The sequence below is a fragment of the Lolium perenne genome, chromosome 4, assembly GCF_019359855.2.
Source record: "Lolium perenne isolate Kyuss_39 chromosome 4, Kyuss_2.0, whole genome shotgun sequence".
In the NCBI taxonomy this organism is placed as follows: domain Eukaryota; kingdom Viridiplantae; phylum Streptophyta; class Magnoliopsida; order Poales; family Poaceae; genus Lolium; species Lolium perenne.
This window is the reverse complement of record NC_067247.2, coordinates 305,666,174-305,736,503: the sequence shown is the minus strand read 5'-3', so window position 1 is coordinate 305,736,503 and position 70,330 is coordinate 305,666,174. Positions and strand designations below refer to the sequence as shown.

General features: G+C 45.1%; 4 protein-coding genes and 1 long non-coding RNA gene across 12 annotated transcripts; 2 read left to right on the top strand and 3 right to left on the bottom strand.

Moving 5' to 3' along the window:
• The first annotated feature begins 14,534 nt into the window (after nucleotides 1–14,534).
• Nucleotides 14,535–17,922, top strand: LOC127296011 (uncharacterized). 2 transcript variants are annotated; one of them, XM_051326029.2, is made up of 6 exons: nucleotides 14,536–14,800; nucleotides 15,556–15,678; nucleotides 15,990–16,079; nucleotides 16,650–16,926; nucleotides 17,134–17,341; nucleotides 17,549–17,922. In XM_051326029.2, the coding sequence occupies exons 1-6, from the start codon at nucleotides 14,631–14,633 to the stop codon at nucleotides 17,671–17,673; spliced, it is 993 nt and encodes a 330-aa protein (XP_051181989.1). In that variant the 5' UTR covers nucleotides 14,536–14,630; the 3' UTR covers nucleotides 17,674–17,922. The 2 variants fall into 2 exon arrangements, with proteins under 2 accessions (XP_051181990.1, XP_051181989.1); XM_051326030.2 differs by lacking the exon at nucleotides 17,134–17,341 and having other exon boundaries at nucleotides 14,535–14,800.
• An 11,475-nt stretch (nucleotides 17,923–29,397) lies between these two features.
• Nucleotides 29,398–32,435, bottom strand: LOC127296010 (E3 ubiquitin-protein ligase XB3). Its single transcript, XM_051326028.2, has 8 exons — nucleotides 32,125–32,435; nucleotides 31,960–32,019; nucleotides 31,793–31,864; nucleotides 31,591–31,712; nucleotides 31,366–31,506; nucleotides 31,145–31,252; nucleotides 30,774–31,026; nucleotides 29,398–30,182 (listed from the first exon to the last, which is right to left on the bottom strand). Exons 1-8 carry the CDS (start codon nucleotides 32,305–32,307, stop codon nucleotides 29,769–29,771), a joined length of 1,353 nt encoding a protein of 450 aa, XP_051181988.1. The 5' UTR covers nucleotides 32,308–32,435; the 3' UTR covers nucleotides 29,398–29,768.
• Nucleotides 32,436–38,230: 5,795 nt separating this feature from the next.
• On the bottom strand, nucleotides 38,231–41,759 carry LOC127349017 (uncharacterized). Of its 4 annotated transcripts, XR_007880078.2 has the most exons (4): nucleotides 40,250–41,759; nucleotides 39,254–39,409; nucleotides 38,592–38,939; nucleotides 38,231–38,378 (listed from the first exon to the last, which is right to left on the bottom strand). It is a non-coding gene; the product is annotated as an uncharacterized lncRNA (long non-coding RNA). The 4 variants fall into 4 exon arrangements; XR_007880079.2 differs by having other exon boundaries at nucleotides 38,231–38,728; nucleotides 38,860–39,409; XR_007880077.2 differs by having other exon boundaries at nucleotides 38,231–38,939.
• A 4,786-nt stretch (nucleotides 41,760–46,545) lies between these two features.
• Nucleotides 46,546–51,403, top strand: LOC127296008 (uncharacterized). 3 transcript variants are annotated; one of them, XM_051326025.2, is made up of 11 exons: nucleotides 46,546–46,922; nucleotides 47,003–47,137; nucleotides 47,367–47,433; nucleotides 48,208–48,304; nucleotides 48,414–48,507; nucleotides 48,581–48,664; nucleotides 48,882–48,922; nucleotides 49,778–49,843; nucleotides 50,549–50,608; nucleotides 50,707–50,758; nucleotides 50,866–51,403. In XM_051326025.2, the coding sequence occupies exons 1-11, from the start codon at nucleotides 46,757–46,759 to the stop codon at nucleotides 50,940–50,942; spliced, it is 939 nt and encodes a 312-aa protein (XP_051181985.1). In that variant the 5' UTR covers nucleotides 46,546–46,756; the 3' UTR covers nucleotides 50,943–51,403. The 3 variants fall into 3 exon arrangements, with proteins under 3 accessions (XP_051181985.1, XP_051181987.1, XP_051181986.1); XM_051326027.2 differs by having other exon boundaries at nucleotides 48,411–48,507; XM_051326026.2 differs by lacking the exon at nucleotides 50,707–50,758 and having other exon boundaries at nucleotides 48,411–48,507; nucleotides 50,549–50,692.
• A 1,418-nt stretch (nucleotides 51,404–52,821) lies between these two features.
• On the bottom strand, nucleotides 52,822–55,635 carry LOC127296007 (probable clathrin assembly protein At4g32285). 2 transcript variants are annotated; one of them, XM_051326024.2, is made up of 2 exons: nucleotides 55,380–55,635; nucleotides 52,822–55,045 (listed from the first exon to the last, which is right to left on the bottom strand). In XM_051326024.2, the coding sequence occupies exon 2, from the start codon at nucleotides 54,978–54,980 to the stop codon at nucleotides 53,052–53,054; it is 1,929 nt and encodes a 642-aa protein (XP_051181984.1). In that variant the 5' UTR covers nucleotides 54,981–55,045; nucleotides 55,380–55,635; the 3' UTR covers nucleotides 52,822–53,051. The 2 variants fall into 2 exon arrangements, with proteins under 2 accessions (XP_051181984.1, XP_051181983.1); XM_051326023.2 differs by having other exon boundaries at nucleotides 52,822–55,025; nucleotides 55,380–55,634.
• Nucleotides 55,636–70,330: the final 14,695 nt, after the last annotated feature.

The following is a 70,330-nucleotide window of genomic DNA, read 5'->3' as shown; positions in this document are numbered from 1 at the left end:
TGAGTATGAGGCAGTGCGTAAGGGAATGGAGTTGCTGCTGGAAGCCGGGGCAGAAGCGGTAGAGCTTTTTGGAGACTCAAAGTTGGTGATTAACCAGCTCACGGATGAATATAAGTGCGAGAGTGAATCACTTTTCCCATATTGGATGGAATGCCGTGAGTTGATGACGCAGTTTCGGTACATCAACTTTAATTGGGTCCCAAGATCCCAAAACACCGAGGCCAACGATCTCGCACAAATGGCGTCAGGCTATAAGGACATATCAGACGGGTCAGAAGTTCAGGTGCAGTTCCTGGAACAGGATGATTGGAGAGCCGAAATCTTCAATTACTTAAAAGATTCGGCTCGGGGGGCACCTAAACGGATAAGATACATGGCCATGAAGTATGTCCTCATAGGAGACGACATGTTCTACAGGACGTTGGAAGGGTTACTACTCATGTGCCTGGGACCAACTGAGTCTAATCGGCTCTTACATGAGGTGCATGAAGGCGCCTGTGGAACTCACCAGTCGGCTCATAAGATGAAGTGGCTAATTAGGCGATCAGGGTTTTATTGGCCCACCATGCTTGAAGATTGCTTCAAGTACTACAAGGGGTGCCAAGCGTGCCAGATGTTCGGGAAGATTCAGATGGTACCCGCATCAGCAATGAACCCTATCATCAAGCCTTGGCCGTTTCGAGGGTGGGGTATGGATATGATCGGCAAAATCCATCCGGCGTCGAGTAAAAAACATGAATGGATTTTGGTTATTACAGATTACTTCACCAAGTGGGTGGAGGCCGTCCCTATGAAGAAGGTGAAATCAGAAGATGTGATCAAGTTTGTGAAAGAACACGTCATTCATAGGTTCGGGATTCCCCAAACCATCACGACCGATGGAGGTTCGGTCTTTATTTCTAAAGAATTCAGAAAGTTCTGCGATGACATGGGGATTAAGCTGATCCGATCATCCCCATACTATGCTCAAGCCAACAGGCAAGCTGAAGCGTCCAATCAGAGCCTGATCAAGCTGATCAAGAGAAAAATTGACGAGAACCCTAGGGATTGGCATGAAACGTTATCAGAAGCTTTGTGGGCCTACCGCATGTCATGCCATGGAGCTATAAAAACTTCGCCATACCAACTCGTCTATGGACAGGAAGCCGTATTACCTTGGGAAATTACGGCTGGATCAAGACGTGTCACGTTTCAGAATGATCTAACAGCTGAAGAATATGCAGCTTTGATGAGTGACACTATTGAGGACGCAACAGAACTTAGACTTTGGTCGTTGGAGAAGATTAAAGAGAACAAAGCCACGGTAGCTCGTGCATACAATAAGAAGGTTAGACCAAAGGAGTTTCAAGTTGGTGATCTAGTATGGGAACTGTGTTGCCATTAGGAACCAAGGACAAAGCATATGGCAAATGGTCTCCTAATTGGCACGGTCCGTACAAAGTCGTCCAGGCCTTGAAGGGTAATGCATACATGCTGGAGCAGTTGGACGGCGTTAAGTTCCCAGTAGCCGTCAATGGTCAACACCTCAAGAAGTATTTCCCAAGCATGTGGGATGATAAGTAAATGAAGTATGAAGGGGGGCCGATTGGAAATCGGCCAGTGAAATTTTTTTATACGAATCTTAGCCGATGCGCAGACATTGACTTGAGAAATATGGATACCAGTATAGCTGATGTACGGACATCGACTTTAGAATAATGAAAAAGCCGATGCGTAGCCATCGACTCTAGAAAAACAAAACTCAATGGAGCGGATTAGATCATGCCAGAATTCATGGCACCTGAGGTATTTTTCCCACGGATTTTGTTGAATCTGTGCGTTTGAGACCGGGAGATGGCGTGGACACGAATTGGATCTGTTGACCGCGTGAATAGGCAACTTTTATGGCCTTAAAGCATGTTTATGGCATAAGCCGATGCCCTGCCATCGGTTCTTTGTGCATCGACTTCGTTTGACAATCGGCAAAATCGACAAAGAAGCAAAATTAATTGGGGAATATTTCTTCATTAATAAAGGATTTCTTACAAGGAAAGAGCCGATTGCTCAGGGGAGGAAGAACAAAAGAAGGGCCTATCGGCCGATCGGCTACTACTACTAGACCTATACTAGTAGACCCTACTCTACGGGCCGTCGCTGCCCTCGTCGTCGGAGCTCTCGTCGGCGCTGCTGCCGGCGAGCTCCTCGTCGCTGCTCCCATAGCCCTCTATGGGAGCCTCCTCCTCCTCGTCGTCGTCGTCGTCGTCATCCGATCCGGCACGGAAGCGCTTCGCCGGCGGGTAGTCCTCGAGGGAGTCGTCGTCGTCTTCTTCTTCCTCCTCCTCTTCGGAGGAAGTGTAGCCATCCCACGAGAACGAGTCGTCCTCGCTCGTCGCTTCCAGCTCCCCATCGGCGAGGAACTGAAGGTCGTCGTCGCCACTGGTCAAAGACTTGTCGTCCTCGGACCAGACGTAGGGCTCGTGGTCCTCCTTGTCCCACTCCGATGCGGCGAGGATGTCGTGCGCCGCCAGCGAGCCCCACTCCGGCGTCGGCTCGCGAGATGAGGAAGAGTCGGAGAAGACTGACGAGGTAGAGGAGGACAAAGAGGAGAAGGACTGGGAAGAAAGATCCGACGAGGCGAAGGAGGAAGAAGAAGAAGACATGGCTACGGGAGATGGGGGATTTTTTGGGTGCCGATGGCCAGAACAGAGCAAGGGGATGAAGTGGCGAACTGTTCAGAGTGGTTAAATAAAGGGGATATAGTGGAGATTCAATGCCACAGCAGTTTCCGGGGAGATGGTGCCAAAAAAAGAAAAAAACAACGGTCAAATCACGCGGAGAAGTTGAGAAGGCAAGGCATCATGATGAAGGGTGCTGCGACGGTTCTGCTCTGCCACGACATGACCCGACGAAGAAAAGCAGAGTGATTTTGGAATTATCAATTCCAAAACCAGGGGGGCATGTGTTATCACCAGAATTTGACCGAATCAGAGGTGGGCCGCGATCAAGATGGGCTTGAAGAATATACATGAAAGAAATACGTGAATCGGCCTTATATGCAAAGTTTGGGCTAGTTTGCCCGTGTATCTGTAATATAGTAGGATACGTGTTGGTTAGATAGAGTTTGGCTCATGCCCGGTTGGGATTATTCCCACGTTAGAAAGTCTACGGACTATAAATATGTATCTAGGGTTTATGAAATAAACAACAATCACGTTCACCACAAACCAATCTAGGCGCATCGCCAACTCCCTTGTCTCGAGGGTTTCTTCCGGGTAAGCATCATGCTGCCTAGATCGCATCTTGCGATCTAGGCAGTACAAGTTTATTCGCTGTCCATGCGTTGCTCGTACTGAAGCCTTTTTGATGGCGAGCAACGTAGTTATCTTAGATGTGTTAGGGTTAGCATTGTTCATCGTATCATATGCTATCGTCGTGCAACCCCTAGACATCTGGCCGCCCTTACGCCTATCTTAGGTGTAAGGGCGACACCCCGCTTGATCATTATTTAGTAGATCCTATCCGTCACGGTTGCTCCTTGTTCTTCAAGGATTAGTTTAATATCTGCATGGTTAGGCCTTACAAACGGGTTGAAGGATCCAGTGGCGCGTAGGGTGTAGTTTGCTAGCCCTAGACGGGATGTTCCAGGGATCAACCTCGTGTTGGTTTTTAGGCCTTGTCTAGGGTCGGCTTACGATCACCGTGCGTGGCCGCCAGGCTCAATCACGAGTAGGATGTTCCGATTATGTGGTGAAAACCCTAAATCGTAGTAGGTCGTTTTAGCTTTATTTTGATCAAGCAGGACCACCATATATTCGTACACCCCGTACGGATCATGGGTGGATCGGCTCTTTGAGCCGATCTACAGGACAACCTGAGAGCTGATCGAGGCTCGTATTTAATGTTTACGTGTATGCCATGCAGGAAACTAAGCGAGGCACATCCATCACCTTCCTGACCAGGTATAGGTCAGGTGGCACGCCCTTGCACCAGCATCGGACGTGCGTGCCGAGTCTTTGCGGGCCGTCGCTCGGAGGGACCAGGGCCAGCCGCAGTCCTGGGAGCCTCCCGGCTCTACTGTGTTGCCCGTCGCTGCTCGCCGGTGGGTTTCTGACCACAACACCATTTGGGTTGCCAAGCCTATTGTGACTAACCTATTAGGACCCAACTTGCATGGGGACCAACAAGCTCAAACTTGATCAATAGGTGTATGTGGTGGGCATTGGAGACTTGGCCACTTCATGAAGAATTAAGGGATCTTCATATATTATATTTTTATCAAGCCAAGTCATAAGGATTATCATTATATCTTATATCCAATGTTCCTCTTTGCGGTAACTTATACTTCAACTCTTCATATTTATTGTAAGTTATTTGCCCCTTTGCATGTTTGGTTTTGTACCAAATATGTGTTTGTATGTGTTGTGTCTTACTTGCCTATCTTGTGTATTCAAGTATGTTTGTTTGACTCGTCATATACTTGTGTATTGTTTTGAGCCTAATGCATCTTGATGACATCTTATTTGGCTCTCTTTGAGTGATTAATGGAACATCCATTTTGGGGGAGTGATATGCCTTGTGCATCTCTCTTTCTTTTAAAATGTGTGTACATGGGTACCACCACTTAGTATTGATATTGTAAGATTATCTAGTTACTATGTGGTGTGTTATACTCATGAGAAATTCAAATTCTAATGTCCATTAATCATCTCTAGTCGAATTTTAATTGCCTCTTGATTAGAAGAAATGTTTTATCACATTATGGGGGAGTAATATGTTTTGTACATATCACAAGCCTACAAAATGTGAACATATGAGGTTATGCCACTTAGAGTTGATACTCTTAATTATCTTGTTCCTAGGTGGCTTGTTTGCTCAAACAAGCTCCAACTTTTGCTTATCTTATGGGTTCTTGTTTGAGTAAGAAATTCTTGGTACAGTTTTCCTCAAATACATATCTCTATATCTTATTTGGGACACCGGTTGCTTCAAGCTATTCTAATCATTGTTGTGTGTGATTGTTTAACTAGTTGAAGCTATCAAGAATCTTCATCTATGCATAGTGCTTAATCCTATATATTTATCCTATGCCTTTTATGGTGGAGTTGATCCTTACTATCCTTGACAATATACTACCAGAAATTAATCCCAATATTCTCATTGTCTTTGACAATTAATAATCTTGTATGTGGTAATATCTGTGGATCTTCTTCATCTTGGATTATCGTTTTATTTGCCACTTAGAGTTGATATTTTTTATTATGTTATTCCTTGGTGGCATGTTTTCTCAAACAAAATCAATCTTATTAAATGCTCCATTTGCTTATCTTTTGGTTTTTGTTTGAGTAAGAGATTCTTGGTGCGGTTTTCTCGAAGACATATCTATATAACTTATTTGGGAAATCGTTTGCTCCAAGTTATTATAATAATTGCTTTGCATGATTGGATATATTGATAATCTCTATTTATGCATGGTTCTTAATTCATATCTTTAACCATATGCATCTTGTGAAGTTGATCCCGAATCCTTGAAATATACCACTGGAAGTTAATTCCAATATTCTCATTGTCTTTGACAATTGATAACCTTGTATGTGGTTGAATTTATGGATCATCTTCATCTTGGATTGCTTCTTATTGCTTTATTTTATTTCCAAGAAATCTTTGTAGCTCCCATGTGTCTTCCTTACCTCTTTGAAAAATCTTTTGATAAATTCTTTTGATTCATATCAAGTTTTTGTTTTGGAAGACAAACCTTTTCTTTACGGTACATTGTGCCATTGTGTAAAGTTTAGAGGGTTTGGTTTATTTGTTCGAAACTCGCTCTTTTGGGAGTGTGCTATCTCATTCCTTCCTCTATGTTTTATTTGCTTGAATGAGATAAATCCTTGAGCATGTTTTCTTTATTTCATCATTTATGCTCAATGGTTTCTTCTTAGTTCATCTGTTCAACTTTGTTGAACAAATATTTTTTATTTGCGTCTTTTATATAATTTGGACAACAAATTTGTTTGGTCACACCTTTATGCCTTCTTCAATTCATTTGGTGTTTTCTCCAAAGGGTATCTTTCTTGGATCTTTAAAGTCTTTGTGCGTGCTTATATGTTATTTTTTTATATTTATAGCATGCTTGCTTTATTTGATCCATTATATAGGGTATACTCCATCAAATAATAAATGGCTAGTATGTGCATGAAATTCCAACTTCATCTATAAATATGCACATATTGATATGGAGTGTATCCTATGTATTGTGGTTAGTCTAACCATTTTGGACCCAATAAGTTTGGGGACCAAGATGTACTTGAATGTTGTTTTAGGTACATTGGAGATGCAATGGAGGCTTGTCTCATCTATAAGGAAGGTGTTGTCACCATACGAGAATTGGAGCCAAGCTAGGATGATCGATGAACTCTTGTCTACTACATCATGCCATTGCTCTCTCGGTAACAAGTATCTTATTCATGCATACTTATATAGCATCCAACCTCTTGTAGGTTGCATCTTGGCATGAAATTCTTTATTTCAAAAATATTGCGGTTCTTGAAAAATCCCTTTTAAATAAAACTTCTTATTGTACATTTGAGTAATTTGAGAAGATGCATACGATGGGAATATATGTAAATCATGTTATGATTCACCTATCCAAAATATTCCTTCTAGCAATTTATTGCATATCAATTCCTCGGAGAACCCTTTTGTTCAACATTGATGAAATTACGAAATAAATCCCTATTTGTGATACTTTTGTTGCATTTCTCAAAACATTCGAACTAGCTTTACTTTCCTTATTGTTAGTTGTGATGTTTTTGAGATTTTTCTTGGTTGAAGTTCATTCATATACCATAAGTGAAAATTGGAGCCATAGGCTATATATGCTTTCGAGCAAACATCCTTTGGTATACTTTATGACTTCATCTTGGATAGCATGTCTTATTTATTTTATTAACCTCTTGTGTGTGCATGTTTCTTTATGGATCATCTTGTCCACTTTAGAAATGTATATACATGAGAGCGTTAATCCATCATCTTGATATCCTTGTTCTTTGTCGACCATATTCTGTTAATTTTAGTGGTGTTGGTAAAGAAGATTTATGAGTGCTTGATTTATTTTTATCTTCATGCACTCATATCTCGTATTGTTGGACTCAAGTTGTTCTTGATAAGCATATTCTCATTATCTTGTTTATGTTCTAAATGATATAGAGGGAGTGAGGATTCAATGTTTGTGCATATTGTATTCAAATCCAAACATTCTAAATTATGCACGAACCTTCGGGGGCTTCCTTATTTCATTTAGAGCAACATATGTCTCTTATCATGACATCTTTGTTTGTCCAATTTGATCTTTGATTGCTTGCTTTATTTGTTGAAGCTTTCTTCACCATGTTATCTTTATGCAGTCTTTGATCCCCAATATAGTTTGACTTCCTTCAAGTATTCGTCATTGGATATGTGCACTTGATTTCACTCAAATTATGAGAAGTGCACATCTTGGGGAGGAACTCACATTATATTGGCTTTCTAAAATTTTCACCCATTTTGGCACTTGTTGCCAATGGGGGAGAGGTTTAGAGGGTTTAAGGGAATGGTTTATACTTAAGTTTGGTTTGTTCTTAAATGTTTTTCCTCTCATGCATTCCATATTTATATGTATTGAATGGTTGTATATATATAGTGGAAACTGTCCCAAAGGTTAATCTTGACAATGTATGCAATGAAATTCATGTTCATCACACGTGCATACATTGTGGGGGAGTTTGTTCTATATATATTGGTTCTACTCACATCCCTTGCATTAGTTGTAGTTGTGTGAGTCGAGCTGGTTTTGATATGGACCAGTAGCTTCGTGTTACTTGACCATATCAAATACAACCTCTTGTATACAACTTATTCTCAGATAAGTTGCATACTTGTTTCTAATATTCATTATATAAACCCTCTTATTGTGGTTGTCATCAATTACCAAAATGGGGGAGATTGTAAGGGTATATTGCCCCTATGTGTGGTTTTGGTAATTAGTGACAACCCCTATGGACTAATGTTTTCATTGAGTTTATATGAAGGAATATTCTATAGGTACTACTTCTAGTCCATATGTTGGATTCAAGTATGGATGCCATGAAAATAAAGATATACCTTGAGTATTGGCATCAAGATCACCGATTTGAAGACATACATGTGATATGATCAAGAAGAAAAAATGAAGATATAGTTCTTATGTGGAACTCAATATTAGCGACGCTCTAGCTTATGTGATAAGCAGTGAATGATCAAGATCTTGAGTGCTTGATTCCAAGTGAAGAATTCAAGATATGGCTCTAAGTCGGTGGCATGATAGTCTCATGCATTGAGCTATGGTTGACTAAGATTTAGAGCATGCAACCAACGAAGAATTCTTTATACACCTCAAGATAGTATGATAGAGAATGAGAAGATACAAGGTTGACCAATACAGAGAGTGAAGAATAGATTCAAGATTGGTCAACACATGAAGCATGAAGAATGTGCCACGTGAAGTCATGAGGTATGGTAAGCTTTGTCAATTATGCTTTATGAACTAACCCATCATATATGTGCCCTTGTGTTGTCTATGTGGGTTAGATATCTTTCCATGGGCATGCATCAAAAGTGAGATCCCTTATAGTCCATGAGAGGATGACATCAAGTGGTGATCGTCATCAAGGTTGAGTTGGGCAAGTTCAAGTTGAGCATCTCAAGAAGATCATATGCTTGAAGCTTGTTGTCCATGTGGTGATAATGGACATGTGAAGATGTGCATCAATGGAGCTTTCCCATCATGGTGTATGGGGGATCATTTGTGAGTCTTCACAAAGGAACAATGATCAAGTGAGACTTTCCGGCTTGAATGAAGCATGAAGCATCATCATCAATATCAAGTGGAATGCGCAAGGCAAAGGTATGGCCTTGCTAGGTTTTCTTTTACCGGTCTCAAGGTGATTATTGGGAGACCGGATTATAGGATAGATAGCCGCACTATCAAGAAGGGCTTTCAGTTGGGTAACTTGATCACATTGTCTTAGGGAGCTTAATCATTTGCATACTTTGCATATCCGTATTGCTTCTTGGTGTTTCTCTGTGTGAGGTTCTTGAGCTTGTTGCTAGCTTTACAACAAGCCCAAGTTCATCGAAAACGGAATTCGCATGCATCTTCTATTGCGTTTTCGAGTTTGGAAGTCTTCACCGTTTCTTGACGGTGGGAGACTCCCTCTCTAGAATAATCTAAAAATATCATGTGAGGAGTCTCCATATTTCCAGTTTGTTGGGGTTCTATTTGTCGTTATCTTTCCAACAAAATTGGTTTCATGTCAATCGGAGTTCGGGAGCATTTTCTGTTTAAAATGAAGAAAAGTTGTTTAGCCCCTGGCCGGTCCGTGGTCCGGTTGGACCGGCCGTGGCGCCGGCTGGCCCGACGCCGACCGGCCCCTGGACTGGTGCCATCCGAGGGCATGTTCTGTATGTCTCCGATCCGCTCCGGCCACGGTCCGGCGCCAGGTCCGGTTTGAACCGGATGGTCCGATCTGAGGCCCGGTCTGACCGGCCCTTGCGTCGGACGGCCCGGCCCCAGACCCGGTTGACCGGCTTCCTCGACTGTTTGCTGAGCTGGACACTTCCCCAACGGTTAGATTTTCCCTTGGGCTATAAATAGCCCTTCTTCCACCTTGGGCTGGTCAGGTTCATCCACTCTCTCTCTCCTCCATTGTTGACTATGAAAAACTTGCCCTATCTCTTGATCCCCCCCCCCCCTGATTCTTGCTCATTCTTGAGGGATCTAAGAGAGGAGATCTAGATCTACAATTCCCACTAATCTTTTTCTCCTCTAAGTGAGGGGAACCCTTTGGATCTAGATCTTGGAGTCATTTGTTGATTTCCTCTTTGTTCTTCCTCTATAATCTCATCCTAGCATTTGTTGTTTTGGTGGGATTTGAGTGTGAAGGATTTGAACACCTCTCGTGTTCTTGCTTTGCATCATTGCATAGTGTTGAGCTTTCCACCACGATTAGTTCGAGTGAGAGACCGTGAGCTTGTTACTCTTGGAGGGAGACCTCCTAGTTGGCTTGGCAGTTGGTGCTCCGGTGATCTCTTCAAGAAAGATTGTGAAGAGGCCCGGGCTTCTCCTTCGTGGAGCTTGTGAAGTGGTTTTGGAGCTTGCCATCTCCGGAGTGGAGGAAAAGCTAACCATAAGGAAAGGACCATTATCCTTCGTGGGGTTGGCTCGGAGAATAGGGTGAACCTTCGTGGCGTTGGGGAATCCTTCGTGGGACCTCCACCCCCTCCAAACGTGACGTATCTTCTTGCAAAGGAAGGGAACACGGGAATACATCCTCGTCTCCGCGTGCCTCGGTTATTTCTATACCCGAGGTTACTTTCCTTGTGATAGCCATCGTGCTTGAAGTACATATATCTTGCTAGCACTTGTGCTACATATATCTCGTGTCTATCTTGCTTAGCTCTAGTTGTTGTTGTATCACTTAGGTGAGCCTAGCATATTTAGGGTTTGTGCTTGTAAAATAAACGTTAGTTTAATTCCGCATTCGTACAAGTCAAATCCGTAAGAGTTTTTAAGTCGCCTATTCACCCCCTTCTAGGCGACATCTCATCCTTTCAATAGCACATGTATCTACTTAATCCCTAGTGAGTCAACAAAATAAAGGTAAAAAACAAAGTAGATCTTGAATTGTGTGTCACCATTCAATCATTACCCCCATGTTACTCCATCTAATATATACGGTCCCCACAAATCTTATTTCATACAAGTTGGATCAAAACAAGTACTTAAGAAGGATACATAATATGCATCTACTTATACATATCACACAAAAGAAGATTCCAATCTTAAATATCAACTCACAGAAAAGAGATTCACCACAAAGGGGGTTACATAGATGACCATAATCATGTTCGAAAACTCATATGGTGCTAATACAATGATAGACCAAGAGAGATAGAACAAGCTACTGCCACAAACCCATAGTCCAGAGGTGCACTACTCCCTTCTCATCATGGTGGTGTTGATGTAGATGTTGGAGGGGTAGGAGATCTCTACGGCGGCAGCTCCGGTAGAGGTTCCCCATCCAATCTTCACTGGTGCTGACTCTATTTCGGTGTTTCTGATCTACGCCCCGACTCCTTTCCGATACGCGGAGAAGGTTCTTTACATAGGGGTTTTTAGGTCAAGACAATCATTTGGGCTTTTGATGGACCGCACGCCCAATGTGTGGGTGGCCCTAACCACGCCACCCATAGGATTAATGCCTTCCTCACTCCATTTGCGCGATTTCAAAACTTTCTATCTCCTACTAGCTAAATAATGGTGAAGTTTTGCTAGAAAAACATCTCACATCTGGGGAGGAGCTGATGAACTCGAGCAACGTCCGTGGAGGAAGAAAGAGAGAAAGAGAGAGGAGGAATAAGGAACCCGGGTGCGTCTCGGCGCAATATTTTCATGGACGAGAGTAATCGGTAGCGACATGGCCGACCACTGGTCATGCGCGCGGTCGGCTAGTCGACGGTCCCACAGCAACCTGCAATCGGCAGCCAGTACGCCGGTCAGCAGGCGTGTCACCGATCGGCCAACACGTGGCTAGGCGAGTTAGAGAAAAGTACAATTTTGAAAACGCATAATATTAGCGGAAATTAATTAAAAAATGCATTATATTAAAAAAATCGCCACACAACTTAGCTCGAGCTTGTTATTATATTTTTAGCACTAGTAGCATTATCCTCCTCTTTTTTTGGTTTTGAGAGATGTATTGAATGATGTAACTATTCAAACGAAAAAAGTCTATTTTTCGTCCTTCAACTTCCTTGAAAGTTTATTTTTCGTCCTAAATGTTTTTTAGGTACAAAAGAAACCTTCAACTTTGGTAATCATTCAAAGACGGTTTTACTAATTTTCATGGATTACAAGAAAAACGAGGATAGAAAGGAGAAAAAAAAAAAAGCAGACCAGTGCCAACGAAGACCAGAAAAAAAGAGGAAGGCCGAATCAGGCGGAACTGACCGTGGGCGAAACAAAGGGAACTGATATCGTGGGCGAGTTAATTAGCGGATCCTCGTTTCTCTCTTTTCCTTCCAGTTATTTTCACGTAAGCGACAGTAGAAGCCCTAGCAGCGCCGCCGTACGCCGCCGCTTGCAAACTACACGTCTTGCTACACCTGCCCACCTGAAGGAAGATTAGGAGCATGCCAAGAGGTTGAATTGTCTTCTTCGGCATCGTGTGCAGATCATACACTGCACTAAATTTCACATTGCATTGACAACACTGATTTACAACACCATTCTCTGATGAAGAAGAGCACAATGCACCAACATGATCAATTATTTCTCCCTGTTAGCTCTAGCCTCTTGAGCGATATAAGCATGCGCCTTGCACCGGCTGCCGCCATTGTTGTGCAGGGCATCGTCTTCTCTCTGGGTCCAGACTTGGATGCGCTGCGCGCTGACGTAAGCACAGCGCCGTCGGCTGCCCGCAACCGCAAGGAGTCTGATAGCGTCGCCGAGCCTGATAGCGTCGGCCGCGACGTCGACGAGCCTGTTCGCCCAAGACCTGACACCGAGGACGAGCCGGCCCGACGTAGCGGATTGGGGGTGGTGGAGGTGCGGAACCACCCAGTGGTCGAGCGCGGCGGCAGACGAGCTACCGACCGCGGCATGCCGCCGACGACCGCCATGCCGCCGCCGACCGCGCTGTCAATAGCCGAATCAGGATTATACGCTGGGGAATGGAATGCCATGATTTGGTTTTTTCGTTCTGGGTTGGCACTGGTCTGGTTTTTCTTGTAATCCACGAAAATTAGTAAAACCGTCTGTTTGAACGATTAGCAAAGTTGAAGGGTTTCTTTTGTACTAAAAAACATTTAGGACCAAAAATGAACTTTCGAGAAAGTTGAAGGACGAAAAATGAACTTTTTTCTATCTATATCTATACCTAATAATAAAGAAAATAAGGCTTCTTGTTCGTCCGTCTATTTTTGCCCCTGGATCTCAATGAAATTACAACTCCTGCCACCGCCTAATTCAGAAAACGATTCGCTCAAGCCCAAATAAATTCGTTAACCTCGCTCCCATGGTGATTCTCGCTCGCCTTCGTGCGATGGACGCCTTCCGCCTCCCGCTCCCTCCCTGTGTTGGCTGCTCAGCCATCACCATCGACACGGATCTCCAACAGAAGAAGGGTCTTGATATGGGTCGGGCGCCGTATCGTCCACGTAGACGTATGTGTCGTGCCACCGCTGGAGCTTCTCCCCGGCCCCCTCCTCCACCCGCACCTGGACAGAGCATGCCAGCTCGACCTTCGTTCGTCATTCCCGGCAGCGGCGGCAACACGCGCCTGCGCTTGACGCGAAGCCGGCGGCGACTAGCAGCCGAGACCAAGACCCGGCACCTTAGCGCCTCTATCCGACCATCTCCACTACGCCAATCTCAGGCGTGGGAGCATGTCTAGGCGAGCCCCGCTCCAAATTGAGCCGCTCCTCCGTCGTGTCCTGGTACTGCAAGCTGGGCTCACCCTGCTATGGCAAACTTCTCCTCCTGCATTCTGCTCCGTCCCCATGTGGCACGCCCTGTTTATAGAGTTCGGCGCTCCACCGTACAGAAAGTGTTCGACATAATGTCTACACATTGGCCATGGCACATTCGGTGTTCAAGTCATCCAGGATTTGGTGACTTGGTGCCACTGCAGGCTATGTCTATCAAAATAAGTGTATGCGTTTTAGTCTGCTACTATTTTCTCTAATTCCTTTACTATTAGTAGCGGCGATGCTACTTCTAATTTGCCCTCTCTACATGTAGCCCGTACTGATTATTGCTACTGGCACTGTGCCAGTGAAGCTGCATTAGAAGAGGCCTAGGTACCTTTGAGTAAATGTGTCTATAAGATGTAGTTTCACTGTTCTTTTGCTCCTTGCAAAACTGTTTTAGCTTTTGAGGCTACAACATGTAATAACTGTGCAGCGTAGATTGGGTAAAACATATCATGCATACTGATTTCCTTTGTGTTATTTCGTTGAAATTGAAAACACAATTTTCCATGTAATCCAATTATTTAACAATTTAACAAGATTAAATTAATTTAGTGTTTTTCATATTATTTAGTTTTTTCATATGATGATTTTATACTTTCCGATACACGTGATCTATACCATGAAAATTAGAAACCAATTTCTCAGTTATTTCCTTTATTACTTTTGTTAGGATTGTTTTATAGTGGCACATCTAGGAGAATTGGAATTTTGGTGGAAACCACCGTACTACTTACATCCCGAACCAATTAACTCAACTTTGTTTAAACATAAGATATATGAGTACACACATTTTATTATCTAGATATATATGTGTATCTAGACAAAATTAAGTCAACTAATTTGCGGCGGAGGGAATAGTTCAAAACCATGAAACAAACCAAAATCGAGGGTATAGTTTAAACATAAGATGTTTGACTTATTTTATACCCGTCGCAACGCACGGGCACATTCCCTAGTTCAAACTAAAGAAAGAAAAATCTCAAAAAAAAAACTAAAGAAAGAAAAGTGAGCTTTTGTTTTGAACAAACCCCCAAAATTAAACCCTCGTACGCCCTCGCCGCCTCCTCCCTCACCGCCTCCGGCGTCGCCGCCACGCCGATCCCACCATGTCCATGGACGACGGGAGGGGCTCGCACCCCTGCCTGTCCCAGTTAGATCTGGACGAGCGCGCGGCCGCCGATGCAGGAAAGGTGGGCGGGGGAGGCTCGCATGGCGAGAACGGTGTCCACATACCCGCCACGCAGATCCTCAACCGCCCGGTCTCCATCCCCCCAAGGTGCCTCCCGCCTCCACCCTCCGCCTACATACGTCATCTCTGGCGACTGCCCCTGTTCAGTCTAGCTGTTCTGCTATATGGATTTCCTGTAAATCTGTTCGATTCGTTTCTAAACTAGGCTAGTACGTATGTTTTTTTTTTTAATTCTAAACGTGGCGCTGCGTGTTTCTGTGAACAAATTCTTGCGATTCTAAGATTTTTCGTATGGCTCTGGGATGTGCTGAAATTAGAAATGTGTACAAGAACCAATTATCATGGTTCTAAAATTTGCTAAAATTAGAATGTCTCCCGAGAAGGGATTCCTATGGTTCTAAAATTTGCTGAAACAAGAAATTTATCTGAAACTATAAATGTATCCGAGAACAGATTCTTATGGTTATAAAATTTGCTGAAGATAATGTATCCGAGGCAAATTATTGTGACTCGAGGAGTTTGCATACTCTGCTTCAGCGCTGCTGCCTCAATTCCAAAAAACATGGCGAAATTTTTTGGTCAAAATTCAAAGCATACTGAGTTTGACTAAAGTTATTCTCGAAAATATCAATATTTATAATAGTTGATAAATACACTAAGAAAATACATCGTATGGTGGATCTATTGATATAGATTTGGTAATTTAGATGTTCATTTTTGTCTCTAAACTTAATCAAACTTAGAGACTGTTGATTTTGACTAAATTATATGCATTGTTTTTTATGCAATGGAGGTAGTACCTCTTACTGTGACTCTGAATAAATCATATGCTCTGTTTCAAGGTACAAGGAGAATGAGAACTTGCTTGTCTCGCCAGTGGAGACTCCCTTGCCACAGGAGCCAAAGCAACACCATCATTCTCAAGTTGTGGTCTCACGTGCTGCTTCAAAGGGGAGATATGCAAGGTTAAACTCCTAATCTCTTCAGTTTTTTTCTTTCTTGGGCTGCTCTCTTCTGAACACCATTATGCATCTTCATTTGGCATTCTTAAATGTGATTGCAAGATCAGTAACTCAAATACTCTGGTTCCCAGTTTTTTTCCTTGTAATGGTGAATACAATTCCTTGCGTCCCCGTATGGTTAGCCGGATTTTGTTGTAGAAAAGAACGTTGTATACTCAAAGGTGCATTAGTGATGGATGAAGAATTTTATTGAATAAGTCACAACGCAGCTTCCTTTCACTGTAATTATATTCAAACCATATGTTCTGGTTCAGGTTTAGGGAGAATTTGCATGTCATGCCAGAGGCGACAAAGCAACACCATCGTTCTGAAGCTGACATCCCATGCGCCATTTCAAAGCAGAGGTATGCAAGTTAAAACTCCTAACCTTTTTGCTCATCTTTTTTTCTCTCTCTATCTAACACTGTTGAGCATCTTTATTCGCATTCTGAAATGTCATTGCAAGATAACTCGAATCATATGGTTCTGAGTATTAAGCCGTCTATGTTTGTTTATATTCCTAATTTTTCTTCATGGAAAACGGGTAACACAATTCCTCCCGTTCCCAAATGGTTGGCTGAATTTTGTTCCTTTTCAAGAACCATTCTACACTACAAGCTGCACTGATGACGGGCTGAGAATTTTGAAGAACTCATGAATTCGTTCTAAGAAAATAATATCACAACCGCTCATGTTTCCTCTCAATGTGTGAAATTATATCCGTAGCTTGTTTCTGCCATGCAGCTATTCAATTCATCATGTCAAATTTGAATTCGAAACAAACTTGACAATTTTTAAGCATGTTTCATGAACTCTGCATGCACTTCATCATAAGAGAAACAACTGCGTAAATGGTAATCTTACATTTTGCGCATTATGACATGGTATTTGATCTTTTTTTATGACATAACAATCTGTTAACCATATTCAATCAGGAGTAAAGCTGGTTGGATGTCCAAGGAGAGGAGCACCCCTGAAGGTATCGACTTGGAGAAACATGCTCGTATGTTTGAGTTCCCTTTACGTGACCCCCCAAGCAATCCTTCCCTGCTATTGGAAATTTTCTCTGGACCTCAAGTTGTAATGAAAAAGAGGAAACCTCCGGAGGTGAGGAACGCACTCCGTGAAAGACGAGTGACGGCCAGACAAAGGGTTGCACGTAATCATGCCGAGGTAGCCCTGCGTAAATACAACAGAGCGAACAACACAAAGGTTTTCCTCTATCCTTCTGTCTTTCTCTGTTGAGGGTGACAATTAAGATCTGACAATCCTGTGTGTGTATAGTCGTATGGTGCTCTGACCTAGTTGTGCGATAATGTTCATGTTGTGTTGGGATTTTCGTCCAGCTTTGATCCAGTTAAGCAGAACATTTTAAAGGTTTCAAACCTGATATTCCATTTCAACTGTGTTTTTCTTCAGTTTGAGCTGGTGGAGATACGAGAAATCTCGATATTTTTTGAGTTTGGAGGGGGCTGCGTCCACTATAACTTCACAGCTAAGCAGCCTGAGGATCATGATGATTCTGCTGATGCTGGCAGCACCAAGCTATTCTTCTCTGAAGTTGACTACCCTTTACGGAGTGAGAATGATGTGTTGCTGTGCTGTATAGTTGGGGAAAATGACGCAGGTAGGCACTTGTTTACTTTGTGTTCATCCATTTTACTGTTTTCTTGACTGTTCATATTACTTCTTCCGTACCACCATTCACATGTTTCCTTATTGCTCATGAGGTTTTGCATCAGGTGCAATATTGTCAATCTCATACCCGTTTATCATGGTCTCATATTGTTTTTGCGTGTTAAAATCAGGCTAACTATTTGTTCTATTTGTCTAGGCCATTGCTATGGTTGCGAAAACTACCGGCCTGTCGTTCACCCAAGCAGCCAAGCGTATGGCGGTGGTAGTAGCACCTGTATTGACTATCCTGGTTCAGACGGCGATAGCACGGACAAGGACTAGTACTGAAGCCTAGTGGTTGGTGCTGGCTTGCGTGGCTAAATCTTCTTTACTGTCACCGCTTGCCCTCGTGAGAATTAACTTTTGGTTGGAGTATCTTTTCCTGAGAATTAACTTTTGGTTGGAGTATCTTTTCCTGCCATCTCTTCTAGTGATGTATATAAGCGTACAACGATGCATATATGAACTTGAGAAATGTTGACATGCCATGGAAACCTGAGTTTTAATAGAATGTTGCGGTTTACTGGATTATCTCTCCGGATTTGCTCATTCTTGCGGCTGGTTGGTTTTGTGTAAACCTGTTGACTTCTCTATCTACTCCCTCGTCCCATGAAGATTGTCTGAGATTTATAAAATTTGGATGTCTCAGACAACCTTTGTGGGATGGAGGGAGTATATGAAATAGTTTGCCTTGATTTGTGTCTTGGTTTGTGTTTTGCCATGTAATTCCCGAGACACTTGATTTTGATTCTATAGCAGGAGAGCGTGTGCTGGGCTGAGACTGAGAGCTGTGGATAGAACGAGTGAGAGATGGGGGTGAAGTGCGCTGTGCTGTGGGTGTTTCATGCCCGTCGAGCTGGAACTGAAATGCTCTCGACGTACCGTTTATCTGCTGGACGTGGTTTTCCGATGTGTACAGTACAACCCGGCCGCCGCGACACGCGGGGAACAAAAAACTACCGAGTGGCCGCCGGAGACACGCCTCGACAGCCCGCCGCCCGCGGCTGACGCCTATGCGTGTGTCTGCAAGACTGGATGTAAACTGGTTTGGTGCACCGCCACGCGGCAGCAGCAGCACCTGGGCACGAACAAATAAACAACAATACTGTGAGGCACGAACAACTCGGGTAAAGACGAAGGAAGTATGGGCATGCCCCGAGATCCAATCCCTACAACTCACAAAAATTAAAATAATGAAACCGATAAACATTATTTGCTATTTTCCATTGGCGATTTTTTTTGCTCGTACGTATGGGCATGCCACACGTCATCGTGCCGCCACAGCCGGTGGCGGCAGGGCCCACCACCCGGCGTTCGTCCAACGTGCCGCCACCACTCACGGCGGCAAGTCCTGCCGCCACCAGCTACGGCAGCATGTGCGACGTGTCGCTTGGCCAGCGTGCCGCCACGGTAGTTTTTATATTTGCACTCAAAGGTGGTCCTTTCTGGCATTTCACTGGGACAGGTGGTCTGATCTGTCAAAATTTCCACGTTGCCATCAACTCCGAGCCGCCGCGTGAAGGTCGCCGCTGGTGTGGGAGTAGAGTTGAGGCGGATTTATTTGCTCGTACGTCGCTTCCACCACCCCCAACGACGCACTATAGCAGAGAAGCCCTAACCCTAACTACAAAACAGAGGGAGGAGATCCCTCTCCCTCATGTCGGTGGAACAACAAGTGGAGGGATAGGGGATCGGCGCCCAGCCGATGGAGATTGGAGGGAGTCCGGTCGCCTCTGTCTTTGTTTCTAGACAAGGGAGACACGAAACGACTGTCGTGGAGGCGAGTCCTCGCGGTTAGGTTGTCATTGGCGAATTGTGAAACTAAGAAATTGGAACTGCATGCGTTTATTGCATCTCGATAACAACCTTCGTTACATATTACCCATAAAATATTTGTCTAGATTCGCATATATCTACACGTGTAAATATATGATAGTTAATGGGGGAGTAAGCCTAATTCAACTGATTGGGGGAGTGGATGTACAATCTTAGTACCTAAGTTCAAATTCTCACGGATGCGGATTTAGGTTCGTATGCATACTTGAGGCTCAGGTCCTATATGTAATTTATCTTGAGGACTAGGCTTTAATCTTAATACTCATGCTTAATGGATGTGTGTATTCGTAGTTGCCACAGAGGCTCGGAAGTAAAATTCTCCTAATCTTAAAAAAAATTGAAATAACAAGGTTTTTAATCAAAGATTCTTCTCTGGGCGCATGTTATCTACCATTGCGTACCTCCCCTCCGCTCATGGATGTCACTACAATGTGTGGCACATCTCAACCTACTTACAAAAATGTCTACACGATTGAAGGCCACGACAAGGGAAAAAAATTCTCAACATAGATGGTTGCGTAATCTTCATACTGATTTTTTTATCTCCACCGGTGCCTTTGTGATTTTTTTGCTTTTTTCCATTAGTTTCTTAAGATTATTTGACACTTTTGGATGGTTACGGCTGTGTGCATCATTATTATGTATTATTATGTGAAGGTTAGGTATAAATGCTTAAACTTTTTAAGTAATAAAGCATCAATTGTAAAAAAAATGATAGTTAATATAAACGGAGTATTTTTATGACGTGGTAAGATTACAGTGGGACATTGCCAACCTAGACATGCAGGGCATGCCCATGACTTCTTACTTCTTCGGCCTGCCCCCATGACCTCAGAGCAACTCCAATAGTATAGCCGTTTGTTGGCTATAAGCAAGATGTCATGTCATCTATAGTCAACATGTAGCCAACGAGTACAATAGTTAGGTATAAGAATGTACTACTTTTTCAATGGATGACCCACCTTTCATTCACACACCTTGCCTAGGAGCACGTGCTAGAGCTAGCTCTTGCATAAGGCTGGTCATAGTGCATAGTATCATATTGTAGTATCATGCATATGATATTTGTCTATGATACTATCACTATAGTGGGTGGTATTATAGAGTAGTATCATAATCTTCTAAATTTATTGTTTTGTAGAATCCCAATACAAAATGTGTGTACAAGATCTATTTAGCATTAGCTTTTCTCGTAATGTGCGCTATGATACAGTATCCACCTATGTTACTCTAATCTTGTCTCCCCTCATTAATTAGATGCCACATCAGCATTTTTGTGGACCTAAGATGTATGATACTACCTAAGATACTAGCACTATGGCCAGCCTAAGAGCCCACTCACATTCTCTCTCCCCTTCTCTCTCCTCCAACTAGACACAAATATATTATTTTAATCCTTGTAGCCAGCTGATTAGATTTTATTGTACTTGCTCTCATGCTTCAGCACAGAATCGGAGGAGTATTGCTCCAGACAAGACGCCGCTGGTACTACTGCTTGTTGGAAAGACCCGACCCAGTGGCGGCGACATGTGACAGTCTTTCGTCCCATCAACCGAGCCCCGTACAAGTAACTTGTAGTTCCCCAAAGGTTAACACGTCTCGCTTTCAGTTTCAGCTCTCTATCACTTTACTGGTGGTAGGTCCTGCCTGCTTCTGTGTCACCCGGATATTCTTCGCCTCTTTTCTTTTTTTCGAATTGACAGATTGGTTTTGTTCTCTAGCTTCCCCGTCACTTCAAAGAGAAGATACTATCAAGCTTCTTCTCTGAGAAAATAAAATTGAAGAAATACCTCTATGGCTCTAGGTATGCGCAAGTGTGCAACCACTGTGTACCAACTGCAACACTGCAAGAAGCAATGGCCAGTTGTTCAATGGGATGGTTGGTCGTATACAAGGGACAGAATTGATTCGCTCTCCTTTTCTATGCGGTGACTATTTAATCTGCAGCTTATCTTCTGGCTCCTTTTTTATGTGCCATCGCATTGCTGATTGCTGACACGGCAGCTGAGCAGCTGAAGATATGTTGGGGGCAGTGCATCAGCTATCTTCGGCCCATTCTATTTTACGCAGCTTGTCCTTTGCGTATGATGGTGCAAGACATCGTCAGAGATGAAGCATTGGTTATTTCTGTCTCCCTCTGTTTATGCTGCTGGTGCTTGCTCCAAGGAGGAGTGGGGCGGGGGTTGAGAGAGGCGAAATGTGGAGCAGGAGCACCGATTCCAATAGCCTTTGGTAAATCTTTTACAGAGAAACTCAAATCAAAGGTTCCACATTTTTAAGTTCCATCGTGGACTGATGTGGCCGTAGATCGTGAATGCGGCCTATCACCTACAGGCTACAGCGCGAGCAATCAAGCACTGTGCCGGGTCAATCGTGTTGGACAAGTTTTCTGGGGCGCCATGATCCCGTCAGTTTTCATGGCAGCATTTGCCGGGTCGATAGCAGAGACTAGGAGCGCGCACACCTAGATGCATATGCGACCACACAAATCTGAAGCTCTTTTCAGGGTTTTGCTTCGCTTTTTTTAACGAACCCCGCAAGTATGAAAATGACTTGGCTTGACTTTGAGAGGCTCAACACACCGCTCTCGATGTGCATAAAAATGTTGCAGCTCCCACAGTTTTTCTTCAGCCTTTGGTCCTTTTGAATGCTTTCGGTCCAGATTCCTTAAAACCGTTCAAGCAAGATTCTTGCAAAAGAAGAAAACTGCGAATTACCTGTGTCGTCTTTCCTTCTGCGTGGACTGGACGATGGTTCAGTGGCTCAGTGTTACAGTATCCTTGTGCCTGCTACAACATAAATCCTCCTCTCATTTCTGGCAAGGAATCCTGTGGCGTCAAGTCGACTCTCTTCGGTTCCTGCGAAAGTTCAGCCCTCATCCAAGGTGTCAGCTCATGTAAGATCCACACAGACACAGACACAGACACAGTCGCTGTATGCATGTATCCCCTGTTCTTCTGAAACATGCTTTGCCTAGACGTTGAACTGAGCCATCCCTCTGCAGCTCATCTAGCTATACACAGCGAGCGGCTACGTCCTGCCAAGCAAGCTGCTTGTGATGAACCCCTACCCATACCTCTCCCATCTCAAGAACGCACATGACGAGTACTTGTCGGTCAATTTCGTTGCCATTTTTGCTAGGGCTGGTCCATGTGCTGAGTAGCATAAGTACAGATTAACACATGCTGGTTGGGGACAAACCCATGAAGGTGACTGGTGCACTGGTGGCGATTCCTCCACCTCAACAACAGTTAGTCCGACGGGAAACTTGCCAAAGGGAAATCGTCCCCAGTTTGTACGACCGCGAGGGGATCCTAAGCTATCCCCGGTGGTCGTCAGATTCAGAATGAGACTCATGGTCCTCAGATTCAGAAAGCACAATCAAGCCCCGGTGGTCATCAGATTCACAAGATTATATAGCATAGAACTACTACTTTTGATGCAAAATTTCGAAAAACTACCAGTTTTCGCTCCAATCGCATAGAACTACCACATTTGGGCGAGTTTGTCTCAAATAGCACTGATCGTCCACTGAACGCAGATTGACAGCGTTTATGACAACGCGGGCCCACTGTCAGGCATGACGTGGCGGCTTCCGTCAACGAGCCGTTAACGGCGTGCGGGACCCACCACTCGCGGACGGTAGAAGAGGCACGCGCCCCTGTCCGCTCGTTACCGACCGACCAAGCCCGTGCGTTCCCCACTTCGAAGCAGCGCCGTCGAGGCTCCCGCAGCGCCGTCGCACATTGCCGTCGCCGCCCCCGCTGCCACCGCATGCCTAGCTGGAACAACGGCGAAAGCTCGCCGGAGCACCTCCCTGTAAGTTCTTAGCCTCTCATCTCTGATTTCGAATTTAGGGTTAGGGTTCTTATTCCGATTTGGGATTTTTCGATTTCTGTCGATTTAGGTCAATAAAGTTCGTTTCTTTTGCAATTTCTTGTCGATTAGGACTTGACTGCCATGGATTACGCCCCTGAGACATGCTTGGACCTCTCATTCTCTGGAGTTGCTGTCGGAGCGGAACGCTGCCGCGTTCATGACTTGGAGCCGACCAGATGCGTGGCATTTGAAGGGAGTTTGACTGGGAGGAGGTTTCACATGTGCAGCGTTCAAAATGTAAGTGTTGTGGTCGATTTTGTCTACAATTATTGTAAAATTTAGTTAACAGAATTCAGTTTAGTTAATGGTAGTTCAGTTAAAGTGTTAAAATGAATGATGGCACATGTTAATGCTAGTTCAGTACTAATTCTAAATTTCTATTTGCATCAATGATAAGAGACCATAAGTATATCATAGTTTAGTCTTTTTCTTCACTGATTTAGTTGCAGGTTAGTTCAATGCAACTAAGAGAGCATAAGTATATTTGTAAAATTAAGTAGTTGCAGGTTACTTGATTGCAGCACTATTTTTCATTAGTTTGCTAAAAATGCAAGTTCTGCATGCCTCTAAATAATAGGAAAATTACTGTTTTTTGTAGCATGTGGAGAATTGTGGTTTTCAGAAATGGGTTGATGTAGAAGAATGGCCAGAAGCTCTGCAGAATTCTTTGGGAAGGCTGTGGTCTATGTACCATGAGGCTAGTGACAAAAGAATTGAAGAGAGGCTTGAGAATGCCAAGTTGGTTCAAGAGTTGGTCGAGGAGAGGGACAAGTTCAAAAAGAACTACTACAGTTTAATGGACGATGTTGACAAATTTATGAAAGACCAAGAGAAAAGGGTCATGGAGGAAAATTTAAAGAAGATGAATGAAGAGAAGGAAGCTATCTTTGACCTGGACAGGCCTGCATTGGAAGCTGAGGTGATCAAGCTCAATTCAGAGTTGTTTGATTTGAAGGAGGAGAAGAAGCAGTAGGAGTCGATGAAGAAGCACTAGGCGTCAATGGAGAAGCTTAGAAAGGAAAAGTGGGAGAAGAAAGAAGAGGCATGGAAGGAGGAGAAAAAGAAGCTAGAGTACACAGTATTTGACCTCTTCAAGGTTAACAGTGCAAACAAGGAGAAGCTGATGCAGATCAAAGGCATTATCGGAGAAATCTGATTTGATTAATGTCATTTTATATATGCTGGGTTTATGTAATATGTATGCTAGATGTCGGAAGAATTCTAAGTAAGGTTTTATGTAATATGTATGCGGGATATCGGAGAATTCTAAATTAGGTTTATGTAATATGTGTCGGAGAATTCTAAAGTTGGTTAATGTGATATGTATGCGGGATGTCGGAGAATTCTAAATTTGGCCAGTGAGTTGTTATAAATGGTCGCCGACAGTTTTTAGTCACGGCAGCGCCGCTCATAAGAGGTCGCCGGCGGTTTTTAGTCACGGCGGCGCTGCCCATAATTGGTCGCCGGCACATTTGACAACAAATGTCTACTGGAAACAAACAATGTAGTACAACCTGATGCAATTCACTTAGCATAACCTGATGCAATTCAACACATGCATTGTTTCAGCCTAACACACATCACTTGGCACTTGGCAATTCAACAAACCATCTAGCACAAACAAAACAAGACATATCACTTGGCATTGTTTCAGCCTGATACAAACAAGTACACTTGGCATTGTTTGAACCTGATACAAACAAACATAGTTGGCATTGTTTCACCCTGATACAAACAAACCATCAAGCACAACCTGATGCAATTCAACACATTGTCTTACACAATAACACAAAGTAGCTACTTGGCAATTGCAACCTGAGGCAAACCATCAATTACACAAAGTAACGGTTTTGTTCATGACTTCTTGTAGCTACTCCACCTTCCAGCATTGAGATAGCCTGCCATCCTTGGAGTTAACTTGGGTTGTCTGCCAACCCTAGAAGCCCTTGGTGCACTGAATGCTGGTAGCCTTGTTGCTGGAGGTGCAGCAGCTTGCCTTGTTGCTGGAGGTGGTACAGCTGCTTGCCTTGGACCTGGTGCTACTCTAGCTGATTGACTTGGACCTGGTGGTGGTCTTGCTGCTTGCCTTGGTGCTGCTGGTGCTACTTCTGGTTGCCTTGCTGTACTTGTAGTGGCTGAAGTGGAGGAGCAACCTCTGCTCCTATTAGGCTGCAAGTATTAGGCATGTGTTAGCAACCACTTGACCTTGAAATCTGTACATTTATTAGGCATAGAAATGTGTACAAGTATCATAGCTACAAATCTATACATGGGTATTAGGCTGCAATTTACCTGGTGATTATCTTTTCTTGATTGAAGCCCTGGCCTTAATGGTACAGTACATGTGTTATACCTGTGGCCTACACGATTACAGTTGCTGCAAGTGATTGATGTCATCCTTGATGTGTCTCTAGGTGCTGGAGGCTCAAACTTGCTTTTCCTTCTCACAGTTTGTTTCCTCCCCGGCCTATCCCTGAACACAGGCGGGTCGATATCTTGCGTGTCTGTTGTATTCCAGTCCTCAGGTCCAGGAACAGGGTAAACTGTATACGAGAAAGCCTTCTCGTACATTGGCTTTTTGAAGAAGTCGTGCACATAATCTTCGGCATGTTGTGACAACTTCATGATTGCAGCCACTGCATGGTTGCAGGGAATTCCTGTGAGATCCCATTTTCTGCAAGAACAAGAGTGTTTCTTAAGATCCATGGCCACAATTCTTCCACTAACACTTGTCACCTGCCAAAGACCAGCCTCTGCCAACTTAGCAGTACAATCTCTGGACCACATCTTTGCCTCAGCTAGCTTCTCAGAATAGAAAGGAGTGATCTCCCATCTAGCTTTAGCTGCTTTGTCCCTTGTTCCACTGTACTTCACCATGAGTTTGTTTCCGATTCCTTCAAGCATTGTTCTAATTGGCTTGTTTCTCACATTTAAGATCATTTTGTTGAAGACTTCACTAATGTTGTTGACCACAAGGTCAGTCTTGCAGTTAGTGTCAAATAAATGTCTTGCCCAAGTTTCAGGAGGGATTTGGGCCAGCCAATTGTATGCCTCTTCACAGTCAGCTTTCATTGCAGCCATTGCAAGATCAAAACCATTTTTTGTATATGAGTAACTTGCTGCATCCATATATTTTTTCAGCTCATGCCCTCTAAATCCTGCCGACTGAAAATTGGCATAAATATGTCGCAGACAGAATCTTTGTGGTGAGTTGGGGAATACTTGAGAAATTGCTTTCAACAATCCCTACACAAGAAACATTGAGTAAGATAGTGTCCAATGTCAACAAGAAAAGCAGCATTTATTATTATACATAGCTAGGTTGTTCAAATGTCAACATATGATAGTGTCCAATGTCAACAATCTAACCTTCTGTCTATCTGATATGATTGTGTAATTGCCAAATTGCCCTGACTCTCCAATGCAGTACCTAAGCTGTGTTAAGAACCATAGCCAGCTAGCAGTGTCTTCTTTGTCGACAACACCAAACGCAATCGGGAATATGTTGTTGTTTCTATCTCTACCAGTTGCGGCTAAAATCTGTTGTCCAGTAGTCAACTTGATGAAGCAACCATCAACACCTGCATAAAATAAGAAATGAATTAGTATGAAAAGTGCAAACAATATGTAATAGGAGTCAATGTATATATGAAGTTGGATTAGTACCTATGAAAGGCCTGCAACCATTCAAGAATCACTACAAAGAGGCATTCAGACATATGAAGAGCCCATGAAACCTTGGATTACGGCTAGGATGCTCGACAAGCTCCTTAGTGGTGACAACACACCTACTGCCTGGATTTGTGTCTAGAATTGCCTGTAAGTAGTCCCTGAGCCTAGTATACTGTGCCTTTTGATCTCCCATCACAACATCAAAAGCCTTCTTCCTTGCCCTATAGGCTTTGCTCCTAGACACTTCAACACCAAACTTCAATTTTGTATTTTCAATAATAGTGTCGACACAAGTATTTGGATCTATCCTCACTGTGTGAACAGCTTTACCAGCCAGCCAATCAATTGATACTGGAGTGTTTTCTCCATGAGGAATACAAGTGTGTGGAGTGCCATATTTTCTAAGGCAGAAAGTACTCTCGTGAGCTATCTGTGAGGCTGTGAGATAGAATTTGCAGCCTTTTTTCCTTTCCTTGTGATGTGCATGTAACAATGATGCTTTGAGGAGTGTTCTTGTGATAGGCAAAATTTCTCAATTGTGCAATGTGGTAATTCCTGAGAGCAACTCTGAATTCATATACATCTTTGAAACATAACTTCTTGCAGAACTGAAGGTGAGCATCAGCCTGTGTGGATCATACCAAACCCTCTTCTTCAACTTCTTAAGCTTTCTCTTCCTTCCACATGGAATCTTGTGTTTCTTGGTAAATCCATCATCATCACTGTCTCCCGCATCACCTGGGCTGTTGTCCTCATCACAAGATGGCACAAAGTCTTCCCACTGGTCCTCAACTGCTTCATAATGAGATCTGCTAGTTGGGCCAGGGTTCAATGCTAATTTTTTCTCAAAGGAGTACTCCTTGTCAAAGTATTCCAGTTCTGCTACCTCATCACCATCACTCTCTTCTTCTTCCTCCTCAAAAATTTCTTCTACATCTGTATCTCCTTCGTAGTGCATGGCTGGGTTTGATCTCCGCTTCCCCTCCCCATCAAGCTTATGCATTATTTCAACAGCCTCTTCATCAGCTTCCTTTTCTTTTTTCTGTCTCTTCAATTTGTGCATTAGTTCATATTCCTCTGCAACCAATCCGTTCCTTTCTTCAAGATTGTACTGACAAGGATAAAAGAAAGCATCCTCATCATCAGACATCATATCAACAGGAGCCTGCATCCCTTCAACATTGCAACTTTGTTGAGTGCCAACATGAAGCACATCTGTTAAGTCCATTGCTACTGGCACAAATTCTTCATTATCTGAGATGTAGTTGACACCATTGTAATCAACAGAAAACTTCACAGGGACATCCAGCACTTCAGCTTTATCTGCCTCCATATTGAATCCAGCTGGCCAAACAGAATTCTTCTTCAACACAGTAATATACACAACTTGTTCAGCTTCATGCAGTGCTAGCATCTCTGAGATTTTGCCCATGCTATCAATTAATTCCATTCCTTCCACACCTCTCCCTTTTTCTTTTACATAATACATGTTGTCCCTAATACCATACCCATATGATTCAATCAAAGATAACAAATTCAGAACTGCGATGTCAGATCGGCTCAACTTTCTTTCAAGGTTATCTTGACCAGGAAAATGAAATTTGATATCCCAAATATCATCATCCAGCCTAGCAAAAAATAAATGCAAGATTATATAAAAAAGGTTCTATGTTCCATACAGAAATTTAAATTAATTGAAACCTAGCATTGCTTACATAAACCTACCTAAATTTGCTACCACGGTAAATTTTCTCAATAAGCATTGCCAACCGAAATTAACCATGGCCAACAGAAATTAAACCTAGCTAAATTTGCTACCAGCCTAAACAAGCTAAATAAGCATGGGGAGTAACTACCATTTGTAATCAACAGCAAATGTCCAGTTAAGCATTGGCATTGGCAAAGGAAAAAATCATTGGCAACAACCGACAAGGCATGGAAATGCTAGATAGTTTGAGAAGTTGAGGAACTTACTCTACACCATCGAATCCCGATGGCCAACGGTGGCTGCTCTTCGCCGGCGAGGGTACTAGCGCGTAGGCGAGATCTGCCGGCAAGCTCGAATCCATGCCACCGCGCATCCTCCCTCCGCGGCCCTCCGACGAATATGCGCCGCCGCTTCCGCCCGCCGACGAGCCGGCATGGCCGCCACCGCCGCCGACATCGCCGCCGACATTGCCGGGAGTCGCCGCCGCCATCGCCGGGAGGGGAAAAGGGGATAAGCTAGGGTTAGGGCATGGGCTCGGTCGGTCGGTAACGCGCGGACACGCGCGTGCCTCTTCTACGGTACGCCGTTAACGTCTCGTTGACGGAAGGCGCGACGTCATGCCTGACAGTGGGCCCGCGTTGTCATAAACCATGTCAATCTGCGTTCAAAGGACGATCAGTGCTATTTGAAACAAACTCGCCCAAATATGGTACTTCTGTGCGATTGGAGCGAAAACTGGTAGTTTTCCGAAATTTTGCATCAAAAGTAGTAATTTTATGCTATAAACTCGATTCAGAAAGCACAATCAATCGGATGCCCATAAAACAAGATAACACTAGGAGATCGAAGCTCAATTATATGTAGGGAACAACACCTGATCGGCGTAGCCCCGGGGGCCAAAGACCAATCAATTATGTTGAGTCACATGGATTTGCACTGGGTTCCTCCTCATTATCATATCGGGCCAACTTCTCTGAATCCGGACATGTACAACCTTTCATTTCGACAACTCCACGGGAGGGATGGGGGCTACACGCAAGGACTGCGCGAGCTCTTATTCGGACTGGACCTACTAGTCTACAACTTGGGATTGAATCTACATACACAGAAGCATGGAAGAAGAACAATTGCCCCAAAAATATAATCTACAAAAATAGTACACTGGCTCCAGCTCCAGCTCCATGATTGACGATGACGTATCGTGACGCTCCGCGATAGTAGTCGCAATGACTGACTGACTGAACGAACGAATGAATGCCGAGAGAGCATTCCGTCTGTCTGTCTACGGCTTGTCGTCGTCGACCTGCAGCAGCTCGGTGCTGTCGGCCTTGCGCCGGCCCATCTTGCCGATGGACGAGGCGATGCTGCCCATGAGGCTGCTGGTGCTGCCCCCGTCGCCGCTGAGGTTCAGGGACCGGCGGGACCTCCGGTGCATCGGAGAAGACTGCAACCTGTCTTCTCCTTCCTCGTCGTCGTCCTCGACCGCGGTGGCCCTGGTGGCCACCGCCAGCCGGGTGATGCTGCCGCGGCAGAAGGGGCACGTCGGCAGCGGCTGGCTGTGCGTGGCCGGGTTGGGCTTGGTGTGGCAGCACAGCGCCAGCGTGCACGCCGCGCACATCTGGTGCCCGCACTCCTGGACCTCGATCGTGCACGCCTGCTCGAAGCAGATGCTGCACACCTCCTCAGCGCCGCCGCCCTGCAAACACCATCCACTGCTTATTAGAGTTCTCACTCTGAACAAGATAAACCGGAATGCATGTGGAGATCGTACTGAACAAGATCAATCTGAACAATATCCTCAATTCCAGATGCAAGATCGTGTATGCATGTGGAAAAGTACTACACATCGCGTTTGAATAATGTTTCGTGCATATGGATCGCTCAGACGTGCGGCGACCGATGAACGTTTTCGTGCGAGGAGGTGCGTGCTTACGCGGCCGCAGTTTGGCACCTAACTTGCCATTACCGAGAGGAACTATATTAGATTACTACGCCAGCGGCCAAATTAGTACACCCTTCGTCTCCCTCGGATCAACGTTAAACATTATACAAGTACGCTTTGGGGCAAGTGGCTCCATGTTGAAACCTGACGGCACGTTAGCTGCAACCAATGCAATGATGAACTACTTTGATATTGCTACCCGTGAAATCTTGATTGACTGAGATCGATCAACAGCACCTAGTATAATACTATATGTTATCTTGAACTATTTGTAGAAACTACGGATGAGATCAGTAAACGGAGTGGTAATTTGCAACTTGCAAGACAAGACTTTGTATACGGTACCTCGGAGATGGTGGCGCTGTCATCTGAACGTGAGGGCGATGGTGACGAGTTCTTGGCCCCTTTCAGTATCCTCTTCTCCCTCTCCCTGTTGGCCTCCATCAGAGCTGCCTCCAGCAGCGCCTTGGCGTCCGGTTCCAGCTCGGTGATGAACTTGAGAGGGGACGGCCACACCAGGGGCTCTGCCGAAGACGGGTTCAGCAGCGCCGCGCACGCGGCGTGCCCTCGCTTCACCGCGACCTCGTATGGAATTCTCCTGCAGTAGAAACCAATCCGCGTCGATCAGATTAACCAACAAGAAGGATGGCTTCAGACGGTTAATCTTTGCTGAATTTCAACAGTCTTGTTCTTGAAAAGTCTGACTGAGCACGCACCCAACGGAGTCGCGCTGGAGGCGGTCGGCGCCCCAGGAGAGCAGCTGCCGGACGCAGTCGAGGCTCCCGCCGCGCGCGGCCAAGTGCAGCGGCGTGCTCCCGGGGAATCTGCAGCAGGGAAACGCGCGAGCGCTCGCGTCAATGTCGCGGCTTTTTTTTTCCTTTCTAAAAAGGTGCGAATTTTGGTTTTCAGTCAGCACTGGTGCGGTCTTTGACTTTACCCGAAGGCGCCGCTGGACGCGGACACGATGGCGCCGCTCTCGAGCAGGACGTGGACGCAGCGGCGCCAGCCCTGCCGCGCCGCCAGGTGCAGCGGCGTCGCCCCGGTGTCGTCCCGCACGTTCACGAACCGCGCGTATCCCCTGCACCACAGCTGACGAGCCATTAGCAAAGGCTAGCAGTTGCAGAGCGTGACAGCAATGGCGGCTACGGGAAGAAGGGCCAACCAGGATTGCGACACCGGCGAGGTCCGGGCCGCCGAGAGGATGGCCCGGAGGCAGTCCGAGTGGCCATAGTACGCCGCGTAGTGCAGGCACGTCCGGCCGTGCGACGAATCGAACATCAGGATCTGCAACACCCACACAGAAAATTCAGCTCCAATCCAAGAACAGCCCCAATCGGCGACGAAACCTTATCTGCGAGTCTCACATTGGCGCCGGCGTCGAGCAGCCGTCGCACGCACTCCGTCCTCCCGTGCATCGCCGCCAGCATCAGCGCCGTCTGCGACAAATTAGGGACCACGATGTGAGGACAATCTTCCTTCCCACGGGGAAGAGGAAGAGGACAGGAAAGGAAAGCTAGGTAGCGTGACGAACCTGCTTGTGGCGGTTAACGACGTCCGGCTGCACGCAAAGATCCAATGCCATGGAGACCACCTAAGAAAAGCAAAAGAATCAGCACGCGAGCGGCGAGAGATTGTTGGAATCGGATACGCACACGGCAGCATAAGGTGGCGCGCGGTTCGGCCGGTGCTTCCGTACCTGGAGGTGGCCGTGGGCGGCGGCGATGTGGAGTGCGGAGAGGCGGTCGAAGAGCGTGGTGCGCCGGAGGAGGGATGGGCGGGAGGTGACTGCGGCGGCGAGGCGGGCGAGGTCGCCGGACTGCGCCGCGCCGAAGAAGTCGACCTCCTCGCTGGGGCGGCCGCAGCTGGCGCCGTGCCCCATCGCCCGCCACGCCGCCCGGCGAGCCGGCCGCGCGCGGTGGCCGGCGGGGAATAATGGGGAGGAAGGGAGTGCGAGCTTGAGCGTGGGCTGGGGAGTGGGGCGCGCTGGCGAGGCGAGCTTAATAGCAGTAGTGCGTGCGCTTTCTTGTGGATTTAAAAAGCTTTGCCTTCTTAGCTGATTGCAAGATTTTCTTCTCGTGGATAAAGATAACCTGCACCTTTCGCATGCGACGATATTTCACCTGAAATCTATCTTTACAAGCACACCGTCACCATCACCGAGATAAATGGATCATTTCCCTTCCTGACTTACGACACAAGAAAATGGAGCCTTTATCGGCACGATCTTTCTTACCTCGTGACCTCGTGTTGATTCATCTTGGTGCTATTTAGAGCATCCTCAGCAGTTTTAGATTACTATGTTGGGTATGCAAACAGCAGAGACAGGGTTTAGCACTCTAAAAAATATCTGCTTTGCTAGCCTTTCTAAAACTGGATTGTCAAAACCAATGTGTATCACAATGACTTGTGGGGTCTTTGTCGGGAGGATTTCTTACGAGATTCCTTAAGCTGTACTATTTATAGTACTCGAGTACTACTACCCTGCTTATCTACTTGTATCACTTACTTCTACTCCCTCCCATCCATATTACTTCATGTTAAAATAGAATTATCTACAACTAAAATGTGTCTACATATATCTATATTAGCTTCAATAATATAAATCGGAGGGAGTAGTATAACTGTGCAAACTTTAGTTAAACTCAAATTTTGTAAAGATTTGCTGATTATATAGAAAAATTATCAATATCTAACATATCACTATTTTTATAATCGTAACAAAATATACTTTTATATTATACACATTTATGCTATACAAATTAGTACTTTACCATATATATATACTTACTCAAACATTACCAATTTGGACTATAACTAAACTTTATACGTGAAGTAATATGAAACGGAAGGAGCATATTCCAAGGAAAAAATGGGGAGCCTAGTGGTTTAGCTTCAGCCTTCTCCACAAGCGAAATATGACATAGCGGCGGCTGAATCAAATAACATTTCACAAGAAAAAATAGAAATGGTGCAACTTGGTAGTATTTCACCAATGTTCTTGCTAAATTGGTGTTAATTGCTATGCTACATCAGTACATCTTCAAACCCTAACATTAAGAGTTAGAGAGTAGCAGACTAACACTTATGAGCGGGTACCACTGACTCAATGGTGAACTACGCAGATGGTTGCAATATCATGCCGCTTTCCAACCATGGTGATTTTGAGAGGAAAGTGAGGGAGAGAATGACAGACCCCCTGTTGTCGGTGGGCTTCATGTCCGTGAGGGGCCTCACTAGGTCCACCATCTTTACACAAGTCTCGGTCGTCAGCACCCAATGATGAGCATGTTTGAGCGCGCCATGTGAGTGCGGAATAGGGATATCTTCGGTTAGTTGAAAGTTTAGAAGCTATTTTGTTTAATAAAATTCTCGATTTAGGCCGATGGAAACAACCAAAATTAATTCCGAACGTCTCTAAAACAATAACGTGAATCGCTAACCTATCAAGGCGCTATAGTGGTTGTAACAGTCATGGAAGAAATTGGCTGTCACATAGGGGCGACTCCTCCCGAACGCTATAGGGGCGCTGTTGTGGTTTGCTATTTTCTCCAAGTTCTATATTCTACTACACACAACCGCAAACCAATATCTCATATGATACTTTACTTTCGTATCTGCCTCATGACTAGTGCATCTTATAAGTTGTAGGTGGAGCTGTAACTGAGATTTTTCACCAGTTTTAATATTTTTGATTTCAAGTTGAGTTGAAACTTGGATTTTCGGCTGCAAATAGGGTTGCAACTGAAAAAATAAAATTGCAAGTGAGTTGTAACCAAAAAAGGGTTTAAACCGTAAAAGAAAGATCAATGGATAACATAGATGGCATCACTTGAATTAAAAATTAAGTAATTTTGGGTCGACTCAGAATTAGCCACGCCCTCATCTTTTCTAGACTTGGTACCATCGTTGAAGCTACGTGGATTCAAATTCGCTTCTACTGGGAACCGTTTTGTGCCAAATGGATAATTATACGTGCACAATTGCTCTAGTCAATTGTCATATCCTTGGCTCCACCCGGCCACCCCCATCGGCCCATCCCCACCACAGTCGCTGCCATGGCAGCAGATCCCATCCGACGGAGGCCGAGTTACTCTCCTCCCCAGTGGCAGTGCGCGGGTGCCAGTTTGCAGTTACTGCCGCTCGTTACTTGTTGGAAACGAAACAACCACAGCAGATCCCATCCATGGCGGCCCTGAACAACAACAAAAAAACGCCCGAAGGACCAGAGACTGCTCCCGCTTCGTTCCTATCCCCTGCTACAGGAGACAGGAGGCGACTCCCAGGCGACCACCGCGTCTAGTGATTCCTCCGGCCAGATTCGCGTCTCCCTCCTCTCCGGACGGCTCTGCCGTCGCCGGGAGTGGAGGAGACGTTAATCTGGCCGGGTGGACTTGTGTACAGTAGCTAGGGTTAGCTGTGCTGTTAGGTTTCCTGCCGTTCCCTTTTCGTCCTCGGAGGAGATGGTGGCGGCGGTGAATAAGAGTGCTCGGAGTCTGCTGCTGATGGTCAGCTTGCTGACGGTCGGGGGCGGATCTGTTGGTGCTGCTTTGTCTAGGCGAGATCGCTGGGGCGACGGCGGGGATCTCGTTATGGACTTTTGGTCCTCCTCTTCATCCGCGTCACGCCAGCGTCTTCTCCAGCGCTGGTGGGAAGATGGGGGTTTGTGTGCAGGAGCTGCGACCGTCGGCCTGTTGTGGCTGGCGGTTGTCCGGTGGATATCGTGGCTCGTGCTTGGTTTGAGGCTTGTGGAAGGCAGATCGGGGGCTGATCTTCGACGTCGTCGACGTGGTGCGCCGGATCTGGAGGTGGAAGATGAGCTTGGGGCAGGTCCCCGACCCGCGAGCCACAGCGACATGTGGGCACCTCTGGTGCTCCTTTTATCGAGGTTCACAAAGCCGTCCATCGGCGATGGAGCTGCTTCTTCCTCGGCTTCGTTGGTTTCCGTCTCTCCCTCTCTTGGTGCTCGCTTCGCCGGTGCCGGAGTTGGGCGGCGGGTCAGATCTGGTGGTGCAGATTTCCCCAAGGACTTCTTTGTAGTTTCTTCTTTTGAGAGGGGCTTTTCTGCAATGTGTACGGGTTTACGTGTCCCTCTGGACCGTTCTGTTCTGTGTGTACGTGTTCTGTACTCTGGTTTGTCTATGACTTAATATATACGTATGCCTATCAAAAAAAAAAACAACAACAAAAAAACACATCTCGCAACTCTCAACCCGTCACCTAGCTTCTCCAGAAAAAAAAAACTCACCTAGCTCTGCTCCGATCTGCCGACTGCCGTTGCTTGGGCGCTTTCACCTGTTTCGTAGCGTTGCATGCAATGCAAATATCCTACACCTTTGTGAGAGCGATCCTTCACCACGAGTACTTTTCAGCCTGCTTTTTTCTAGAGCCAAGACATCTGCAGAAAAGGAAAGGGAGAGCTACCGCCCAGCAGCTGCTCCCGTCGTCCTGCTTTCTTGCATCGAATGATGAAGGCTACATTAGTTAGCTGCTCGGAGCACCTCTAGCACATACCCATCCGTTCGAAGCGCAGAGCGTATATAGGATTAACCGCATCAGGATTTTTGGGCGAGAAATGTGTCGCGGCAGAACAGATCCTGCATAACTGTACCGAATGAATTATGCGAAATCTGTTTCGTCGCGACAGAGGTCATACCGCAAATCAGGGTTTTGCTCTCGATCATTGTCAAGTCATGTGCCCGTCGTCTTGCATGGAAATGATGAACGCTCGATTTAGTTAGCCGCTGAGCAACGGGCTGTTGGCCATGCCAACACGAAAAGATTTCACGAGTTCCGTGTGCATGCGCGCGCGTGTGTACCCGTGGTCCTGGCGGAGGCGCCATTCGTGCACGTCGAGACGAGCGCTGTTCCGCTGGGGACGACGCGCGGCGGCACTGTTCGGGCACGAGAGACATCCGTGTGGTCTGGTGACATGCGTGTGGTGCCGTTTATGGTCCAGCAAGAGGTTGGACGCTCCGGGTCGATCTGTTTCCTCTTGCATCTTCCCGGTGGTCCGGCCGTGAGTCTCGCTGTGCTGAATTTGAGTCCAATCGAAACAAGGAAGCTGGCCGTGAATCCGTGACATGGGCTGGTGTGAGATATCTAGCACGGTACTGCAGCCGATTTGACACGAACGGACAAGCAAGGATCGCGCAATATCTTTGTGGATTTGAAGCCCCAACGACCGGACAATTTTTACAAATATAACTTTTTTTTTAGGGATTTTACAAATATAACTCGCGTACGTGATCAGGTCATCTTTAGCAGGCCGAGGCCATCCGAATGTGTATGAGTGGGTAGAGGCACAGTCTAACGACGCACCCCAAGGGTGTGTTCGGTTTGGGGATTCCATTCCACTGGCACGGAACCATTCCATCCCTGTGTTCGATTTGGACAAAAAAAATGTCACGGAACGGTTTCATCCTTGTGTTCGGTTTTGGAATGGGATGAGAATGGAATGGAATGGGTGAGATAATCACCCGATTAATTATTCTAAACTCGATTAATTATTTGCTAAACTTGATTAAGTAGTGCGAAACTTGATTAATTATTGTTAAACTTGGTTAATTATTGCTAAACTTAATTAATCAGCGTGTGACAGTCACCCGTTCCACCTCGTCCGGCCGAATCGAAGGAACCACTTCATTCCGGATCTAGAGGGAATATTCCATTTGGAGGAACCACTTCATTCCATTCCAGTTTGCAACCGAACGCAGGAACGGGCTCTGGGTGCGGAACGGTTCCATTCCGTTCCACCCCATCCCCAAACCGAACACACCCCAAATGAACCGAGGGCCACGGGTCGATTAGCAGGAGCCATTTTCATCGTAAATTTGGGTGAAAAATGCAGTTGCACGTGTAACATCCGACTCCTCGCGTGCTCCTTTTGTTCGCACATGAACAAGTCTACCCTCCAATCCCATCCTCCATCTCCCTTGTGACACCACCACATGTACCATTCCTCGCGGTTGTCTGAGCCACCCATTTCGGCCGCTGCATGCCGAAGGCTAGTTCTCTTGCCGTTGTTGTTTGTACGCACTTGTCGTCCCGGTAGAATTTCAGGCCATGCAGCCATCACCATCGTTGTCCAGTGTCTTCGTCCAAACCGCCACCTCAGGCCACCCCATCAATGGAGGTGGTTGCCATTTTGGTTGTCAACCCATATGCCATGATAGCTCAACCTTGTTGGCCGTAGGCTCGGAGGCACCGACGAACTAAGGCGCCCACGACCTGTTCGGCCGTTTGGCCCGTCGAATTTGAGTTAGGAACTCGGCCTCTATTTCGTTGCACATCGCCGCCGACATAAACAATGGTGTATCAACTATTTATATGACCATTTTCCTTTTTTTACATAGATAGTAAGTGGGCACGTGCAAAGCACGTCTATACAATCGTTCAATTTATCTCATGTTTTTGTTGCGTCTGAACAATTTGCCGTAGAGATGTTATGCAGAGTCCCATTATGATGTAGATTTGTTGACACTATACTGAGTTCAGAATTCATTTGAGGAGCCTGATGAGCTAAACATGTCAGTTTAATGCAATTTAAATTCGAGAATAAGTATTTTGTCTACAACTAAATGCTTTGTCTAGGAAGAGTCATCTTTGACAAGCCACAACATTTCTCAGTTCCTGGCATCCTTGGTGATACCTTGAAAACAAATGCGAGATCATCCAAAAATGTATTGTTTTTACTTTTTAGCAACATCACCAAACAGTGAGTCTCTATTGTATTTTGTTACTTTGCATAGTACAAAACTGCACACAATAAGGCATTATGAAAAGGCCATCACTATCTTATTAGTACACCTGCAAGGCTACAACTGTTAAATACAGATAAATGCCAATACATAAATCAACGAAAACTTCACCGATGTTAGTAGGTCATGTTAGCCTAACACACTAAACAACATTTACAAAATGAACAAGGTCTAGTGCTTCTTTGGGATCACACTGCACAAATAATAAGAACCGATTAAGATTTCAGCACTCACATATTCGTCCTTTAAAATGCAAGATATCAGAAAACAAAAGAGATTTTGTTTTTTAAAACCAATAAATATTTGATTTTTTTATGATTTCATCTATATATTAGTTGGAAGAATTGGTCCAGAGAACCAACATAAGGGCATGCACGCATTAGCTGGAGCAGACAAATCAATTTACCATGGGGGTGATGTACTCCTCGAAGGAAGTGCGCGTAGAGTATACCTGGCCATGGGCAGCCAGGCCCGGTCATATTTCATAAATTATCCAGAAGAAGAGGGGATGTTGCAGTAGGATAAGTTGTTAAGCAAGGATACCTACAATAACAAAGCTATTGCAGTTAGAGACCTGCATGTCATTACCTGTAGCTTGACCATCAATCTAAATTATTAGACAAGTCTGCAGCTCCTTAAATGGTGGCTAGATAGTGTGGGTCGTTGGAGCTTACCAGATTGGTAAGAAACTCATCGTAGATTAGAATAAGCCTTTAGCCTACCATGGTAAACACCGTAAAGAGCATAAGCCAATCTACAAAAATCACATTGTATTAGATGATCTGGAGCTGAAACAAGCAGAACCACCTAGAAAACAAACACATCAATGTCAGTCTTTTTTGTTTTGAAGAGAATAAAAAATACCTTACAAAATGGAGAATATTTTCTAAGGAAATATTATAAATTTATATCGTTGAAAATGGATATACAAGGAAGTTACTTTCCATTGAAAGTATTCTAGGCTGTAAGAAATCATTATGCTACTACATGTTCACAATAGCATGCAATGTCCAGTAACTAAATGTTCACTTCATAGTTAGACATCACTAAATTATTAAGCAGAATTACCATGTATAATTTGCCATGGCTATGAATTCAAACATCACCTTAGCTTTTAGAAACCCGGGTTGCTTCGTTGGATACAGATCGTCTGAGTCATGAGAGATAATATTAGTCTGTACTTGCTCCGTGCCGGAATATTAGTTTGTAGAAACTTTTCTTTAGCTGTCAGAGATGGCAGAAAAAACTATTAAATTCAAATATAATACTCGTACATGCATTCTGGAAAAGGAAGTGTACAATTGTTATTCGTTGTCATCTGCTAGTTACAACTCAAGGCTTCCAATATGGCATGCTTAATAAGGGAACTAAGCAAATTATGTGGACTTGGACTTGAAACTGCTGGCTGAATTTGAGAGGTAAGTATCATTGTCTTCAGAGGTAAAGTATCTACATAAGTCCCGAAGAAAATCAATATTAAATCTGAAGTGAAAACAAGAAGAAAAAATAGATTTTGAGAGAGGGGAGAGGGATATATAATTAGGGATGGTCTGACCGCCAATGAAAAAGAGAGGGTGTGGAAGCCAATGTGGCCAACGTTTCAATCTGTAGGGCGACCATCCCACGGGCGAGGAAAACTGACAACGGAGCTGTCATTGCCGTGTGAGAATAAATGATGCTTCTTTTATTTGGTTGTTGATCAAGTGTGATTAACATGTTGCAAAAAATAGTATCATAATCAGGACCCAATCTTTCAATGTCATAAGCTTCTCTCCCCTCCGCAGCATGATCAGCATCAGACAATATGTATTATATATTCATACAATGATTCTCAAGTTCATTACAAGCACCAAAATTTAAGAATCATATTCCACCTTTTCTATGTGAATGGTAGTACATATTAGCAAGTGGACCAGTAAAATTAAATCCTTGCCTTTATTCTTTCATGACTTTTCAAAATTAACATGTGTGTGCAATAGTTAACCAAGTAACAACTACAGTACTATGCTGAATCTCAGGTGTAATAACAGTTACAACTTATATTACCCAAGTAACCAAATGTACCTTGCCAGATGGCATCCTCAAACACAAATCTCCGAAGATTTGCACGTCGGTCCAAGGAGGGTACTTGAAGCTCTTGTGTTGCAACTCTGTATTCCCTTCAACTGTGTCTAGTGTCCTTCCTACCTCAGAGCTACTTCAGTCTTGGATATCATATCAATAATCCTGAAACTGGAGACAACTGCATCTTGTACTTTGCTCAAATCCCGAGAAAGAGAAATTGACTCTGAAACTTCAACAGACATCATGGTTAAAGGAAAGAAAACCTGCATTTTTAAAGAAAGACTTGAATAGAAACACACCGAGTTAGTGGCTTCCATCGTGAATGCATCTGTGTTCTGCAAGCTAAATACATGTACCTGTCATAAGGGGTGCCATGCTTGAGAATCTCATTGTAGTTGTTGGTCGCTGGAAAGCCATATTCCTTCAGTCAATATCTCCTGTATCAGATTTAAGAAGAAAGAAATATTTGAAGCCCCTTTAGTGAACTCCGGAGGAAACCAAAGATTCGGAAAAGCGAAGTAATTCTTCCTTGACACTTTCATAACACAAGCAATACTTATTACTTTCGATGTAAATTCCCACGGAAAATAGTTGCAAATACTCGTGCATTAATAGGAGCGTCTATAAAACACCTACGTGTCAGGTATAATTCGAGGGAGATATGAGATAAAAGAAGATCATTCCATTTCGAAAATGTCTAGCATCCATGAAAAAAAGCTAAATCTCTATTTGAAAAAGGGAAAATAAGCTAAATCTCCAGCGGTAAATAATGTTAAGCTATGTGGAGTTTTTCACTTGCCAAAAGAGCGCAACAAAACAGATACTCTGAAATAAGTGTTTTAAAACAGAAATTTTGCATATCTTACAACAAGTGATGCTTCTAAACGGTTCTCACAAGACATCATTACAAAATATCAATTCGGTTTACCTCAGCTAGCATTTGATTATCTCCCCATGAATATTCCCTTCAACAAATATTGACAGGAAATACAATTGTCGCGTACTCACTATGTTGTTGCAGTGAATGTAAAATGGCTCTACATTAAAACCGTGAAGTACTACTCAAGATCCAATCTCCAAAAGTAAAAGAGATAAACAACTCTAAAGCACCACCGAAACCTCCAGATTGTTGATAGTTAGTATTCTGAAAATTCCTTGTCAGTACGGACATCGAAGCAATCACATAGCTGCCGAGTAAAACAAAAATCTGCACACATGATTAGGGATTTCATAATGGAATGATAAACCATAACTAATTAACAGTAAGAAAACAGTTCGACGAATGGGTTGCTTGTAGCCAATATATATATCACTTCGCACAAGCAATACCCAACGTGCCTGTATTATAGAAAAATCGATGCCACCACCCTTGGAATTGATGTCTCCAAATAGAATGAGCAAAGAAACTCCGTCACTACGTGCACTTCACACCGGCACCTCAACCTTTGTATCCAGGCCGCTGCCAATGGGTAGAACAATATAGAGGTTAGGAATTCAGACCTCATCTCAGTCTTCCAATCTAACAGTGATATGTAATCCTTTCTGCAAGAGAAGAACAACAAGGACAACGTCGAACCAGCAGATATACGTGTTTGTTAGGTGCTGCCATCCTTCCACAGCAAGAACAAGAACTAAAGAGCAAGATATGAAGAAAAAATATGTATACACATGGAGCGCATCCTAGCAACAGCAAGATGTGTAATAGTAGTGGAGATATATGGTTAGATCAGGGCAAGTATGAGCGTACTGTAGATGCGTGTGTCCTGCACCTCCAGATTATGAAGAGCAGGTTCTCGCCGCCGGGGCTCGTGTCGTGGTGGCGCACTTGGAGCACGGGGCCTATGGAGAGGCTGTGCCCGTGACAGCTCCTTGGGTTATTCGTCCAGGTAAAGGGGCGGCGGCGTCCCTGGGTCTTCGCGTTGGGAAACCGCGGCCTCCCCACGGGTACATCGCGGCGTCGGTGGGGATTGTTGGTGCAGCGGGGAAATCTATCGGACCGCCGGGGTGCGAGAGGGGGCTAAGCGGCGAGCAGCGCCGGGAGTGCTGCAGCGGCGGGCGGCGGGGATGGCAGTGGCGAGGATTGCCATGGCGATGGCAACGGCAAGGTTTCGGGATGGTTTCGGGATTGAACCGCTCCTTGGGGAATCATCACCAAATTAATTAGCGGGCTGTTGTCCGCCCGTCAAACACGGAAGCAACGTGAAGCGTTAGATAACGTGATTGTATGGCCCAGATTAGTTGGATCAGACCCTCTGGGTCTTTTATTAGTAGTGGAGATGGATGGTACCTAAATCAGGTTTCCCTACATTTGTGAAGACAAAACTCTGGAAAAAAAACCCGGAGGTTTCAAAAAAATAAGAGGATTGCAAAAAAAAAGTGGAGTTGGTGTTGGTGCGCTCCAATCTCGGTGGCCTATTATTTGGCACCTTGTTAGAACATGGAGCAAGGGGGCATCTCCAGCGGCCCGACACAAACAGACGCAAAATAACCTTTTGCGTCTGCGCGGTCGAAATATGCGTTTGTACCCATCTCCAGCGGCTCGACGCATAGTGACCGCGATATCCGTAGAGACGCAAACGCAGCCCAAATATGCGGCAGGAATGCGAGTCCGCGTGTCCATTTTGGTCTGGATGGCCCCTCTCTCCTCCTTTAATGCAGGGCAAACCTATGTGCTGGCCAATGGTGGCCACACAAAAACATCTTTAGTCTCTCTCATCCCTAGTTAATGCATGTCCGGGCTCTTGTGCTAAAAAATGCATCTCTACCACTGGGGAAGGGGCAGATGCATATGGACATGCGACCAATTTTTGTATCCTCGTTCGACGTAAACGGACACAAATCGTATCTAAAATGCGTCGGACCAGTGGAGATGTCCTAAGACAATGTGAGACACGAACATGATAATTGAGGGGAGTGTGATGATAGCCTCTATGAGAAAGGGCACAGGCGGATCTTCATGGAGACCAAACCGAGCCATGGCCCCCAGCTAAACTGCAAATTTACTAGAACCCCTACTACTCCAGCCCATCAACCCATCAACAAAATATGCAAAAAAAATGCAGTATTAGCCCGTTAAGCGACAGAGACGGAGAGTTCCTCATGAGCAGCAGTTCCACATAGTTCTTCTCGTCTGCTCTTTCACCTGCTCGTAGCATGGGCGGTCGAGGGTCAAGCCGGCCGTGCGGGGCGGATGTTCAACATAGATGATGATATAGTTGCTTACATATTGTTTTGTGTGAATATGTAGTGATGAGACAATGGTTAAGGAGATACAAATTGATTCATTCTTTAAAAAAAAAGAGGTCTGGTTGTGATTTGTGAAGCTCATGAACCTGACCACCAACAGATGCAACACCCCAAACAAGAGTACTAGCTAAACCTGAACCATTAACAAATATATTTTACGGACAAATCAATCTAATTATATAAGTTTCTGAAAATATTACAAATTCTAGCTTGTTGCTGTAGTATAATTTGGGGCCTGACCTTTTTTTTCATGCCACCCCACGTCCAAAGGACTGCAAGATCCACCACTGATCAGGGGTGGAAATTTTCAGGGTGAACTGTTGAGCTTGTCATGGACCGACAATGTTTTAGCTGCGTGCATCGTGGGATTCTTGATATGGCAACTCACAATCAACTCCAAAAGGATTTGGTTGAACATATGTAGGCTCGAGTAGAAAACAACTAGTCATATGCTCTTATTTTATTTGCTTTTATTTGATTGTGAACTATATTGTTTAATTATCTACAAACTACTATATTACAATTGAATAACATAACTAGAAATCAGGGGCAAAAAATATGGCTAGATCGAACCAAATACCATTGGTTGGATTGGTTGACATTTCCGTCTGAAATGGACCAGACACGAATATAGGCCTTTGGGCTTTGACCTATCCGTAAGACGGCTCAAACAATTTTAAAATATACACTTTTAATATCTAAAATTGGAGTGACCTGCCTGGCTTGACCAAACTTATCTAATTATCTACTTCTTCCGTCTACAAATAAGTGTACATTAGAGGTTTTCAAGATAAATTATGAAGTGAAGTAAAACATATATTGAGAGATGCAAACCAATATCTCACTTCTCTTTAATTCTTACACCTCCAATAAACTAAGTGCATGTAGAAAATAAGAAAAATATGTGCTAAATGTTATTGAGTTTGATTTTTGTCCGATAAAAGAGAATCAATTTTTGCCATTTTAATGTGCATTGAAATAATATGTATACATTTTTGTGGACAAAGTTTTAAGCTATATGTGTAGTTATTTGAACATGGAGAGAATATGACCGGCCGGAGCGGTCTATAGTCGTGTGGGTCACTGGGTTAGCCGGTTGGGCACTGTGACCACCGTCAGGGTGCACGGCTAAGCTACGTGCAGCGGCAGGACGAGGGAGCATCAGATGCGGCTCAGCGCTGGTAGGAGTGCACCGCGATTTCCCATCCGCCAAGCGAAGAATCGTGCAAGCGCATGCTCGTAGAGTCGTAGCGTGCTGCTAGCTGGCTACGAGGTCATCTCAAACTTGCTGCCACGTTTGCTATTGCCCCGCGTTCCCGCCGAGGTACATCAAGCACATACTGAAATTATATTTCATAACTCATTTTATATCAAAAGATCCACTATAAAACATAATGCAAATATAATCATAGTCATGCAGGGAAGCTTGTATGAATTTAAACCCCATAAAGAGCGATATTGACTAAGCTACTGCCATAAACATGTAGTTCAAAGGTGGACTACTTCCTTCTCATTATGGAGGTGATAAAAAAGATGTTAGTGAGGTACGAGGTGCAACCCAGAGAATCTTTGACAATGTTTCTCTGTCCAATGTTCGTCCGCGACGATTTTTTTTCTACGTTTCATTGTTTTTACCGCATTCTTGTCTCTCTTGAGAAGTCGTGAAAATCGGGACTTACATAGGCATTTTAGATCCAGGCTAAAGCGCAGGCACCAGACGGCTGAGGGAGGGTCGGTTTTAGATCGGGTGAGAGTAGAGGAAGAAGAAGATAGATAATGACTGAGATGGGGCGAGTCCCATACGGGGGCTAACACATCATGCTTAACCGTATCAATGGGTGACTAGGACGGTGTTTGGATTTTATAGTGCACTAAATTACCGTAATAACTTGTTTTGCTCAACTAACTTTAGCCTTGTTTACGTTGGTGCTTATCCATGTCCTTTGCTCCGAAACAATAGCAGCTAAATGAGAACCAACACCTCTTGTCTTGCCACTCCTCTGCTTGATGTCACCAGTGCTAACAACGGCCGCTCGGTGATGATGGCGTTAGCCTCTAAAGGTAGTGGAGGTGGAAGGGGTGGGCTTGGGCGAGAGGTCCTAGGGGTGGAGCTCTAGCCTATTTTACATCGGCACTCATCACTTCTTGATGTCGTAGGTGCTAACAACGATCGATCGGTGATGATGGCGCTAGTCTGTGAAGAAAGTGGAGGTGGAATGTAGTCGGCTTGGGTGAGAGGTCCTAAGGGTGTCATGCTATTTTTTCTTAAAACATTAATCAAATTTTCCACGGCAACACTTCTATTAGTCCCTCCAGAAAAACCCTAGCCTCCTTCGCTTCACCCTCCTCCATAGATCGATTACCACTCCTCCGGTCGGCTTCGTTGGCAGCGAGAGGAGTGGGGAACCCGGTCTATGGGTGGAGTTTTCAATAAAAATGGTGTTTTATGTAGATTTTTGTTAGGTTTTAGTAGCCGACTCCTTGCTGGTTTTCTCTTAATGGAGATGGCATTGTCTGCAATAAGTGATCTTCGACCTTTTGTTCGATGACGAGATCCCCTTCTCGACGTCAATGATTATGTTGAAAGATTACAATTCTCTAGATATGGGCCTTCAAATATTTTTTCGCCGGATCCATTTTGGATCTTTTCTCATGGTTGCCGCGAGGAGGATTATCCTCGTAGTTTTTGTCCCGACTGCTACGTCCTCGACAATAGTTATTTGTACTCTCGGCTCTCTAGCAACGTCGACAAAGCTGGTCTGTTGTTATTTCCTGGCATATTAATGTTGGTACTTTTGCCGATCTTGATCGATAATTTTAATTGTTGTACCCATGCACACACCTTAGCATTGCAGCTTAAATTAAAAATTATGGAGAACCTTTATTGGCATTTACAGGTCTATGTGGTACTGATTGTTTAAGATAAGTAGTATGTACTGTATTCTTATTATTATTATTCTCAGAAAAGGAAACCACGCTTTAAAATCATTTTTTCCTGCAGCGACAGCTTGCGACGCCTTGCTTGTGTTCCCATACCACACCGCCACCACTACACACGTTCGACGAAATTCCCCCGCGAGTCCTCCACTAAGATTCGCCCGCATCTCCCTCCGATTCCTTCCTCAATTCCCGTTTCGAAATCCGCCAAGATCGGAGGCTCTCGCCGGAACCCCGCCGCGCTCGCTGTCCCGACCCCGTGCGGCCGGATCTCCGGGCTCCAGGGTTATTGATGGTTCTTGGGATCCGGAGGGCGAGGCGGCGATGAGCAGGCTGGCGTCCGAGCTCCACCGGCTGCGGAGGTCGCCATGGGAGGTGCTGTGGTCGGCGCTGGTATCGTGCGGCCTGGTGCTCTTCTCGCAGCTCGCCGTGGCCATAGTGCCCCGCCTCCTCCCCTCCATCTCCCTCCTCGCCATGCTCCCCGTCGCAGGTCTGTGCGTGCTCGCTTTGCTTTCCGGAGGGCTCTTTTAGCGCAAATTTTGACCTTTGCTCCTTTTGCGTGCTGCACAGGTTTGGTATTCCTTGCGACTATTGTGGTGGGGAGGTTATGGAGGAGGTTCATCGGAGTGGGGGCGTCGGCGCCGCTGTTCGTGCTCTTCAACGTCCTCTTCTTGTGGGGTGTCTACATATTCGTCATACGGAGAGGTGAAATCCCTGCGCATTGCATCTGTTTGAGATTGCATATTATGTCGCTGCAATTTGCATGTCTCATTTTCATTTCTAATAGAAAGAAGGTAAGGATTCATTATAGCTCAATCCACTGGTAGAGTACAATTTCTTGGCGATCTAGGATGGAATATTAGACAGGCGCCTCCATTGGTAAATGAGTGTATCTAGCTTCTTATAGTTTTGTAACTTGTCTTATGTTTTACAGACACCTCTTCTCTACTAGACATGCTCATTAATGCTGAGTGCGCACTTCTTCTGTGGGGACTGTACAGGTTAGCTCCTCGATTGGAACATATTTTTTCTGTGATGCACTTACCAATCTCTAGGCTAATTTACATTGTTGTTTTGGAAAGGCAAACGTTCATTTTAGACCTTAAATATGGTTCTCATTCGGCCATTCCAAGATGGACCGTGAAAGTTTCAATTCCTGAAACTGGACATTTGAACTTCTTAATCCAGGCAGATACTGACCTTGAGCTTATTTGGCACACTCTGGGAACCCTGACTGGAATTCATATCTAGCTTTTCCCCCAACACACATATCTTTCCCATTCCCTTCCTTCCTCCCCTGCAGAGGCCGACAGGGAACGCCTTTTTGAGGGAGGCGATGGAGGGGAAACAGTGCTAGTTGAGCGAGGAGGGGAAACAGTTGGGAAAGGGTGGCTGCGGCGGGGTAGGAATTTCTGGGAGAAGCGAGATCTGGGAGTAAAACTGGGGACATATTAGAGAGAAATGGATTATCTTTTATTTTCTCATGTGGGCTAGGGATGTTAGTGAGTGCGAGAAGATATGAGATTCCTATCAGGGTCACTCATTTCTCAGGTGTGCTAAAACATGCTCAAGTTCAGGATTTATTAGAATTGGCCAGGATTATGAAGTTCAGGGTTCAAATTTCGAGGATTGGAAGTTTGAGCATTCAAGGATTATCTTGGACTCCATATGGAAGTTCAGGGTTTACAGTAAAATTATTCCTTTTGGACATACTATGCTTAACAATTTTGGCCTTACCTTTGGGATTGAGGGTTTAGTTGAATCTCTTACTGCAGGATTCTTTCTGGTGATCCTGGCATTGTTGCATACGAATCTTCATTTTTGGAAGAAGCTGGCTGCAAGGATTTCGTGGATGCCATATGCTCGAGTGAGGTATTGAGGAAGTAGAGTTTTAAACGAAGTTGTTATAATAAGTTGTTAACCTGAAATGTGGAATTCTTGCATTAACATGCTGTCATCTTTTGTACTTTTGGTGTAGAAGCATCCATCGCTCTCAAGGGTGAGGCAATGTAACTGTTGCAAAGCAAATGTTAGAGGTTATGACCATCATTGTCCTGCATTTGGTAACTGCATAGGTACTATATAGTTTTTCCATCATTGTTGCATGATAGATAAACGGACATTCTAATTGTATACCATATTTTGCAGGACAGAAAAATCATAGGCTGTTTATGGCACTTTTAACAGGATTTGTTGTTGCTGAATCAACATATACAATGTGCTCAACTAAATGTATGTGGTTGTTTATCTCCTTGATTTTGAAATGAATTAACTGCTTTCCCTGGATAGTTGATGTAAATGCTTTCACAGCTGGGACGGTTTTTGTTCTTATAATCAAGGACACTGTACACCCATTCACTATTTTTGGACTTGCATGTCTCCGGTGACCAAATAGTGCTCACACTCTTGGGTTTCCCTGCATTTATTAGTGTTTTTATTCTATTTTCAGATATATCTAGATGCATAAATTCAGGAACTATAAGAACTGAGGTATCTCCTTCCATCATCTAATTTTGCATACCTTGCAAAGTGATATTACTCTTATCAAGCCAATTGATCTCTTCTTCCTTGCATGGAAATTATTTGGTACTCCCTCCGTCCCAAAATGTAAGGCGTCTAAGGATTGGTCAAAAGTCAAACCTTACAAACTTTGACCAAATATTTAGAAAAAAATATTTACATCTACAATATCAAATTGACATATTAAGAAAATATACTTTAGGGTGATAATGATTTAGTATTGTAAATATTTATATTTTTGTGTATAAACTTGGTCAAACTTTAAAAACATTGACTTTTAACTAATCCTTAGGCGCCTTATATTTTGGGACGGAGGGAGTATCATTGATGGGGTCTGGTTTATGACAAAATGTAGCACATGGATAGCATTTTTTGCTTTATTACTAATATGGGTAGCCTCTTGTTTTGGCCGAATTCCGTCCCAAAATTTTAAAAGTAGAGAACATAATCTTACCTAAATGTTTGCCAAACTTGGTCAAAGTTAGACAAGGGAAACCTTATCTCTCAGAGGCACAAAACAAAAGGCTTATGTTAACACACAGAATGGTTTTATTGCGCATTATGGATTTATGGGTGCAACAGTGCACATTGACTTTCGTCAAATGCTGGTCTGCCTTAGTAGATTCAGATATTTAGACACAATTTTGAGAAAACGTGTAATTCAGTGTGTTTTAAGGACATGTGCCATTGAGCAAATGGTTCCATGAACTAGTCCTGCATAATGTTATGTTCCATCAAAAAGTATATACAGTCTTGATCTTGTCCATCAAATAGCATCATTATATGTAAGATCATCGCATGCTACTTACTGGGCCAACTTTACAGAATCCCTTATCTCTAAACATGGTGATTGGCGCAATGCTCTTCTCAGTCCTCCAAGTGCTATGGCAGGTTTGTTGTTAACCTCTTTGATGCAATAATTGAATATAGTTTTTGGTTCTGTAAGCGTTTACCTCTGCACATGCATGAATTATGGAGAAGAAAAAAACATTTCATGTTTCTGAACTGTGGCAATAATTGCTTAGAGATTGACTTGTAGGGATACAATTAACAACAATTCACCTGCCAAGACAATCAGAAAATGTTTTGGATAGAATTGACATCATGATAATGGTTCAACAGACCATGCTTCATGAATTATGAAGAAAGAAAAGGAATACAGATGCTGTATTGTATAGTAACTTGTCCACTGCTTAGGATCACAACTAGTGATATCCGTTGTCAGATGTTTGTTCATGCATCAACTTTACTGGAAGTTGCAACATTTGTAAAAGTATACTCATCTACTGCAATCCTGGCATAGATGCAGTCAAAGCATGCAAGCAGAAATACCAGCTCGGTGTCTCAGATCTCAGCCACTTGACATACTTGCTGTAATTGACCAAGTATCTAAAAAACTGTCATCTGGGTGAATCTTTCCTTTTTTGCACAGTTTGAAATTCGGCCTGTGTTTTATGTTGTATCGGTGACAGTTTGTTTATCTTGAGCGTTTGGAAACACTCCTCTTATGCAAGGCTGTAGGCTGTAGCTACACTTGTGTTACTGTGAGCATTTCGGAACAATCTCAGGAGAAATTATTTTGCTGCTCCTTGCCAGGTCGTGTTCCTGATATGGCATGTATACGGCATCTGCTTCAACATCAAGACAGATGAGTGGGTAATGTCAAACTTCCCGTGCTTTGGACTCTTTCTTCACCAGTTGCAGGTGGCCTGCTCGTTTGCTGTTTCTTATAGCTAAGAGGTGAGATTTTCCAGATAAACTGGAAGAAATATCCTGAATTCCAGATGAAGGAACAGCCTCAGTCAGGTGCTGTACCTGTACTCTGTACAGATATTTCGGACGAGCAATCAGTACCTCTGTTATGTGTTCAATATAGGACACATGTTTGACCTTTTTCTTAACCACAAATGCAGATTGTGGAGTCAAGTTTGTCAACCCATACGACAAAGGCATGCTTTGTAACATTAGGGAGTTCCTGAAGCCGAAATGATACAAGTTATTAAATCTCGGGTAGCGAGACCTGACTTATGTGAAGGCAAAACACAAGATATTCTTAAACGGACCAAAGATCGAAGAACACCACTCAAGATTCCTGAAGATAAATTATTCTTTTGCCTGTTACTGCAACACTGATTCATATTCATTGGTTTGTGCATCGTTTGGACTTTCTGGCAGTCTGGTGGCTGCCATAATAGACAGTCAACATTCTTTGAAAAACCACTTTTGAACGGGAAACTGCATGCTGATGAATGCCATGTCGCCGCAAGCACGCTACATCTTGTAGCTCTAGAAATTGATTATTTATCAGTATGGTAATTCACGTTGTATTCCTGCACGTGGTATGCACTGGTACATTTCCATGTTCTGTTTGCCAGACCTGACCGGTTCATTCCGTTGTGTCGATGATACTGTAGTAACAATTGTTTCATATGTCGATGCCTCTTGCTGTCATTTTCGTTGCTCCACTAGTGATTGGCACAAGAAAAAAATGTCGAGTTGATGCAATGGCGAGTAGACGCCAGCTTCTGTGTGCCCCAAAATGACAGGGACGTGCAGCTTATCCGGCACGGGTTGTCGCCGTCGGCTTAATAGATGCGTTGCCGTGCCGGGAAAGCACACTAGTTCTCCCAAAGTGAGTCAATCAGGCGTCCATTTTGTGTGTTCTCGCCTTCCATTGTGCTAGCTGTCATCTGCTTCAGCCACTTCCTCCATACAAACCTGAACTTCCATAATTCATTCGGAATTTGAAAATGTAAAAAGTGAGCTGAAAACTAGGGATGAAATGGGTGTTCTTCTAGTAGGATATCCATTATCCTGTGCTTTTCCTTTTTAGAGTAATTTTCATTTGCCTTTCTTTTTCGCGAGGCGACTTTATTCATCACTGTTGAAAGGCGTAGTAGCTGTAGCTCGGATTTCCAAACGCAGTAGATAAAGCTGTCGACGTGTATTTGAAGTCCAATCATTCTGTCGCGAAGGTGGTGGTCACTTGAAAAGAAGGGCCAGGAGAAATCGAGGAAACGGTAAGCAGATGACCACAAGAGGCACCGAGGAATGGGTCAGGAGAAGAGAGCGACACGGGTGGGGAGAAGCAAGTTTTTCTTCAGGAAAAACACAGCGCCAGGAAAGAGTCAATCACGCACGACGGATTTGATCGTGTCGATTCCATCGTCCCTACCAATCACTGCAAGACTAAAAAGAGATAAGAGCTTATAACAAATAACTGATGAGACGGGTAGAGGTGTAGTTGAGCTTATAGCAAATAACCGATGAGACGGGTAGAGGTATAGTTTAAGTCTCAGCTAGTATTTTTTATGTGAACCATTCGTAATCCCGATCAGCATTTCACTACTCCCCGCGATTCATATTACTTGATGCTAATACAGATTCATATTACTTGATGGATCGGAGGGAGTATTTCCCTTGCAAAAAAATCCTTAATTTGACGCTGCCGTTCGGGCACGTTTCACCCTATTGACGAGATCAATTTTCAGGGCCAACTACATTGGAGAACAAAGACTAAAATGTTTCCAAACAACAGGTATTCCATAACTCCGACGAGCAGCAATGTAATAGATAGCAATTATTATCTCTACACATGAGAACTTGCTTCAAACTAAATTATTAACCGAAAGCAACCACTTTAAACAGGTTATACTTGATCATAGCCACCTACCAAGACTTCCTTAATGCCAACTACTAGCAACAAACTTTTCCAGCGAACAAGGAGATCTAGATCTGAGAAATGAAGCATTTGTCATCGCAGCAGGTACATGATAGATGTGCAGTACACTCTGTCAGGGTTATGTATATTAACAACAACATGGTAGCATCAACAGTATATATGCACAAGTCTGTAGTATCAAACAGTATGAAAGAACATCAGCTCATATCATGTAATCAACTATAACCGCCCTCAGATGCATGCCGCATTTGGTTCCAAACAAATAGAATTACATATATAAGAGAGACCAAAAGGTTTGATCCAGTGACAGGGGGGAACAACAGCAGCTGATGCTGGACACACACAGCCCCGAGGTGTAAGATCACAAAATACAGAACAAAATTCACAGGGAAATGTAAGGGATGAACAAAGAATAGCTCAGTAAGTGGGGTAGTAATACCCGGTGTTCGCCATCGGCGGCGCGTTTGGCATCCCGTACGGCATGGCTGGGTTCGGACCAAAACCATTGTTGTAGGTCCGGTCGAGCCTCGTCAAGCTAGATTGGCCCTGCATGCCGTCCCTTTGGTACTGCTGCCACATCATCTGCTCCTGTGTCAAGAACTGCTGCTTCTTCTCCATCTCCGCCATCTGCACGTAGGATGGTGGCGCGAAGGTGAGGGATGCCGCGAATGGGTCCCCGCCGACGTTCTGCATCGAACCGTCTGGTGCTGGAAGAGCCAGCATCTGTGTTTTTCCAGGGGCTGGTAGCGCGACGCTGCTGGAGCTCCCGCTGGTTGCCTGCGCGTTGACATGCTGGCGCACAACACCTTGGTCATACATACCGTTCAGCAGCAGAGGATCCATACCACCTGTCATTACAGCCTTCTGCTTGGACAAGTTGCTTGCCGTCTCCACGAGGGCGAGTTCCCAATCTGCCTTCCCAGGCTCAGCCGCAGGTGTATCCCACGCAGATGTCGGCTCGTTGCCACCGTTGGAAGGGAAGGCCTCCCATGACCCATTGGTGCCACCACCAGCAGCAGGTGGCCCCTGGAAGAGAGCCAGAGCAAGCCTGTTACCTTGCTCATCTGCACTCACGGTGTCTTCCCTGAGATCAACCAAATCACCCTGGGGCTGCGGCGGGGGCTCTGGCTTGACCACTTCCTCCACCTTCTCAGGCTCAGGCTCCTTGTAATCCTCTGGTGCAGGGAGCGCCTTGATGGTGTTCATGTCCACCTCAGGCTCTTCCTCCTTGACAGGCTCAGGCTCAGGCTCCCGTGGTGGGCTCTTGGCGCGCTTGGACCGGTCCCTCATAAACTCCTCCAACGTCTCCAGCAACTTATCAGTGACACGCTGCACCTCCGGGTACTCCGACGACCTCGCAACCCCGGTGTCCTTACACCAAGCATAGAACGAGCAGAGCTCGTCGATCTGCTTGGCGGCGCTGGCGTACGCCTCGAAGGCCTTGACGCAATCGGCGTACTCCATGTCAAAGAACCTGTCGAGCAGCACGGCGAGCACCTCGCAGATGTCGGCGTAGAGCTGGAAGCTCTCCCTGACCATCTGGTAGAGGGCGACGAGCACCATCCTGCTCTGCTTGGCGCCGCCGGTGGGGCGGCAGGCGAGGAACCTGTCGAGCAGCTGCTGCAGGTGGTGCATGCGGCCGAGGACCCGCTCGGGCTTCATGTCCCGCACGGGGGTGGGCGGCCTCTTGTCGTCCGCGGCAGGGGTGTTCCTGTCGCGGCTGTCGTCGTAGCCTCCGTAGCCGTTCCCCGGCGGGGAGCTGTAGGAGGGCGAGCGGCGGCCGTAGGGGTCCGGCGAGCCCCACTTGTCCCGCGGCGAGGGCCCGTTGAGGCTGCCGTTACCGTTGCCGTTGGAGGAGCCGCCGTTGCCCTGCTTGCGCTCGTGGAGGAGGAACTCGAGGCGCTGGTCGAGGTAGAGCGCGTAGGTGCGGACGAAGGCGGAGTGGTCCCAGGAGCCCGAGTGCGCCTCGTCGCGGAAGTCGGAGAGGTTGAGGAGGCGCGTGCCGCGGCGCGTGGCGTGCAGCAGCTCGCGGTGGAAGAAGGCGTCGCCGTCGGTGAGGAGGCGGTGCACGAGCATGAGCGACTTGAGCGCGACGACGTAGTCGCGGGTGCGCGAGAGGCGCTTGGAGCAGCCGGCGACGGCGGCGGCGACGTGCGCGCGGGAGCCGCCGGTCAGGTGCAGGATCTCCCGGATGTGGCGCTCCTCCGCCGGCTCGTCGTCGTGGCTCGTGGTCTTGACGATGAGCACGTCGAGCTCCGGCGCGATGTTGCTGGTCACCTTGGCGAGCCCGATGCTTGTCTGGTCCTTGACCGCGCCCAGCGCCTTGCGGATCGTGCTCGAGGACATGTCTGACGCTGCAGCGGCCGCCCGCTGCTGCTGGTGGGTTTAGATCTGGCCAAGAGAAGCAGGTACTGCAATGGTGAGTTTGACGGAAGATTTCATCGAACCGAAGGCAGATCTCTAGGAGTAATACCATTTTGCGGGTAATAATTGGAAACAAATCAAGGCATGTACCGAGCTCAAGATCCCCGGAAGTGGGATGCGAGATTTGCTCAACCAGGTGGAACTACCATATACGCGTGGGGCGGAATAAACTCTACTCCGGATGCTTATCATCATCATCATCTAGATCAGCTAAGTTCGCCAGCTATTCCGCAGCCGCAGAGCTAGCAACGGCCAACGGAAACCATCTAGTGCGATTGAGGCGCAGATCCAGGGAGCTGGATAGGAGGGGAAAGAGAATACCTTTGCGGTAGATCCGGCGCGTCGGGCGGTGGGAGGGAGCAGCTCGGATCCGAGAGCCTCCCTCGCTAGCTCCTCCGGCCGGGTCGGGGTTTGACCGACCTCGCCTTTGAGAGGCGGAGGAGGCAGCTGAGCTGAGGCTGGTGGAGACGAAGAGGGGAGGAATGAGGGAGGGAGACGGCGGAAGAGGGAAAGGGGAAAGAAATGGGTTTGTTGAGTAGGCTCCCGGGCGTTTGGTGGGTTGCTGTTTTCAGATTCTTTTATTTGGGAGCGGGAGAGAGGAGAGGACAGAGGAGTGAGGAGGCAAGGCAAGCAAAGCAGCAGCGGCGAGCTTCGCGTGGCTTCCCTCGCGTTGCGTCCCTCGCGCCGACGCCGACGCCGACGCCGTGCCCACGGGTCGGTGAGGCGGTCCGGCTCGGAGCCTACCCCGCTTGTTTCGCGCCGACGGTGAGAGTGGTGGAGGTCAATGCGGCGTGCCAGCCCGTGTAGTGGTGGTTGACTGGGGCGGTGATATGGGTGCGCCAGCTCCCTCGCATAAACCGGGAGCCGTGACGGCATCTCCTCCACCGACGTGACGCAAAAGGTCCATCAGCGACCGTTTTCGTTCGCCCTGATCGGAAATGCATCAGCGACCGTTTTCGTCCGCCCTGATCGGAAATGCGTTTGGGTCTGCTCCAACGGGGCGACGCAAAGTGACCGGGCCATCCGCGGAGACGCAAATTTGGTTCAAATATGCGTCAGGTTTGCGTCTCCGCAGACGCTCGGCGGTCGCGTGGAGTGTCCACCGAAAAAGACGTAGGACCCGCCATTCAGTGGCAGGAGGCCGATATTATTTCCGCCACTGGCCATTCCCCGCGCGAAATTGCAAACTAGGCCGGCGCGACCAGTCCAGAAGCGATGAACGTCCTCGCCGCCGCAGCCACCACCATGGATGCGGAGCAAATCCTCGCACCCGCCGCCGCCCCACACTCCCCCGTAGCCACGACCATAGCCACAATGGAGGTTGCAGCTCCGGCGGAAGCAAAGCGGGCCGCCACCGGCGGCGGTCGGGCGGCAAAGAAGGTGCTCTCCCCGGAGGAGAAAATCATCGAGGCCACGAAGCGTCGCGCCGGCGCAAGAACCAGAAGATCAAGACTGCCGCGGCCGCCAACCAGCATGTCTGGCAAATGCAGATCAAAGCCGGCGTCGCGCAAGTAACCCTCCATGCTCGTCAAGAAAGAGGGGATGGCCGGCGTCGCGCCTCCGGCCTCGTCGGTGAGCTCGGTAAGTTCCCAGCTGCGCCCTGGAACTCCCGCTCCCTTGCAGGGCCACACGGCGTCGTGGTTCGCCTCCGGCCTGCCGCCGGTGAAGTTGACCAGGGCGGCGGTTCCCGACCTCAACTGGACGCCTAGAAGCGGTGACTCCTGCCCGGGCGCGACACGGAAGACGCGCCAGGTGCCGGAGGAGAGCATGCCGCAGCCCCGCTGAATGGATCGTAGCGAACAAGAGGGGGGGTGAATGGCGCTACGACAAGTTTTAACCTTTTTCAAGTTTGGCGCAACGGAAGGTAAAGGTGATAACTTTAACAATAGCGGTGATCCTACAAGGATGCTAGGACATGTGCAACAAGTAAAGGAATCAACAAGATAGTAAGAGTAAGGAGCGAGACAACCGGAGGGCGCGGAGGCGAGGCGAGGTTTGTTTACCGCAGTTTCTTCCACAACAGGAAGTACGTCTGCGTTGAGGAGGTGCTAGTCTCACACAAGAGACTAGACGGCCACACCACGAAGGAAGGCCTCACCTTCTTCCTCGAGAGAGCTCCACGGAGGTGCTCTCCCTCTTCCACTAAGGCATCGGTCGAGGCGGTGATTCCTTCACAAGGTTGCGGCGAGCTCCACACACAAGGATGCTCCCAACACCCTATGGAGCTAGTACATCACCAAGCTAGACTCCATAGCTGCACATCTCCAATGCTCCACCATAGGAACTCATCTCCAATGCTCCACCAAAGGAACCCTTCCAGTGCTCCACCAAAGGAACTCTTCCAATGCTCCACCAAGGAACTCTTCCAGTGCTCCACCAAAGGAACCCTTCCAATGCTCCACCAAAGGAACCCTACCACCAAGATCCACTAAGGAGTACCACGAATTGGTGAACTTTCTCTCGGTAGAATGATAGATCGGGGTCTCCTCCACCACCTCTCAAAGTATGAGCAAGATTGGTTGGGTGGATGAGGAGATCCCCTCAATTTTGAGCTCAGCAACAATGGAGGAGAGTGAGAGAAGAGCCAGGTCGGGCTGGAGAAGAAGGGCCCTTTATATAGGTCCCTCCAAATCCAACCGTTGGATGCTGTTTTTGCCTAAGCGGTACTACCGCTTGTGGGAAGCGGTACTACCGCTCTGAGTTCGAATCCCCACAGAACTTGTCCACGTGGACTCATCGCGGTACTACCGCTTGCGGTACCGCTTGAGGTACCGCAACAGGGTCCAGACCTTACTGGACTCGAAGCGGTACCGAAGCGGTACCACAGCGGTACGACCGTAACGCGTTACGGTACTTGAGCGGTACCGTTGGCGGTACTACCGCTCTCGAGCGGTACTACCGCTCATGGTACCGTAAAGGTACCGCAACGTGTTCTGTGAGACATTTTCGTGTGCAATCCTCAGAGCGGTATCTCAGGCGGTACCAGTAGGGGTAGCGGTACTACTGCTCCTGGTATCGGTAGTACCGCTATGGCTAAAACAGCTTTTTCCTCTTTTCCTCTCCTACCATGTTACCTCGCGACACACACACAAAACCAGAAAGCCTAAGAACTACGCTTCGGTCTTCTGATCATAATGTGTTCGGCGAGGGTACCGTGCAACCTGCAAACCTATCAATGACAAACTTTGTGCACGGTTAGAATTGTTCGAGTGTTGTTATCAAACACACAAAACACGGGATATGGATCTTGCTCTTACAATCTCCCCCTTTTTGGTGTTTGATGACAACACACGAATTTGCAATAATTCATAGGATATTATGATACGGTATTTGGTTTGCAAATGTAGATGAAGCTCCCCCTAGATGTGTGCATATTTAGAATATGCATTGGTATACACATACACACATCCTAGAGAGAAACTCCCCCTAGATTCTACAAACCAAGCACAAGTGCTAAGAAGAATATATGTCAAGATCATGTAGCACAAGTACACTATGGAGGCAAGTATATTTGCATATAGGGGAGTTTGGTGAACCTTTTCATACCTTTGCCTTGAGAAAACCCAAACTCATAATATTAAGCGCCGCCATAGGAATGATGTAGCCAATCAAAGGATAAATAATGGAGACCATTAAGCTACGAACGATTAAGTCTTAATACAAACGGGGGGATCGGGAGATCCACAAATAGAGTAGCTAACACACATACGAATAAAGTTCCGAATAACTAGGGGAAGGTTTGATGCCAAGGCCGAAAGAACCAAAACGAAGTCACCAAGCCCTTGGCATCCCCATGCAAATTCCCGTCCTAATAGATCAACTTCTCCCCCTTTGGCATCGAGACACCAAAAAGGGAGAAGGAGCATACTAACGCCCCAAGAGAATCACTCATCATCATCATCCTCGTCATCGTCATCCTCGTTCTCATCACCCTCATCCTCGACGTCCTCCTCCTCCTCATACTCGCCTTCATCATCATCTTCTTCTTGGGCAAGGCCCTTGCCATGAGGTGGCTCGGGGATGGATTCCTCGGAGCTTGACCAAACGAGCTTCGACTTCCACTCACCGGGAGGAGTGATGTTGTCTGATACGTCTCCGACGTATCGATAATTTCTTATGTTCCATGCCACATTATTGATGATATCTACATGTTTTATGCACACTTTATGTCATATTTATGCGTTTTCCGGAACTAACCTATTGACGAGATGCCGAAAGGCCAGTTGCTGTTTTCTGCTGTTTTTGGTTTCAGAAATCCTAGTAAGGAAATATTTTCGGAATCGAAAAAAATCAACACCGGAGATCTTATAATTCCAGGAAGCTTCCAGAGCACCGGAGAAAAGTCAGAGGGGAGCCAGGGGGCCCCACCCCACAGGGCGGCGCGGCCCAGGGGGCGCGCCCCCCTACTTTGTGGGCACCCCGTGGCCCCTCCGACTCCACCTCTTCGCCTATTTAATCGTCCTTGACCTAAAACCTCGAGCCAGTTCGACGAAACCAGAGAAAACCATCCAGAGCCGCCGCCATCGCGAAACTCCAATTTGGGGGACAGAAGTCTCTGTTCCGGCACCCTGCCGGGACGGGGAATTGCCCCCGGAGTCATCTCCACCGCAGTCTCCACCGCCATCTTCACCGCCATCGCTGTCTCCATGATGAGGAGGGAGTAATTCACCCCCGGGGCTAAGGGCTCCGCTGTAGCTATGTGGTTCATCTCTCTCTTTATGTGATCTAGTTGAATATCATCGATGTGCTACTCTAGTGATGTTATTAAAGTAGTCTATTCCTCCTCCATGATGTAATGTTGGCAGTGTGTGCATCATGAAGTACTTGGTTTATGCTATGATTGTGATCTCTTGTAGATTATGAAGTTAACTATTACTATGATGGTATTGATGCGATCTATTCCTCCTTTCATAGTGTGATGGTAGAAGTGTGCATGCTATGTTAGTACTTGGTTTGGTTGTGTTGATCTATCTTGCACTCTAAGGTTATTTAAATATGAACATTGAATATTGTGGAGCTTGTTAACTCCGGCATTGAGGGTTCGTGTAATCCTACACAATGGTGTTCATCATCCAACAAGAGGGTGTAGAGTAGTCCTATTATGTGATCATTGTTGAGAGTGTCCACTAGTGAAAGCAGGATCCCTGGGCCTTGCTTCCAAGCATCGAATCTCCGTTTGTTTACTGTTTTGTTACATGTTTGCTCGCTGCCATATTTTATTTAGATTGCTATTACCACTCATACTCATCCATATTACTTGCATCTCACTATCTCTTCGCCGAACTAGTGCACCTATACATCTGACAAGTGTATTAGGTGTGTTGGGGACACAAGAGACTTCTTGCTTTGTGGTTGTAGGGTTGCTTGAGAGGGATATCTTTGACCTCTTCCTCCCTGAGATCGATAAACCTTGGGTGATCCACTTAAGGGAAACTTGCTGCTGTTCTACAAACCTCTGCTCTTGGAGGCCTGATACGTCTCCAACGTATCCATAATTTCTATTGTTCCATGCTTGTTTTATGACAATACTTACATGTTTTGCTTGCACTTTATAATGTTTTTATGCGTTTTCCGGAACTAACCTATTAACAAGATGCCACAGTGCCAGTTCCTGTTTTCTGCTGTTTTTGGTTCCAGAAAGGCTGTTCGGGCAATATTCTCGGAATTGGACGAAATCAACGCCAAACATCCTATTTTTCCCGGAAGGCTCCGGAACACCGAAGAAGAGTCGGAGAGGGGCCAGAGGGCCACCACACCATAAGGTGGTGCGGCCTGGCCTAGGCCCGCGCCAGCCTATGGTGAGGAGCCCCCAGGCACCCTCCTACACCGCCTCTTCGCCTATAAAACCCCTTTCGACCTAAACACACAGTACCAATTGACGAAACTCCAGAAAGACTCCAGGGGCGCCGCCGCCATCGCGAAACTCCAATTCGGGGGACAGAACTCTCTGTTCCGGCACCCTGCCGGGATGGGGAAGTGCCCCCGGAAGCCATCTCCATCGACGCCACCGCCTCCATCATGCTCCGTGAGTAGTTCCCCCATGGACTACGGGTTCTAGCAGTAGCTAGTTGGTATACTCTCCTCCATGTACTTCAATACAATGATCTCATGAGCTGCCTTACATGATTGAGATCCATCTGATGTAATCGGTGTTGTGTTTGTTGGGATCCGATGGATGATACATTATGATTAGTCTATCTATAAAGTTTGTGAAGTTATTGTTGCTGCAATCTTGTTAGGCTTAATGCTTGTCACTAGGGCCCGAGTGGCATGATCTTAGATTTGAGCTCTATACTTATTGCTTAGATTGTATCTACAAGTTGTATGCACATGTCACTGTCCGGAACCAATGGCCCCGAAGTGACAGAAATCGGGACAACCGGAGGGGATGGCAGTGATGTGAGGGACACATATTTTCACGGAGTGTTAATGCTTTGCTCCGGTACTCTATTAAAAGGAGTACCTTAATATCCAGTAGTTTCCCTTGAGGCCCTACGCCATGCCATTTGGTAGGACAAAAGATGTTGTGCAAGTTTCTCATTGCGAGCACGTACGACTATAATTGGAAAACATGCCTACATAATTAATAATCTGGATGTTCTGTCTTAATGCTTTGATTCCTATCAATTGCCCAACTGTAATTTGTTCACCCAACACTTGTTACTTGTTATTGGAAAGTTACAACTAGTGTAGATCGCTGGGAACCCCGGTCCATCTCTCATCATTATATACTTGTTCTATATGTCATTGGAAGTAGTATCAACTATTTTCTGGTGCCATTGCTCTCATATTGCTATTACTGCTGCTGTGTTACTATTACTACTGCTCTCATATTACTGCTACTTTCACATCACCCCTGTTACTAGTGCTTTTCCAGGTGCAGCTGAATTGAAAACTCAGTAGTTAAGGCTTATAAGTATTCTTTACCTCCCCTTGTGTCGAATCAATAAATTTGGGTTTTACTACCCTCGAAGACTGCTGCGATCCCCTATACTTGTGGGTTATCAAGGCTGTTTTTAAGGCGCCGTTCTTGGGAGGCATAGCTCTACTCATAAGTTCACCTGGGGAGTACACTCTACCTCTCTCTCTGTTTTATTTTATTTTGTTTTGCTTAGTTTACTTTCGTCTAGTTTATTTGTGCTTAGTTTATTTCTGTCTAGTACTACTTTGTTTAGTTTACTTTTGCTTAGTTTCTTTTTGTCTTGTTTTATTTTTCTCATATACCCAAAAATCCATAAAAATTTGAAAAATCTAAAAATTAAAAACTGCTGTTATGGGAGAACCCACAACCTACTTGGAGCTCATAGAATGTTATAATAATTATAGAGAATCAAGAACTGGTAAAGTAATGAGTGCTATGATAGAAAAAGTGAATACAATTGCTAAAATCTTGCTTAAACGCCATGATATAAACTGTTGCTCTCAACAGGATACTAAACATCTTAAATTTCAATATGGCTTTAGTGAGGAATTTTTAATTAAGAACTATAATCGGAATTGCTATATTCATTATGGGTTCGAAGAGGTAGAACAATTTGTCGTATTTATGGGAGCTTCTGAGATCGAATCCTTCATGGTTGAGAATTATGAAACTTGTGTTGTTTGTAAGGACCTTAAAGATTATGTCTCTTCTATCCTTAATTGTTGCATAGAATGCTTCAGTGATAATCCTTATATCATTGATTATAAAGAGAGACTCATTAATGCACAAGAATGCACTCACAATTTGCAGGAACCTGTGGAAGAAGAAATTGATGAACCTGAAAGCGCATTGGATGAAAAAGAGGAGGAAATTGATGAACTTGAAAGCTCATTGGATGAAAAAGAAGAGGGGAGCGACGAACAAAAGGAGGAAGAATGGATTAGCTACCCATGCCAACCTTCTAATGAGAGTAACTCTTTATCTCTTACACTATTTGATTGTCCTCCATGCTTACCGAAAGAGGTTGAATGTTATGTTCCTGTGGATTCTCTTGAAATAGTACCTATGAGTAATACTTGTGAGAATAATTATGCTACTGTTATATATGAAAATCCATGCTACTTTGATAAATCTTATGATAATGCTTTGTTTGTGCCTGATGTCGAAATGCATGGTACTAAAGAATTTTGCTTAGCAAATGTTTATGATAAAGCTCTAGATGATGGTCCTATGTTACTTGATACTATTAATTGTACTACTAATGAAAATGGGATTGGAGAGTTCTTGACTTATTCTATGAGTCCCATATCTCTTGAGATTGATCAACTACCTTGTTATATTATTAATAAAAGAAAGTTTGAAAGTTTTAATTCCACTATTCTTGAACTTGATAAAAATTATATGTTTGTGGATCATGAAAAGTATGCTGCATGTGATAGTTATATTGTTGAGTTTATTCATGAAGCTACTGAAAATTATTATGAGAGAGGAAAATATGGTTGTAAAAATTTGCATGGTACTAAAACACCTCTCTATATGCTTAAAATTTTGAAGTTACGCTTGTTCTATCTTCCTATGCTTGTTACTTTGCTGGTCCACCATATAGCAAGTGGGCCGGCCCAACAAGATAGTGGGCCGGGCCAAAAACACAGGTGGGTCCCACTTTCGTCTTAAAGGGCCGGCCCATTTAGTATGTGGGGTCCGCCATATAGCAAGTGGGCCGGCCCAACAAGATAGTGGGCCGGGCCAAAAGCACAGGTGGGTCCCACTTTCCTGTTAAAGGGTTGGCCCATTTAGAACGTAGGGTCCACCATATAGCAAGTGGGCCGGCCCAACAAGATAGTGGGCCGGGCCAAAAGCACAGGTGGGTCCCACTTTCCTCTTAAAGGGCCGGCCCATTTAGTATGTGGGGTCCACCATATAGCAAGTGGGCCGGGCCAAAAACACAGGTGGGTCCCACTTTCCACTTAAAAGGCCGGCCCATTTAGTATGTGGGGTCCACCACAAAAGCAATTGGGCTGGCCCAGCTAGTTAGTGGGCCGGCCCAGTAGTGGGTGGGGTCCACCTTAAAGCAAATGGGCCGGCCCAATTAGAGTGTGGGGTCCACGGTAAATCAAGTGGGCTGGCCCAATAAGTAAGTGGGCCAGCCCGTTTAGTTGCTGTTTATATGCCGGCATAATAGGCGCTTTAGGATTTTGCGGTACACATATGTGATTTCGCTTAATTGGGCCGTTTAAGGGATGGGAATTCGTGATTTAGATACTGAGAATATTTACGCAGCATTGATTTCTGTCGGATAGCCTCACTTACCACAAGCACCAAAGAAAAAATGCGCGAAAGAACTATAAAAACTAACTAAATATTACATCAGCTGCAAGGCTTTGAAAAAATATTACAGAACCCAGAGAAATTGAATGGTAATTAAACCTAGCAATACAATGAAGCGATCCGGCAATCTTTTAAGTTGTCCATGCAGCACCTATATCTGAAACAAAGACATTACAAGTTAAGACAGCAACAATGGAAAGGCAAAGACACTACAATATTGTTTGCCAAAGAATTTGGAACTCATCATTTCGTCGTTATAAGAAGATCATTGTAATGCACACAATAAGCAAACAAAGAGTGCATGCCGCATACCAAGAGCCAATATAACAGAGCATGTTAGAATGAAATAGCAGACTTACTACTGTCGAGTCCCATGCAAACCAACATGTTCAGGGAGTACAAAATTGGCATGAACAACATAGTAGCAGGCTATAAATTTTGTAACAACGACTGAGCAAGATGAAGTTATGATGGCTACATCTACAGAGCAGGGAATGTAAACCAAAAATAGAAGTTACGATGGCAAAAGCTAAAGAGGAGGGAATGTGAACCAACATGTGCCAAGTGCAATTACTTCAAATTGGCCGTGAACTAAATAATACTCCTGAACTTATAGTGAAGGGGATGCAAATCAAGATGTTTCGGGATATAAACTTGTAATGAGCAACACATAGAGGACAATTAATGATGGAGCTTAGGATGGACCAGATACAGAATATAGTGGGATCACCTGTGAACTTGTATAAGAGGTAATGCAAACCAATATGTTCAGCTTTCCATATGTGAGCGTCATGCCAAGTCAGAGAACCAAGTCAATAATGCAGCTTTTGAAGAACAAGATGGCACGCAAAATTATTATCTAGTAGTATGACAAGTTTATTTGTACTACATGCTAGATAGCAGAGTGATAGCATGCCAAACTAAGTCCTTACTTTGTTAGCTTACAATGAACTAGATACAAAACAATGGCATCATCTGTAGTACAGGGAATGCAAGCCAACATGTTCATGGAGTAAAAAATTGGCACAAACAACATAGTAGCAGGCCATAATTTTTGTAACAACGACTGAGCAAGATAAAGTTATGATGGCTAGATCTACAGAGCAGGGAATGTAAACCAAATATAGAAGTTACGATGCCAAAAGCTATAGAGCAGGGAATGCGAACCAACATGTGCAATTACTTAAAATTGGCCATGAACTAAATAATAGCAGGATGTTACTATAATACCTATAATTTTTGTAACAACGACTGAGCAAGATAGAAGTTATGATGGCTACATCTACAAAGCAGGGAATGCAAACCAAAATGTTCAATCGCTTAAAGTTAGCAATGAACTAGAAAATAGCAAGGTGTTACGGTCATAGCTAGGAATGAACTAAAAGAGCTTCAGACAAACAAGCATCTGAACCCAGAACATGGCGCTAAAACAAGGGACTTACATTAGGAGAAGCACTCTGTGGGAGTCACAACAGATCTTCCTGGGGTTGATAGATCCGGTGATGAAGTACGCTACATGTGCTACTTGGGGTTGGAGAGACGGCCATTACACTTCATGGTTACTCATCTCATCTGCAAAAACGTAACGGCGCGTCGTTAGCACAAACATGTTCCCCCAAGATTAAACAAGAACTTGCAGGCAAGCAATAGAAAAGCGACAGTAGAAGAGTTTAGATCATGCAAGGCGCCGGTGAAGCAGATCCGGTTCATGCACAGCGGTGTCGGTGAGCAAGATCCGATGCGGTGGACGACGGATCCGGCGAAGCGGCTCCGGTGGGGTGGACGATACCGCAGCTGAAGCGACTGCGGTAAACTGCTGGATGAGCATATGGTTTCGAGGTTCGGCGGGGATGATCCGGTCCGGTTGATGACGGCGTCGATGAAGCGGCTCCGGCAGGCAGCCGGATGACGAGGATCGCGAGGCCTCGGGTAGGCCAGGGAAGTCCGACGGGGATGTTCCGGTGCGGAGGTCGTGGAGGTGGGAGAGAGAGCGACTTAGGAAGTTCCGGTGGGTGTGGTTTCGGAGGAGAGACTGAGGGAAATGAATTTTTTTCGGTTAGTTTCCGGGGCTAGGGAGGTGGTGATCGAAAAAAATGACGGGTAGACCCCCCACCAACCGACTTATACATGGACATTGTTGTCATCTTTACGAGGGTAGAATAAGAAGTTAGAAGCGTGTGAAATATTTGTATTTTTTGGGCGGGAAGTTTTGCCGCTGGAATGAGATTTCGAATTTGGCTACAGTCCAAGTAATACAAAAATATGAGACTGTACTAGTACGGCCAAGTGTCACATCAAGTCATCATCACGTTGAAAATCGGTTACCACGATCATAATCATGATGTATCTTGAAAATCAATTTTGAAAAGCCCTTCCGAAATATTTCGGGATTTGTAGGAGATTTTGCAGCTTGACTGAGAATTGATTTTGAATAAGGCTATGGTCTAAGTAAAAAAAAATCTTCGAAAAGGGGATATGACCCCAGCCTCTGCATCGTGGTGATGCACACGGCCTTTATTAATAATCCAGTCGCAACAAAAGTATGTTGTACAGATGGTCTAAGTAATATATTCGTGATTGTAATATAGAGATGACAAGTCAGGTAAGCACAGTGCTTAAGTAGTGCAAAACGTAGAAGAAAATTCAGGAAACATTAACAAATACTGTATGTATTTACTGTAGCAATCACTGTATATTTTTACTGTACAAAAAATAGTATAAATATTAAAAAAGATAGTCATAATTTTGATTGTTACTAATTATTGTAAATGCATATGGCTTACATATATTATGGAAGTTAATTTAGATCAAATTAGACTTAATCATGTAGATATGGAGAAGGAAAATTAGAGAGGTGTAGCTTGCACGTTAGAGGATCTGCTTCCGGGGTAGACCATGCTACTTAGACTACTCATAGTGGGAGTAACTAAGGAGTATTAACATAGAGCTACATGCATTGCCAACCTACGCAGCACCGATACGGATACGTGTATCCGTATCGGATCTATACGATACGTAAATACGGCATTTTGAAAATGCGCGGATACAAGGATACCTTTTAATAGCTTTCTAAATTAGAAATAAATTTACACCAATACATTGATACAACGGCATTTTGTATTGCTCCACAACCCTTGATTTATCTAAAATTGTAACATAAATAACTTCACAGTAGAATGTTAGGATTTGTAGCTTGCTCCTGGCTTACTGGTTGCTGCCTGGCATCGGCTGCTTGCTGCAGCCGCCAGTCAAGCTTCTTGGCTCTTGCGCTGAGACGGAAAAGTTGTCGGCTCTACGCCAGCTAGGTCGCCACTTGCTCTTGGGTGCGAGATCTAGTACCGCCACCACAAGAGGAAGGAGGCAGGCGTGTGTCGGGGTCTCGGGGGAGGGTGGGAATTGGCAAGGGAGGGTTAAAAAAGAGGTTAGGATTTTTCATCTGGGCTGGACCGTATCGGATCTGTGTCCAAACCGTATCGGGATAGGTATCTGAATTATTATCAATTATTTTTAATTCGTCAATTTAGCGATACGTCACAAACCATAGGGATACGGTATCCGAGCCGTATCCGTATCGGATACCATATCTAACACGGACACGACCTCTCTGCCCCGTATCCGTGTAGCGGAGTTGCCAACTAGGCAAATTGATGACATGGCATGATATTAAATGAAGAAAGAGATGGTTGTGGTAAGTGGTAACTAGCTATGTTACCATAACACTTCTCAAGATAGAATGAGTCTACATGCTAACTAATACACTCATGCATGATAGTACTACATCTAAGTTACTATGCATTATGAAGGTAGTAACATAGAGTAGCAACAATTCAGTATAAGACAATACTAACATAGTTTCCATAAAGTACTTCTATCACATAAGAAAACAAAAGATCTAGATGATGACCCAAGAAACAACTTCCATGTATATAATAACAATCTATTGACCATATGGCGGCTTTTGCATCACCCTATCAAAATCATCTGCCTTCAAACACGAGAGCAGAATGTCGACACGTGCTTCAACATGATCCAAGATCCTCTTGATGATGTCATGGACATCTGCATCAGCCGAATTGGAATCAAAGTTGTCAGCCACTAGCTTCTGCTGAAAAAGAAACATCAGTGTTGAAGTCGTCGATCTTAGGAGTCCCCACATTTCATTACTTGCGAGACCAAGATGATCAAATTCTCTTTACTTCATAAGAATGTCTGGATCGCTGGCACGATCGAAATCTTTGCTAGTACCCTCCTTTGGCCGAATTCAAATTTGCATCAGATCTTGGTGCCCATGCCTTTGGTATATGCGAGTAATTTTTTGCCAATATGTCGTGCATTGCACATAGCGTCCTACTGTACAGGGGTACTTCTACATATCTTCTTCCAAATATAATTTAATTTATTTCGGTTTGGATTCAATTTGTTTCAAAATTCTCTGGTATAGCATTTGTATTGGTAGGAGATGCAGCTTTGAATTTTAATCATTGTTTCTAGGTGCCACACTTGCAGGGTACAGTCAAGGATTTTATCCAATGTTTCATGTCTTGACATATCCTTTTCGTAATGGAGGTTGAGACCCCCAGCCTCTGCATCAAAATGATGCACATGGATTTTTTTAGTATGGTATTCAATAAAATCTGATAAGATGCAAAAACCAAACCTTGGACAAATATGACACATGCTCACTTGGGTAGAAAGCCAATCAAACTGATACAAATTACATTGCAGAGTCCTTGCATGTTAAACTATATATTGCCAAACACCACATATATTAAGTGATACATATTAATTTCGATACTACAACTTTTATGATAGAAGATTTGTAACTACAAACGTTGTGGGATGTGGCTGCCCTCCTCAATCTACTCACTTGTCTCATCGGCAACCGTCTCCACCTCTCTACATGCACATATGGGTACACCTTCTTCACACCCGAAGAAGATTACTGGAGTTTCCTGTCATGCTCCGCCACTTGTAGTAGGTGTGCTCCTTTTTTAGAGATGAATTCTCTTTTAGGATGGAGATGTTCTCCTTTTTCAGAGATGAGTTCTCTTTTAGGATGGAGATGTTCTCCTTCGATAGAGATGAGTTCTCCTTTGATAGAGATGAGTGCTCATTCAAGAGTACGGCATACTCATTCCATAGCTTCACAGCACGGTTTACCAGATGTGCGTTCACATCTCGGAGCTTGGACGCATGGTCAATCAACTCGCGCGACTCATCCAGGAGCGACCGCCGGATTACTTGCATAGACGCTTCATGTTGTCGTCCTTCATTAGATGGTAGATTCACAGAGCGACCCTGTGTGACACATGATATTATACTAATAAAGTGCAAGAGTGTAACTTCAATAGTAATATAGTACTCCGAAAGTTTGCAGGACTTAAACTTCAATACTCCTAGTAATATGTACAAGACTAACTTCAATAGTAATTGTAATATGTAGAAATTTCAATTGCAATACTGTAGTAATATGAGTACTCCGGAGCTTGGAGCAATAAAGTTTCAAACTAAGAACGAAACATGAACTAATAAAGTTTGCCCTATGCATCAATCGATGGAGAGGCTGGATCTCCGATTCGAAAGGGGGAAAAGACCAGTGAAGTTTGAAGTTTGCATTGAAGTTCGAATGTGGTAATGCAGCTACTCGGTGAGTAATATACGGGTCTTTCTTAATAAGAACACATTTTATCTGTTTGGCAGGAGAGTATTGGATAGGATCAGAGTCGCGGGGATCCTCAGGAAACACTTCCACGCACGTCGGGTGGACGTGGAACCGCAACACCTCTGCTCTCGCGTTTTTGGTCGTTGCACATACGTGCTCTGATTGCTGCTTCTCCTTCCAGGCCTCCACCCCGTTCTAGCATGGATCAGGCTGAGGGATTGATTCCAATGCCAAAATTACAAGTCCTGAGGCCTGCTGGCATGGATTACGTGAATAGAAATTGGACGCTTCACTAATAAGGCCCGAGGAACCCCTCAAAAAATAAAACTAATAATGCCCCGAGCCGGAGCTATCTCTCAG

Coding starts and splice junctions, on each gene's coding strand:
- LOC127296011 (XM_051326029.2), top strand. CDS start 14,631: ATGTCCATGGACGACGGGAGGGGCTCGCACCCCTGCCTGTCCCAGTTA. Junction 14,801..15,555: donor CCGGTCTCCATCCCCCCAAG/GTGCCTCCCGCC, acceptor CTCTGTTTCAAG/GTACAAGGAGAATGAGAACT. Junction 16,080..16,649: donor TGCGCCATTTCAAAGCAGAG/GTATGCAAGTTA, acceptor ATATTCAATCAG/GAGTAAAGCTGGTTGGATGT.
- LOC127296010 (XM_051326028.2), bottom strand. CDS start 32,307: ATGGGGCACGGCGCCAGCTGCGGCCGCCCCAGCGAGGAGGTCGACTTC. Junction 32,020..32,124: donor CCGCCCACGGCCACCTCCAG/GTACGGAAGCAC, acceptor TGCTTTTCTTAG/GTGGTCTCCATGGCATTGGA. Junction 31,253..31,365: donor GCGTCCAGCGGCGCCTTCGG/GTAAAGTCAAAG, acceptor TCCCTGCTGCAG/ATTCCCCGGGAGCACGCCGC.
- LOC127296008 (XM_051326027.2), top strand. CDS start 46,757: ATGAGCAGGCTGGCGTCCGAGCTCCACCGGCTGCGGAGGTCGCCATGG. Junction 46,923..47,002: donor CGCCATGCTCCCCGTCGCAG/GTCTGTGCGTGC, acceptor CGTGCTGCACAG/GTTTGGTATTCCTTGCGACT. Junction 50,609..50,706: donor ACATCAAGACAGATGAGTGG/GTAATGTCAAAC, acceptor GAGATTTTCCAG/ATAAACTGGAAGAAATATCC.
- LOC127296007 (XM_051326024.2), bottom strand. CDS start 54,980: ATGTCCTCGAGCACGATCCGCAAGGCGCTGGGCGCGGTCAAGGACCAG.